The sequence below is a fragment of the Sciurus carolinensis genome, chromosome 9 (genome assembly GCF_902686445.1).
Source record: "Sciurus carolinensis chromosome 9, mSciCar1.2, whole genome shotgun sequence".
Classification (NCBI taxonomy): Eukaryota; Metazoa; Chordata; class Mammalia; order Rodentia; family Sciuridae; genus Sciurus; species Sciurus carolinensis.
In genome coordinates, this window is record NC_062221.1 from 56,175,465 (window position 1) to 56,247,553 (window position 72,089).

At 41.1% G+C, this 72,089-nt stretch overlaps 2 protein-coding genes across 2 annotated transcripts; both read left to right on the forward strand.

Moving 5' to 3' along the window:
• Positions 1-15,911: 15,911 nt before the first annotated feature.
• On the forward strand, positions 15,912-28,557 carry LOC124993026 (nmrA-like family domain-containing protein 1). Its single transcript, XM_047564535.1, has 5 exons — positions 15,912-15,979; positions 20,790-21,028; positions 22,775-23,024; positions 24,027-24,217; positions 27,260-28,557. Exons 1-5 carry the CDS (start codon positions 15,940-15,942, stop codon positions 27,437-27,439), a joined length of 900 nt encoding a protein of 299 aa, XP_047420491.1. The 5' UTR covers positions 15,912-15,939; the 3' UTR covers positions 27,440-28,557.
• Positions 28,558-51,845: 23,288 nt separating this feature from the next.
• On the forward strand, positions 51,846-68,202 carry LOC124993815 (nmrA-like family domain-containing protein 1). Its single transcript, XM_047565603.1, has 5 exons — positions 51,846-51,948; positions 60,485-60,723; positions 62,616-62,865; positions 63,904-64,094; positions 67,349-68,202. Exons 1-5 carry the CDS (start codon positions 51,909-51,911, stop codon positions 67,526-67,528), a joined length of 900 nt encoding a protein of 299 aa, XP_047421559.1. The 5' UTR covers positions 51,846-51,908; the 3' UTR covers positions 67,529-68,202.
• The last annotated feature ends 3,887 nt before the right edge of the window (positions 68,203-72,089 follow it).

Sequence of the window (72,089 nt, forward strand, 5' to 3'; positions counted from 1 at the left end):
TCAAAATCATAAAATTTAGAGCTCAAGCATTTAACTTAGGCCAAAAGTGCTTTATCTTAGAATTATTATTATACTACTTATATAGACTGAATTTAAAAAATTCACACAATAAGAAATGTGAAAAGCAAAAAGTGAAAGTGAAGATCCTATTTCCCATTCTTCCTTTTTTTATCCTGTCTCACTCCTCAGAGCTCACTCCAATTAAAAATGTTGTACAGGGGCTGGGGAGATAGCTCAGCTGGTAGAGTGCTTGCGGACCTGAATTCAATCCCCAGTACTGCAAAATCTTTCTCAACCTTTGATAAATCTATAAATTAAATACTTTTCACACAGAATAATTCTTTACATATTTATCTTAACACTCAGCAATCTAAAATATGCAAAACAAGGGCTGGGGAATATGGCTTAGTGGTAGAGCGCTCCTGATGTGCCAGGTGCCCTGGGTTCAGTCCACAGCACCAAAAAAAAAAAGTGAAATAAAATGTGCTAAATGGCTTTGCATATTAGTACACACAGATGTATCTTGGATCATAAAACAGTTGCATGGTATTCCACTGTAAATATGTACCATGACCTATTTTACCATTCCCTATTTATGAAGACCCAGAGAGTGAGAAGCACCCGGTCCTTTAAAGAGCAGAGAAAACCCGTGTTCTGGGCAGGGGATCAGTGGGATCACAAAGGCACTGAGGGGAGAAGGTATGGCAGATTCCAGGAGCAGGGGATTGCAGTGGCACAGCTGGGTATTTGAAGGGGTTGTGGGCCAGAGAGCAGGGCCTGGTCTGCCTTGTTGTGGACTCCTGCCTCCCAGGGTCTGAGAGACCTGGGCGAGCTTAAGCTCTATGTCTCTGTGGCCTCCTTTGTAAAGTAGGAATGATGATGACGCCCACTTCCTAGGTTTGCTGTCAGGATTCAGAGAATTAGTAGGAAACACTGAGAGCAAGCTCTTGTCCACAATTAGTTAGCAAGTACTTCATGGATCCTAGAAAGGATGTCAGATATTATTTAAATGAGGCGAGAAGTTATTGAAATGTTTTAGTTAGGGAAAGTACTGGACTCACTTTTTATTTGAGATGGGGGGAAAGTCAGGAGCACAGTTAGGAAGCTGTTGTGTTGGTCCAAGGAGAGACCATTGCCACATGGTAATGAGAAGGGAGATGAAGAGAACGAACAGATTGTAGATCCATTTGGAGACGGGAGTTGGGCAGTTTTCATCATGACAACACAGGAAATAGGATTTGGTACAGGGACAGATTTTCCCGACTGGACTGGAGATGAGAATGTGGAAAATCTGATGAGAGATTTTTCTTGCTGATTTGCTATTTAAATAGAATATCTTAATGTTGATATCATTTTCAGAATATTTATAGGACTAAGACCATTAGAGAAGACTCAGAGGGATGGACTGAGTTGAGAAGAATAAAAGCTAACCCAAATCTCAGATCCCAGCATCATGGCTAGGTAAGAGGTCCCATAGTCGGTCTCAAACAGTTTTTGATGTTCAACCAGCTAAAACCCTCCCTCCCTTCTCCTCAGTTTCCCCTGCTTAGTCCAGGAAGTTCCTAGGAAGGCATCTCTTACTTTGTTTCCTCCTTGTGACACTTCCCCATCATTCCCAGCCAGGGCCTCAGGAATTGGGGACTGTGATTTAGACTGCATGGCTTGCTTCTCAGTTTCTGATGCAGACTCCAAAACACTTCTTTTATTTCCTTTCTATAAGACCTCAAACTGTCTACCAGTGGACTGAGAGGTCTTGTTTATGAAGTTATTTCTTATCCATCAATTACAAATACTTTCTATAGTTTCTTCTACTTGCTATTTTCATGCATCACATTTAGGTTAAATTTTATCCAAAGTCCATTTTTGTGTGTGGTATGAGATATGGATCATTTTGTTTTTCTCCACGTATGTAGATGTTTCCCCAACAATGGATAGGAAATAACTTGTGGTTTCCTTTTGTTATATATTAAGATTTTTATATATTTAAGATATACATGGTTCAATCTCTAAGTTTTCTTGTTCTGTGTATCTGACCAACCTTGTAACAATATGCTTTAAATCATTTTATTACTAGGGGTTTATAGTGGGTCTTTAAAAATGGAAGGACATGCTGAGCATGATGGTACATACCTGAATCCCAGCTACTTGGAAGGGTGAGCAGGTGCATCATAAATTCAAGGCAAATCTGGGTGATTAAATTTCTTTCTGTCTTTCTTTTTTTGTGTGTGTGGAGTGATAGGTACTAGGGATTGAACTCATGGACACTCAACCACTGAGCCACATTCCCAGCCCTATTTTGTAGTTTGTATTTTGTATTTTATTTAGAGACAGGGTCTCACTGAGTTGCTTAGTGCCTAGCTTTTGCTGAGGCTGGCTTTGAACTTGAGATCCTCCTGCTTCAGCCTCCAGAGCCACTGGGCTTACAGGATTATAGGACTGTGCCATCACACACCGCATGACTAAATTTCTTAAAATACATCTCCTAATAGTTTTGTTTCTCTAGTTTAATACTGACTGATAGACTGTACTTTAAAAAAAATTGAGTTATTTGTGAAACTTTATTCTTCTAAATAACTTGTGTGGATGTTTATTGAGGTCCTAAAAAACAAAAGAAAACAAAAACAACAACGACAACAAAAAACTACAAAAGTGAGGCAGGTGTGGTGGCACACACCTGTAATCCCAGAAACTTGGGAGGCCGAGACGGGAGGACCTCAAGTTCAGGACCAACCTCAGCAATTTAATGAAGTCCTATGCAACTTAGCAAGATCCTGTCTTAAAAAATGAAAAGAACTGGGGATTGAGCTCAGTGGTAAAGCACCCCTTGGTTCAATGCCCAATATTAAAAAATTTTTTGACTTTTGATTGAATCAAATTTATAGGTAACCGTAACTTGTGAAACCCTAACTGATATCATTATAATCTTACATCATTCATTCCAAGATCATAGCTGTTTCTAAGTTTATTTGGATCGTCTTCCATGCCCTTCATCAATGTTTTATTTTTGGCATTGAGGTTCCAGGAATACTACCACGGCTATATCCCTGGTCCTTTTAAAATTTTGAGACATGATCTTACAAAGTTGCTGAGGGTCTTGCTAAGTTGCTAAGGCTAACCTTGAACTTGCAATCCCTCTTGTGTCACCCTCCAAAATCACTTGACTGCTTTACATTTTTTATTGTTATGGAACTAGTATTTTGTTTTGAATTATAGTCTTTAGTTGGCTATTGATAGAAATCATTGGTTTCTAAAGGTTGATTTTGTATGCAGCAAAATTTACTGAACAATTTGTTGGTTCTAATAGTCTTTCCTTTGTGAATAATTATAGTTTCATCAATAATTAGCTATTGATTTTTATACCTCTTATGTTTTGTCATTACTTGATACAAGTAGAAAAAGGACTCAAAAATTTTGAAGAAATGGGAATGTTGTAGTGGGATTCTCTTTTGCAGCCTCTCACCTATCCTCTACTATGGCCTAGAAGAATCCAGAAGACAATTCTCTGATAAAAGCACCAAAAACTGTCTTCATGAACTGAGTACCAGGTTTAAAAAATGTAACTGCAGTGACTGTTCTTTGCCAATAAAAGGCTTCCGTGGATACTGTGAGGTGGAGTATAACTCAATGCTCCTGATTTGGCCAATAAGTAGTGTTACCTACCTGATGAAGATATTCCTGGAATTAGTGTAGTTGTTCCGGATGTCCCAGCCATCTAAGGATTTTAGAAACATTCCAAAACATTTAAACCAGAATAGGTTGTCTCCACCAGGTGGTGCCCAAACTCAACGTGAACAGACAGGCCTGGAAAGTGCCACGTCTGGATCTCTGAGTGCATCCGCTCAGCTCACCCCAGTCATTTTATGAGTTTCTTTAATAAAATGTTGTTGCATTTTTGGCAGTTGATATTTTGGAATGCACTTATTGCTGGAGTTTTACTGTTGGAATTTTACCATATTTAGCAAATTAGCATTGAAATCAGTGTTGGCTTTCTGACCTATAGATTAAGGGTTATTATGGCAGTTACTTGACTGGAGTCCTAGAACTCTGCCTTCATATTAAGACAGTGGAATTTTATTAAATTTAATTAACTAATTATTTTTTGGTGCTCCTGGGATTGAACCCAGAGGGGCTCTACCACTGAGCTACAATCCCCAGTCCTTCCCTCCACCAGCATGTTTTTGGTGTGGTATAGTTGTATATACTAATGGAATTTATTGTTACATATTTGTACCTGGTCCTTTTTATTTTGAGACAAAGTCTGGCTGAATTGTGGAGGTTGACCTGAACATGTGATCCTCCTCCTCAGCCTCCTGGATAGCTAGCTGGGATTACAAAACAATCCACCACATCCAGCTTAAACAGTGAGATTCCAAAAACCACAGGTAGTGTCAATATCAATCCCTTTGGAGATGGAAAGATGGTCATTCCCTTTGTGGTCTGTTTGACTCACCAGTTGGATAGTACAAAAGACAAATAAATCTTAGAGAATGACAGTGGGTTATTTTAAGTAGATGACAATCCTGATTACATTTGTTATTCCATATGGGGTCTTGTCTTTTGGGGAAATCAGCATGGGTCCCAGTAGCTGTAATTATTGATCCAGCAAATTATATATATTCTTGATTTTAATAAACTGAGAACTTTTTTTTTTTTTTTTCGTACTGGGGATTGAGCTCAAGGGCTCTCTACCTCTGAGCTATACACCCAGCACTTTAAATTTTTGTTTTGAGACAGGATCTCACTAAGTTGCCCAGGTTGGTCTTGACCTGGGATGCTCCTGCCTCAAACTTCCAAATAGCTGGAATTTGCAGGTATGTACCACGAGGCACATGAGTACATCTTTATTTAGTATTTAGGTGGGATAGCAACAATCCACTGTTTCTAGTTAAGGTTAGGTAAAATCTCTGGTTCTGTGTGACAGGAACCTTTATTCATTCATCCTTTTTTTTTTTTTTTCCTTTTCCCCTGTTTCTCACACTGGGGATTTAATGTACGGGTGCTTTGTCATTGAACTATACCCCCAGGCCTTTTTATTTTATTTTATATTTTAATGTTTTTGGTACTGAGAATTGAACCCAAGGGTGCTTAATCACTGAGCCACATTCCCAGCCCTTTGAATTTTTATTTAGAAATAGGGTCTTGCTAAGCTGCTTAAGGCCTCTCTAAGTTGCTGAGGCTGGCTTTGAACTCACAATCCTCCTGCCTCAGCCTCCCAAGCTGCTGGGATTACAGGTGTGGGCCACCATGCCCAGCTCTTGGTAGTTTGTTACACAAGTAAGGACAACGTTTTCATTCACATATTTATATATTTGAGACTGATTTTTCCTTGTGTTCTTTCTTCCCTCAATATTTTATATAAAAAAAGATGCTTGATAATTTTATAATTTAATGAATAGTGAACACATTTTCAAGATGAAATTTAGGAAAAGTAGAGGAGGGATGAAAATTGTGTGAGATCCTGGATCCAAGATGCAAGAATGAATGAGTTTTCGATTTAACCATCATGGGGAGATGTTAAGAATATAAGACATAGTTGTATTATGTTAGGCATTACTGTTTTAAAAGCAGTATTTAAAAGAAAAATGTGTGAAGCGCGGGAAGAAAAGTGTAGGTTGATTTGGGGGCGTCGAAGGGAAAGACTCTAAGGAAGTTTGTCTATCCCTGTGATCACTGAGCATCTGAACTCCTTCCCTGTATTTGAGGGAATCTCTGTTTGAAGGGGGGGCCTGCTTTCCGTTCTAGGGAGCCATGGATCCCAGGTACTTGTTTTGCCAGATTTGCCTGAAGCTAGGTGATATCCCAGTCTCAGAATGAGAAGTTAATGCTTCAAAGAAACCAGGACTGCATACAAAATAGATTCTGGAAATGGGGAATGAGTGCAGCAGGAGCTACATGCAGTTACCAGAGGCAGCAGGTAGTCTTTCAGCTGGGGGTTCAGGTGTCCAGGATCAGTGGTGCAGGCGGTCCTGTTCAGGAGCAGCAGCCATGGTCTTTGCCAGGCAAGCCCTATGGGGTCAATTTTAGGTATCCTGGCTGCTTTGTTTGCATTTCTAAAGATTCTAGAGCGACCTGTATCTTTGAATAATTTCCATAATCAGTGTCTATTGTTTCAAATAATCCTGACAAATAAAACCTTGAACATACTAATATATTTTTATTTTCAGTTTTATTTATCTTTATTTGTGTTTTACTTCTTCAAAGATATGAGATTGGGACTGGGGTTGTAACTCAGTGGTACAGCACTTTGCCTTGCATCTGTGAGGCACTGTGTTGGATCCTCAGCACAACATATATAAATAAAATAAAGGTATTGTGTCCATCTATAACTAAAAATTTTTAAAAAGTAAGGAAAAACCAACTGGCATTAAAAAAATAAAATGAAGATGAAATTATACATAAATAATGATCTCAATTATTTTTTTCATTCACAAAGTAACAAAATAAAATATATGAGACCAACTATGCTAAGTGTGGTTCCTTTAGGGTTGTGATAGTATTATAATGAAAATATTCCTAATATTTTACACTCCATATAATTTCCCAGATTTTCTTCATAGGAATGCATCATTTGATAAATGAGAAAAATCAATGAAAATCTGGGAAACAAAAGCCAAGAACTTGAAATAAGCATTTTTAAAAGATTTTTGCCATTTTTTTTTAATGCTCAAAGCAGTCACTGACTTGTGAAGTTCTTCTTTTGTCAGGCAGGGTATGTTGGTGCACATGTATAATCCCAGGGACTCAGGAAGGCAGGGGGTTTGCAAGTTTGAGGATAACTTCAGTAATTTAACAAGACCTTGTCTTAAAATTTAAAAATATGATAATAAAAAATAAAAATAAAAAGGGTTGGGGTGGCCTGGGATTTTGGTTCAATGGTAAAGTGTTTGCCTCGCACCTGTGAGGCACTGGGTTCGATCTTCAGCACCATGTAAAAATAAATAAAATAAAGGTCATGTCCATCTACAACTAAAAAAAATTATGAAAAAAGGGCTTGGGGTGTAGCTCAGTAGTAGAGCACCCCTGGGGTCAATTCCCAGTACCAAAACTAAAAATGAAATAAAAATTTTTTCCTTAGAAATATCTTTTTTTTTTTTACTTGTTTCTACTTCCTGAACTATAATGCTGGGACTTTCTTAAGGACTTCTCTCCAACTTCATCAAGACAAGTGATTTTCCCTCTCCAGAACATCAATAGTTTATAAATGTATTATAATATTGAGAAATTATTGAACAGTTAAAATGTTCCTTTTATAATAGAGAAGGCAAGAAAAGAGCAGGGGATTTGCACCTAGGTTGAAAGAACTAGGTTGTAGTCCTGGTTTGTCACTTACTATTTGTGTGGATTTATTTATTTATTTATATTTTTGTTTTCACAGACTGCATTTTGATTCATTGTCCACAAATGGGGTACAACTTTTCATTTCTATGGTTGTACATAATGTAGATTCACACCATTCATGTAATCATACATGTACATAGGGTAATACTGTCTTTCTCATTCTACTATCTTTCCTTCCCCCACCCTCTCCTGCCCCATTTTCCTCTACACCATTCAAAGTTCCTTCATTCTTCTCTTCTCACCACCTCCCCCCACCCTCCCTCATTATGTATCCTCATCCACTTATCAGAGAAAATATTTGGCCTTTGGTTTTTTGGGCTTCACTTATTTCACTTAGCATGATACTTTCCAACTTCATCCATTTACCAGCAAATGCCATAATTTTATTCTTCTTTATGGCTGAATAATAGTCCATTGTGTATTTATACAACAGTTTCTTTATCCATTCATCAATTTAAGGACTTCTAGCTTGGTTCCATAATCCAGCTATTATGAATTGAGCTGCTATGAATATTGATGTGGCTGCTTTACTGTAGTATCCTTTGGGTATAAACCGAGGAGTGGGATAGCTGAGTCAAATGGTGGGTCCATTCCAAGTTTTCTGAGGAATCTCCATACTGCTTTCCAGAGTGGCTGCACCAGTTTGCAACTCCACCAGTAATGTATGAGTGTGCCTTTTCTCCACATCCATGCCAATACTTATTATTGCTTGTGTTCTTGAAAATAGACATTCTAATTGGAGTGAGATGAAATCTTGTGGTGGTTTTGATTTGCATTTCTCTAATTACTAGAGATGATGAGCACGTTTTCATATATTTGTTGATCACCTGTATATCTTCTTCTGAGAAATGTCTGCCCAGTTCCTTAGCCCATTTATTGATTGGGTTTTTTTGTATTTTGGGTGTAAAGTTTTTTAAGTTCTTTATAAATTTTGGAGGTCAGTGCTCTGTCTGAAGTGTGTGTGGAAAAGATTTTCTCCCGGTCTGTAGGTTTCTTTTCACATAATTGATTGTTTCCTTTGTTGAGAAAAAGCTTTTTAGTTTGAATCCATACCATTTATTGATTTTTGCTTTTATTTCTTACACTGTGGGGGTCTTGTTAAGGAAGTCTGGTCCTCAGCCAACGTGATACAGATTAGGTCCTACTTTTTCTTCTATTTGGTGAAGGGTCTCAGGTCTAATTCCTAGATCATTTATCCATTTTGAGTTGAGTTTTGTGCAGGGTGAGAGATAGGGGTTTAATTTCATTTTACCGCATATGAATTTCCAGTTTTGCCAGTACCATTTTTTGAACAGCCTATCTTTTCTCCATGTATGTTTTGGCACTTTTGTCTAGTATAAGGTAACTACTTATGTGGGTTTATCTCTGTGTCTTCTATTCTGTACCATCATCTATTTTGGTACCAATACCATGCCATTTTTGTTACTATTGCTCTATAGTAGAGTTTAAGGTCTGGTATTGTGATACCTCCTGCATTACTCTTCCTGCCCAGTATTGCTTTGGCTATTTGGTTTATTGTTTCCTTCATTTCAAGGATATGTTTTTGTTTTTTTTCAGAATCTCTTATCTTTTTGTTGAAATGATTTTTTGCTTCCTGCAGTTGCTCTTTTAACAGCTTATTGGAGTGAACATTCATTGCCTACATTTGCTCTCTTATTTCATCCTTTGCTTCATGAGTCATTTTAATTAAGTATATTCTGAACTCCTTTTCTGACATCTTTTCTCCCATGCTGTCATTGGATTCTATTAATATAGAATCTTGGTTTGTTTGGAATACTTTCTTTCCTTGTTTTTTCATGTTGTTCACATATCTTCCCCTCTAGCAGTGCAGATCTAGGGTATTGCAGTTTTCCCCCTATAGGCTTATAGTGAGCCTGTAGGTTTTCAAAACCTCTTCTTTAAGGGAGAGATCAATATTAGCAGCACCCAGTACAGACAATATGCAGCCCTAAACCAAATAGCCCCTACGAAGATGTTAACAGTATTGTCATAATAAACAGAGAGGATGAATTCAATTATTATCTACAGTATAACAAATAGATGTGCAATGAGGTCTACAGTTTCTAATGGGGAGGATGTAACTGTTAATGGGATAAGAAAAGAGTATATAGAAGTACTAGATCATGAAAGCAGAATCTAAAGACGTTGGTTGTTAGCATGTGAAAAGGGAGAAAGAGACTGAGGAAACAGATAAACAAAAGGAAAATAGAGTGAGAAAAATAAATAAAACTTAAAAATTTTCAAAAAGGAGAAAAAAAAGTCTACACTATAATAGTCATATACTATTGAATCCTCCCAGTCTTCTGAAGCCTGATGCATGAGAGGTACCTGACAATGAGCTTCCAGTCTTCAGCAGGCATCTCAGGATGGGATTTGCCCCACCTAAAGATGGCACCTTCCACATGTAGGATATTCTAAGATGCCTGCACTGGCTTCGAAAAGTGTTGACAAATGGAGAGCTGCAGCACAGGGCACAGGGACCGAGTTCATGTGGGGTGCAGTCAGTAGGGCTGGGGGTCCTGGAGGGAGGGCACGTTTGCAGACCGGGGGTTCTGCAGGTCCTGCCAGTTGTCCCAAAATGGCAACAGCCACATGTAACCAAACCTGTGGGTACTGTGACAATGCACTTCCAGGCAACAGTGGGCAGCAGATGATTCACTAGTGGTCTGAGCGCTGTCTGCAGGCTGCCAGCAGATGATTGGCAGGTGGACCTTGGGCAGTGGGTGATGGGTAGGTGAAAGGCAGGCAATGGGCATGCAAGAGGGAGGCAAACGGAAATGGTGGATGATAGGCAGCAGAGCGTGAGTGATCTGCACCCAAAAACTAGGTGATATGCTGGCAGATGGTGAGTAATCTTGGTGGACAAATGAGGTAAACAGTAGGGGATCAATGAGCACCAAAAACTGCCTCACAGAGAAACACATTTTCCTATGCTTGAAACCAGAACTATAGAGCAACAAGGAATGCAGCCTCCCTCTAGTCTGCTATCTTGGATCTCCCCTTGTGTGGATTTAGATAAATCCGGGTAATCTCTCTGAAAATGTTTCCTCATTTGAAGAATGGGGGAAATAATATCTAAATTACAGGATTATTGGAAGGATTTGCTAATGTGACAGATATGAGTCACCTAATAAAGTGACTGGGAAGGAGTAGGCTTGAAATCTGAGACAGTTTCAGACAGGTAGAATTAATAAGTCCACTATCTCAAGCTGAGTGGACCAAGGCTGTCTACTTTACCCAAGTAGGCCAAATTCTCCCCGCTGAGAATTGTCCCATGCTTGTGTGCTCCTGCACACACACTCACCCCTCTCTGCAGCTGCTCTGGGAAAGGCAGGTAGGGCAAGACCCAGTCTGCTCCAAAGGCAATAAGAACAATGAAGGACTCCTGGGCCAGGCTCCTGCAGAAAGGGTATTATCTAGTTTAAAAGCAATTACACACATGCATTCATTCAATCTGAGAATCTAAGAATCTCAGGAGTATGAAACTTAGTCTCACTTCACCATAATGCTGGCCTCTTGGATACTGTATTTAGAATTATGATATATATCTTATGTACTCATCCACCACTTCCAGCTAGAATTGTGATTTGTTGTTGTTGTTGGTACTGGTGAACCCAGGTATACTTAACCACTGAGCCACATCCCCTGCACTTTTTACTTCTTATTTTGATACAAGGTCTTACTAAGTTGCTTAGGGCCTCCTTAAGTTGCTGAGGCTGGCTTTGAACTTGTGATCCTCCTGCCTCAGCTTTCTGAGTCACGGGCATCACAGTCATGTTCCAAAATGCCCTGGGAGATACATTCTTCATCATGGATATTTGGGCTTTAATTTTTATTTTTGAAAATAATGCATTAACATATTTGTCTTGCTGGGTGTGGTGGCACACACGTGTAGTCCCAGCTACTCAGGACACCGGAGCAGGAGGATTACAACTTTGAGGTCAGTCTCTGCAATTAGTGAGACCCTGTGTCAAAGTGAAAAATGAAAAGAACTGGAGATGTAGCTGAGTGGTAGAGCACCTCTGGGTTCAACCCCTAGGACTGCAATAAATAGGTGACTGAATATAAAAAGGAAAAAATGTTTTCTACTTGATGATTAAGTTTTTGGCAGTCCCTTAAATCGTGCTCCCAGGTGAGTGACTCACTAGCTCTCTCTCAGCTCTGCAGGACAGCCTCTCCAGATCCTGAAGTTTCTCTGATTCTTTGGATGTTGCAATTGAGACTTGAAGAAAAAGGTAGAGCCAAGGTGATGTTCATCCTGCAGGGGAGACTGCAGTGTGGGTGAGAGCAAGTAGACCCCCAGTCTGGAACCGCAGACCCCTTCCTTTACCATTGGAGTGTGCTGTGTCTCCTCCCGTGGCAGAGTCGTTCCTATATTTCTTGCTTTTCTTTTCATTTTCAAAACTAAACCAACTGCTGTTCTCTGAGTACCTATTAGTTTAGTGGAATGGGAGAAAAAGTGTGATAGGCTGGTTGGGGGAAGAAACCAGATTGGTAGTAAAAAAGAAAAAAGTGTTGAAAAATAACAACTGTTAATTTCTTCTAAATGTGCCATATAAATTAAATAGTTTAATTTCATTTAATCATTTCTATAACTATATGAGGTAGATAGTATTATTAGTCCCATTTTATAGATGAGGAAAGAAGCTTGGAGGAGTTTTGAAACTTGCCCAAGGGCTTGCCTAATAAGTGGCAGAGTTGGGGTTAGACCCAGCGCTGTTGTATTTCAAGGTGTTGTTTTGCAGTGTTGGGACTCAATTCCAGGGCCTTACACACCCTAGGCACATGCTCCCTCTGAGCCGCATCCCAAGCTTGAATCATTATGTTGTATAGCTCTTTAGCTTTCGAATGGAGAATGGAAGAATGGATTGGGTTTTGCCAATCCATTTCCTGTAATAACAGGAAATTAAAGGAGAACAGACAAAAGATCATAAATGGGATGTGAGGAACTGAGAATCTTGCCCATTCTCTTCATTGCATGGACCCAAAAAACAGACTCCTTTCATCAAAGGGACCTTAAATAAGTGCTTTGACGTTAGCCCAAGATGCCTTCACTTCAAACTAAAAATGACTGTTGTCTGTGAACCCATAGGGTTTTGTTGCTTTGTTTTTTGTTTTCCTGTGGTGCTGGGTTCAAACTCAGGGCTTTGCGTGCGCTAGGCAAACACACGATATTCTTAATGGGTTGCTACTTGTCCTGATAGGGATTAACCTAGTTAAAATTAAGTCACAGCTCTCTGCTCCCACCCAGTATAAATACTTGCAGGCTGGCACCTGCCCATTCTTCCTTTTTCTGTTCATTCACTTATGCTTTTTAATTTTTTTAAAGGTTATCTTTAAACATTTTATTTACATTTAAGATACACATGTAAAAAATGGCACACATACGAACTGTAGAGCTTGACAGACTTTTACAGAATGAACTCACACCTGCAATCAAGAGCAGGTCAAGGGCTGGGGGCAGTGGGACAGGTCTGTACTTCCAGTGACTCAGGAGGCTGAAGGCAAGAGGATTGCAAGTTTGAGGCCAGCTTCAGCAAGTTAGCAAGACCCTGTCTTGAAAAATCAAGAAATAAAATAAAAATAAATAAAAAGAACAGGAGATGTTGCTCAGTGGTAAAATGCCCCTGGGTTCAGTCCCAAGTACCAAATAAATAAATAAATAAATAAATAAATAAATAAATAAATAAGATTTAAGAAAAAGAGATGAAGAAATAGAATGTCACTAGCTCTTCAGAAGCCCTCTTTAAATTCCTCCAATTAAAAACAGTTCACTTCTCATTTAAAAAAAAAAATTCTTGTGACAATTTGTACAATAATTCTTTTGTTGTACTTTATATTTTGTTTATAATAAATAATTTTCTTTGGTATAAGAAATAAAATAAACAAGCAACAATAGGTGTTGGCGAGGATGTGGTGAAAAAGGAACACTCATACATTGCTGGTGGGGTTGCAAATTAGTGCAACCACTCTGGAAAGCAGTGTGGAGATTCCTCAGAAAGCTTGGAATGGAAACACCATTTGACCCAGCTATCCCACTCCTTGGCCTATACCCAAAGGACTTAAAATCAGCATACTACAGAGATACAGCCACATCAATGTTCATTGCTGCTCAATTCACCATAGCCAGATTGTGGAACCAACCTAGATGCCCTTCAGTTGATGAATGGATAAAGAAACTGTGGCATATTTATACAATGGAATATTACTCCGCAATGAAGAATGATAAAATTATGGCATTTGTAGGCAAATGGTCGAAATTGGAGAATATCATGCTAAGTGAGATAAGCCAATCTCAAAAAACTAAAGGACAAATGATCTCGCTGATAAGCAAATGAGGACATATAATGGGGGGTGGGAGGGGCTAGCATTAGGTTTAGGGTTAGGTTTAGAGTTAGGCTAAGGAGAGCAGTAAGAATGAAGGAAAGAAGGACTGTGTAGAGGGAAAAGAGGGGTGGGAGGGGTGGGAGGGGTGGGAGGGGTGGGGGGGAGGGGAAAAATATAATAAACATCATTACCCTATGTAAACGTAAAAAAAATAAATAAATAAAAAAAAAAAAAAAAAAAAAAGAAATAAAATAAAATGAGCTCCTGTACTCATGACCTACCAAAGTACTACTATACTAATGTCTATTGCCATGGATTAGTTTTTTCCCTGCTTTTGAGTTTTGTATAAATTGTGTATTAGATATTCCTTTACTCATTTTTTTTTTTTTTTCCGGTACTGGTGATCGAACCCAGGACTTCACGTTTGCTAGCAAAGTGCTCTACCAGTGAACTACATTCCCAGTCCTCTTTGTTTTATCTTGAAACAGGGTCTCGCTAAGTTGCTGAGGCTGGCCTGGAACTTGCAATACTCCTTCCTCAGCTCCAGAGTAGCTGAGATTACAGCCCTGCTCCATTTTACCTGACCAGAGTCATATTTTTAGTACTTTTTCTTCTTCACTTTCCCTTGGCCTACATCCAATAAATGACTAAGATCTTAGTGTGCCACTGAAATAGCTTTAATTTCACCTCCATTGTCACTGCCCGTATTCGTTTGCGAAGGCTGCCATAGAAAGTACCAGAAAGTGGGTAGATGAAACAAAGGAATTTATTGCCTCACAGTTCTGGAGGCCAGATGACCATTTATCAAGATGGTGGCAGGACTGGTTCTTTCTGAGGCCGTGAGGGAAGGAGAATTCTCCCTGGCTTAGAGGTGATCACCTTCATGGTCACATGCTGTCCTCTCTAGATCACCATGTTGTCTTCCCTCTAGTGGCAGTGTCCAAATTTCTGCCCTCCCCTTAAAAACAAAAAACCAAAAAACACCAATGGTGTTGGATTGGGACGCATAGTAATGGCGTTACCTTATCTTGATTACCTGTGTAATGACCCTATCTCCAAATGAGGTCTCATTCTGAGGAACTGGGGGTCAGGACTTCAAGATGAGTTTTGGGGGGAACACAACTCAACCCTCTGTTGAGGCCTTTAGATTTCTCACGTGTCATTGCTTCTCTCTCCTCCATGTGTCCCTGCTTCCAGCATTGTCTTGTTTTAACCCAGTCACACTCTGATGCCACAAGATCACATAAAAGCCTCTGTGGCCATTGGTTTAAACCAAGTTCCTCTTGGTGCCTACAAAGCCCTTTTTGTCCCGGCCTCTGCCATCCTTCCCAGGCTTCTTTCTGGGTTCAGTCCCAAGTACCAAATAAATAAATAAATAAATAAATAAAAAAGATTTAAGAAAAAGAGATGAAGAAATAGAATGTCACTAGCTCTTCAGAAGCTCTCTTTAAATTCCTCCAATTAAAATCAGTTCACTTCTCATTTAAAAAAAAAAATTCTTGTGACAATTTGTACAATAATTCTTTTGTTGTACTTTATATCTTGTCGTGTGGCAGGATGGACCTGCCTTTGAGCTTGGCTATGCAGGATTCCTCCTGCCTTCAACAGTGTCCCTTCCTTCCAGTGTCCCTTCCTAAGTGGGTAACTCCTGGGGTCTTCAGGCCAGCTCTGGTGCTATCTCCTCTGAGAAACCTTCCCTGACGTACCTGGTGTGGGTTTCGTGCCTTTCCTCCGTGACTGGATTCCCTGGGGTTTCCTTTCCATTCCTCTGTACTGCAAGTTTGTTTATTTATTTATGGGTTTAGCCCCTTTACAAGATCTGGATGCTGGGGCCTTCTTTCAATGCCTCATGTACCAAAAGCCCTTCACACACATTGCTTAATGAATGAGTGAGTGAAGCAATCAATCATCCTTTGGAAAACTGCAACATCAGAATGAGTGAATGAGTTGACGTAACAAGAAAAACCTTACCAAGGAGGGCCAGTCTATGGGGTGTGGTCATCAATTGTGCTGTATAATTCTCATGCAAGGAAACCCCATTAGTCTGCAAAACTAATGTTCTCTGGTGAAAAACAAATAGGAGGTTGGACAAAAATTGCAGTGTCAGGGTGAGTAAGTCAATGGGGTGTAACAAGGAAAGGGAGGAGCAGCAGAAGGGGTGTGGCAATCAGCCGTGGCTTAAAATGCTCATGCAAGAAGGAAAAATGCATTTCAGCTGTGTCTGCTGCAGAGGAAAGTTCTGCTACTCCATCAGTTCTTCCTTTGCCCAGGAACATGGCCAACAGGAAAGTAATTACAGTGTTTGGAGCAACAGGTAAGAAAAAGTCCTTCTGTTTAAGTGCATGCTGATTTTACTCATTCGTTCTGATTTTAACTTTAGAACCTGTGTGAGCTGAAGAGAAAGCCTTTGGAAGAAGTTAAGAAAGGCATCCTATCACTTGTGCTGTGTGTGTGTGTGTGTGTGTGTGTGTGTGTGTGTGTGTTGCTGGGGATTGAACCCAGGGCCTTGCTCCTTTTTGTTTTTGATGTGGGTGAGGGTCAGAATGATTTTGATTTGTAAAAAATGACTTCAGTGGGACAATGACAACTGACACAGTCTCCCCTCCTTCGGGAGCTATAGTCTGGAGTCCTTTCTCCACTTACTTCCTGATCAATAGCAGGGGCAAGTGTGAGGAGCCTGTGGGAGTGTAGACCGATACTCCAGGGATTCTGAAAGGGCAGAGGGGTTGGGAGGACATCCGTGATGCCAGGAAGCTCGGTTCCTATCTTGGTTGCCAAAACAATCATGAGGATAATTTTTGAGAAAGAGGAATATGTTGTATTGATATGCCAGCAGAGGAGAACACGGGACTCCTGTCCCAGAGGCTGTGATTCTGTCTGCCAAGGGGAACCCAGGGCTTCTAAAAGAGAAATACAAGGGCTGGGATCCAAACGTTATCAGTAGATATAATTAATTAGAGTCTATTGGTGACCTTAAGAGAGCCATTTCTCCAGCTTCCGGGCTTAAAGTTCCTTTATTTTGTGGGCAGTGATATTCTCCTGGGTAGTAAAGGACATGGTAGCTTAGGGCAGGACAGGAAAAACGTTAGTTTTGTTTCCCTGCTGTTAGGGAGGAAGAGAGGCAGAAGAAGAAAAAAATAAAAGAAAAATACATCAGGGCTAGGGATGTAGCTCAGTGGTAGAGTACTTACCTAGCTTGTGCAAGGACCAGGGTCCAATGTTCACACCGAAAAAAAAATGTATATATATATCTATATATACACATTATTTATATCTATATTAATTTAAAAATAAGTCACCTGAGGTCAAGTAGGAGGTAGTTACATCAGAGATGCAAAGTTACCACACAGGGGTAGGGAACTGGGGGAACCTGGTGGACTGCTCTCCTTACCAGGGCCCTGATCTCAATCACTTTTCTCTCTCTCTCTCTCTCTTTCTCTCCTTCTTTCTCGTGGTGTATTGAGGATTGAATTAAGTAGCACTCTACCCCTAAGCTACATCCCCAGTCCTTTTTAAAATTTTAATTTTGACACAGGGTCTCACTAAGTGCCAAGACTGGCCTCAAACTGTTGATCCTCCTGCCTCAGCATCCTGAGTGACTGCGATTACAGGCATGCACCACTGTGCCTGGTCATCTCAGATACTTTCTGCCAAAGTAAGGGATATATATACATTTTTGCACAAATACCTGGAAGCTTCCCATTTTGCAGAAGCAGAACATTCTCACCATACTCAGGACGTGTGTTTAGCCTACCAGTGTATGCACTTGAACCTCACACTCTTAGCAGTATCTCTAGTGCCTGCCAGTCAAATGTACCCTCACATGGAATTATCTGGGAAGGAACTAGATTCGAGAGGCCACAATCCAGAATAAGCAAGTGGGACCTGGGACAATTGTGTCTGACAAGCATTGGTACTCTGGAGGCTGCTTTTTCAGGCCAACAGTCTTATTGGTATATTCTGTTGGGTTAGAGCAGGGGTCAAGGTGGATGAATTTCTCTCTTGTTGTGCATCTTAGTGACACCTTAAGGAATGAGTGATTAGGAGAGCCTTGTTCCAGCTCTTCTTATTCTTTCCTGTTGGTTCATCTTATTGATCATTCCACCTCATGGTGGTCCAGGCAGGACTGCCCACCACCAAAGTTGAGCATTGAGAAGATAGAGGATTCAGTCTTCCCACTAGATTCATTCACTTAGTAAGTGGTATTGGGAGCTTATGGTAGGCCAGGCTCAAGAAAAGAAAGAAAGGTCAAGAGAGAGAGAGAGAGAGAGAGAGAACAAGAAGAAAGAAGTATACACTCCACTTCTGAGCTAAACCTGCAACCCTAGACCTTTATTATGACTTGTAATTTTTGTTTGTACTTGAGCCAAGTGTACACTACTATAATTCTTTTCTCCCCCCACCCACCTTTGGAACGAGAGATTGAACATAGACGTGCTTAACAATTGAACCATATCCCCCTTTTAAAATATTTTATTTAGAGACAGGGTCTTGCTGAGTTGTTTAGGGCCTTGCTAAGTTACCCCGGCTGGCTCTGAAGCAGGCTCCCAAACTCTGGGAGTACAGTCATGTACCATGCCGGCTAGTGTGTGTGTATGTGTAAAATATAGGTATTCCAAATAGCCAGTAGTGTGGGTGGTTTGTTGACTGTCCCAGGGATGAAACCTGGGACCTTGCCAATGCTAGGAAAGCACTACACAACCAGGCTTACAGATGTATATTTTGGTCAACATCAAATGCAGATATCATAGGGGAAAATACCAGTGCTGTGAAAATACCTCTTTGTCCATAGCATTGTGATCATTCAGTGCTCATCTTTATAATCCAGTAAATTATTCTGTCCTTATTGTCTTAAAAACATAAAAATTGAGACCCAGTCTCTAAATAAAATACAAAATAGAGCTCAGTGATCTATGTGCCGCTGAGTTTAATCCCCAGTACCAAAACCAAAATCAAAACCAAAACAAAAAAAAACCCAAAAAACTCATATGCCTTGTTCCACTGGAGAATTTTAATCTTTTTTACTTCTCTTGTTAAACCAAGAATAATTTTATAACTTTTGTACATAGCTGTTCCATGTAGGACATTTTTTCTTTTTTTTTTCAAAGTTTTTTTTTTAATTGTAAACAAATGGGATACATGTTGTTTCTCTGTTTGTACATGGCGTAAAGGCATACCATTTGTGTAATCATACATTTACATAGGGTAATGTTTGATTCATTCTGTTATACATTTTTTCATTAAGTAGGAATAAATTACTCTAAAAGAGAATCTGAATTTGCCCTTCAAGTCAAGCATGTTGTTTGAGTAAACTTGTTTAAAACAAACAAAACCAGAAATCTGATGCTATTTTTATCCCACACATTAGAGTTGACTTCCCCCTCCCCAGAAGTTAACATCTTTTTATCTCCAGCATTCTGAAATTTCATAGTAAGGGACAGGAATGTAGCTCAGCGGTAGAGCACTTGTCCAGCATGTGTGAAACCATGGGTTTAATCTTCAGAACGGAGAGGGAGAAAAGTAAATAAAAATATGAACCAGAAGTCTCACTGTAATGTGTGCAATATGAGATATTGTCATTGTGTTGGACCCTCACAGACCCTCAATTGGGAGCTCAGTCAATTTCCTTGGTCTCTAAGAAATCACTTCTGATTAATTATCAAATAATTTCCACACTTCCATTTTCTCTATTTTCTCAGTTTGGAATTCCCTTGGCTTGATCTTCCAATTATTTCCTCTCTCCTGTTTTCTATTTCTTCGTTTCTTTCTTCTAATTCTGGGAGATTTCCCAGACTTTTTCTATTGAGATTTTATTTCTGCTCTAATATTTTAAATTCCTGAGAGCTAGTTCTTAAGAATGCTCTCTCTCTCTCTCTCTCTCTCTCTCTGATTTTTTTCTACTAATCTTTCCCCTTTTTGCAGATGTAATTTTTGGAATGCAAAATCTTCTTCAATCTTGGAGAATCGTAATTCCTTTTAATTTTTTCCCTTTGTTCCTGTTTTTTTTGGCTTTGCCTTAAGGTGGAGGCTTTCCTCACACATTTCGTGAATTTTAGTACCTGTTTATACTTATCACTAGACAGTGTGCTGCTTTCATTGATTGAAGCTCTCTGTGCAAAGGCAGAGCTCATGGAATGGTAGAACTTCTTTTAGGATTAGCAAGCATGTATCAGCTGGCATGTCACAAGAAACAGGTGCCATGCATTCAGAGAAGCCACAAAAATTCCATAAAGTTGGACAGGGAAGAGAGTAATAAGGAGTGTGTAAGAAACAGAAGGACGGAGAGAAGGATAAGAGAGATGACCAGAACCTGAGATACGGAGATGGTCACCTCTTCCTTGCGCTTGGGTCTCCTGCTGACCCTTTCCATTGCCCAGACCCAACACAAGGGCAAGAGAACCCATTGATGGAGTCCATAAAGGTGAGCCTGCCAGGGCCCTAAGCAGGATAGAGAAAGTCAATGAGGATTTGGAAGCACAGAAATCATCTAGGACAGATCCAGCCAGTCTCATGGAGGAACTGGAATCTCAGTAACCCAGCCCAGCACCTGGTATTTATCATAGGACTTTCAGTAAGTATATCCAGAGTAGATCAAGTAGACAAGTGATGATCATAATGTGATTGGCTTTGAATGCCATATAAAGAAACTTGTGCAAGTTTTCAAAATGTTTAAAGAATACAGACTAAGCTACGGATGTAGCTTGGTGATAGAGCACTTGCTAGCAAGTGCAAGGCCCTGCCTTTGATCCCTAGCACTGCCAAAAAAGAAAAGAAAGGGCGCATACTAGGAAACTTTTTTGGAATTAAAATTGCATGAAGAACCCCCATATAAAATCTGTAACTGAATAATATTATAATTGCCCCTGTTGAATCTGGGATAGAGAGTCTGGCACCCTGTTTCTCGTGGCCTTCTTGTGGCCTCAAGCCTTTTCCTGTTCTCCCCTGGCTTCTGCAAAGTCACCTCTGAAGATGCTGCAAGAAACTCAGTTGGGAAACTATGGGGCTACCTCAAGTATCTTGCAGGTCCCCACTACAAACTAGTCTACACTGAACAATGAAACTTCCTGACCTTCCTGAGCATTCTTCCTGAACCTTCCTGCGTTTCCTCTCCCCTACCTCTATAGGAGCTCAAGGAGGCTCTGTGACCAAGGCTCTTTTGGAGAGCAAACATTTTGTAGTGAGAGCACTGACGAGGGATGTGACTCGACCAAAAGCCCTAGAGCTGCAAGGTCTTGGAGCTGAGGTGGTAAAATGTGATCTGGATGACAAAGCATTAGTGGAGGCTGCTTTAAAAGGAGCCTATGGTGTCTTTGTGGTGACCAACTTCTGGGAGCATTGCAGCAGAGACAAGGAAGTGTGTCAGGTGGGAACCAGTTTTCTTCTTTCCCCTTTGAGCCCTGTTCTCTTTCCCTCCCTACTATGTCTGTCCTCCCTGGCAGAGAGCAGGACTTCAGTCTGGGGAAAATTATAAGCCTCACTCCACAACATCCCTGTGACTTTTAAGAAGCACATATACACTAGGTACCTGCTCAAGATGTCTTTATTAAATTAATGTTATGTGCACCTATGTAGATCTTGTATATTTGAGAGTGACGTTAGTATAGTCATTCAATTCTCTGCTTCTCACCATTTGCTTCTAGGTGGCCTGTGGGGGCGGCAGCCAGTTTACCCATATAACCTCCACTCAGACAGCCAAATGGGGAGAATAAAATGTAAAGAATACATTTACACTTCATGCAGAGAATTGGGGATGAAATAATAATGGGCAGGTAAAAAAGAAACTAGCAAGCAAATAAACCCAGAATAATAATTTCAGGAAAAATAGTGTGTAGAGAAGTAAGTGTATAGAAAATCCCAAGACTCATTTCTGCTGTGTGTAAGCATATTGATCTGCCAAAACTTTTTACTGCGATGATGAAATAAAGAGAATTGTGTGTGATGGTGGTAGGGAAGAGGACGTAGAGGGAGAGTGTGTGCACAGATGTGCACTGAACTCTCGTCTTAGTATGAATTTAGTGGAGATCTCAAACTGAAAAAACTCCTTTAGTGGTATAAACATATTTTTAGAAGTAAAGAGACAACTAACAGGGATTAAAACAGTTACTCCTAGAGAGCAGTAATGGGCATGAGAGTACAGGTAGTGCTTTTATATTATAAGATCTACCCCCTATGACAGCACTATTTGGGAATTTAAAATATGTATATGTATAAAAATTTGGGAGAAAACCGAAGATTAGATTTAAAAATGTAATGGATGGGATCAGCCATTTGCACATATGGCACAATTCAGAAACTTAAGAGCATGATCAAATGTTTCAGGGATGTCTACTGATTTGATATTTAGAGCTTTTCTTTTATTTACTTATTTATTTCAGCACATCTACTGGTGTTAAGATCATTCTCTATGAAACCTGAAGTTACAGGTTGTCTCTCTGCTTCACTTTTTTTCTCTTTGCTAAGCCAGATTAGGTCTTCTCTGCCTGCCATATGAAGTTCTGTGAGGGAAAATAAGAAACAGTGAAAAGAAGGGTAAAAAAGAAAGGTGTGGGGAGGGAGGGAGATAGATATGAAGGTGCTTTGGAAATTTGGGAACTAAAAGCAAAGAAGAGAATATAGTACATTTGTGTTTGTGCATGTGCATGCACACATCTCTCCATTATACCCTTAATAGCCAAATGATGTGCATATAGTAGCCTGTTATCAGACAGATTTATAGAATATATACAGATGTGGAAGTTGATCACCAAGAGACCGAGAGCCCAGAGGAAGAGGGTGACTGCTCCTTGGCTCTTGCCCCTGGGCTTCGTTCAGGTCCCTGGCGTTTCCTTCTCTGCTGCCCTACTCTCTTTCCTGTTGCACTCCTCCATGCCCCGTGTCCCTGGCCTTGCAGCCCCAGTAGATGCAGAATGAGGGGTTCAGCATGATGGAGGGGAGCCTCTGCTCGCCAATGCTGACGGCCCCACACTTCATAGGTGGAATATATTTTGGTGCTGGAAGTTTCCTCTTCACAGGGACGAAGACAGAAGTACAGAGGGAGTGGAGGAGACCCAGCACCTTCCCTTTAGTCTGCAGGCGAGGTGCATATAAAGGCTGTACTGTCTTCCCTCAGGGAAAGCTGGTGGCAGACACTGCCAAGCTCCTGGGGCTGAAGCACGTGGTGTACAGCGGCCTGGAGAACGTGGAGCAGCTGAGTGGGGGCAAGTTGCACGTGCCGCACTTTGATGGGAAGGGAGAGGTGGAGGAGTATTTCTGGTCCATTGGAGTTCCCATGACCAGCGTCCGCTTGCCAGTTTACTTTGAAACCTTTCTCACTACGTGGAAGCCGGCGAAAGCCCCTGATGGAGATTACTACACCTTAGGTAAATGGAAGGTTGGAGTGAAAGATAACCAGACACCTGGCTGCCTTCCTCTCTCTCTATCCTCCCATTCCTGCTCCTCTTCAGTGGACCCATCAGTGAAGCACCTACTGTGCTAAGATAGCTACTAAACTGCCCTAGATTTACTTGCAGCAGCTACACTGTAGAGGGCAGCGCATTGATCTGAGTCCAGAAGCAGAAAGGGTTGTCTTAACATGCTGACGCTTCTTATATAAATACTTAGCTCTGTGACTTCAAGCTTCAGTTTCCTCCTACCTCATGGGAACTTTGGACATGATGTCTGCTAAAGGCCTTTTTAGCTCATCCATCTGATGTTCTGTGATAACAAGGGAGGACCTAGATTTCTGGTCAGTATTAGAATCTCAAGGGGCCAAAACCCCAGAATACAGCCTCCCAGGTCCTCCCTATGCAGAATCAGTAGAGCCTATAATCTGTAATCAACCTGCTCAGGGTGAAGAGGTGATACCTTAATTTTCTCTTGGTACTTTGGCCAGTCTGAGATCCACAAGTCTGGAAAACTAGGCCTTGAGTAATATGTACTAAGTAAGTCCTAGGTTACAGAGTGGGCTGAATTGGGCCACTCTTTGCTCACACCCCTCCCACCCCACCTAAGCACCATCCAATTTCTGGGCTAGTTGATTCGGCAGGTGAGTTGGTTGCACACTCCTTAGTGGATTCTGACTTCTGTCACCACAGTATTGTTCTTTTTATGACAACCCTGTGAGCACTAACCTGGTGTCCACAAGAAAGATCTTTATTCCTTCCAAAGGCAGTGCCTTCAATGATTTTCGTCTAGGCTCCACATCTTAAGTGTCACCTCTTAACGTTGCCATACTGAGAAATAAACTCCAACACAAGAACCACTGGGGGACAAACCATAGCAACTACCTTTCTACGCCTTTTGTTTAAGTGGTTAATTTGGCTTGGTGGATCTACCAAGGAGTGACATAATGAGGTATCTTTATCTTTATTTTTTTAATCTAGCACTACCCCTGGGGGATGTACCAATGCATGGTTTCTCTGTTGCTGATGTTGGAGCAGTCGTCTCTAGCATTTTCAATTCTCCAGAGGAGTTTATAGGCAAGGCTGTGGGGCTCAGTGCAGAAGCACTAACAACACAGCAGTATGCCGATGTTTTGTCCAAGAGTCTGGGGAAAGATGTCCGAGATGCAAAGGTGAGTTCTTGGCTAATGTACTGTTATCTTACAAATTCCCTAGACTTTCAGTGGATTTAAGCAGGGTTGAGCTTAGACTGTTGGAAGAAATTGAAGAGGACTCCAATTATACAAACCTACCTTCAGTGGTTAATGTGGTTGAATCCTTCCCATGTTGCTTTATTTCTTTGACTCAAGGTCCATCAGGTTGGTAAAGTAAAAATATTTTTTGGTGGAAGGGACTTAGAATCTGAAGACTGAAGTACAACTTTTTCCCCGCACACCATCCTGAATCCTCTCATCAGTTCTCACGGTTAAATGCATCAGAGAAGGCTGATGGTGGCAAGGCTCTTAGTATCGTTTAGCCTGTTTCCTCATGATAGTATCTGCCTCAAAAAGATCATATGAAATTAGGTATATTTAGGGCCTACGTTGGTGTTTGACATACATAAAGAAAGTCACCATGAGCATCTAAGGAGTAACACGATAGGTACTTAATTGTGTTGTCCAGACTATCTGGACAGAGGAGGGTGGGAGAAGTCTTCAGGAAAGAAGTGGGCTTGAAGAGGTCCTTGAGGAGGACAAGACTGTACAGGTAGAGGGTAGCAGTATGGTGACATGGTTAAACTCTGCAATAAAGGTCAAGGAGCCAGCCACAAAAGCTCATCTGAGTATATCATTGAAACCATATACAATTTGCTAGAGGAAAGTTATCCCCAAGCCCATGAAGATCACCCACTCAGAGATGGACTCCACAGAGGTCTGCACAGTTCCTTGTAGCTGAGTGTAGATTGACGTCTTGATGATCCCTCTCTCAGAACGTTTGCATTTGAATCTTACATTCATTTTGTCTTGTGAGATTTGAACTTCGTAAGAAAGAAGGAGAGAAGGGGAAGCAGTGTGGTATATCATGTTGTTTCCTAATTCAGCTGATGCTTCTCTGGCACCAAAAGTTCTAGGGCAGTAGAGGCAGGGAGTTCTACAGAGTGGTTAATGGTGTTCTTAGTAACTCGTCTGACTTGAAGACAACCCCACCTGCATCAGGACTGGAAAAATGCTTAGGCATTATCCCTATTCTGGGGCAGGGTGCATCTGGCCACAAGGTGGCGATCTACTCTTCTTGATCTGACAACTACACACCCTGTCCAAGCCTCTCCATCCTCTCAAGTCTCGCCAAAAGAGGCTGTAGAACTGTTAGAGTGAATGTAGGCTCCAGATCAAACTCCTATCAGGAGTTCTGAATTGGCTGAAACTGTCTAACCCCCAGAGGAATATGGTTCTCTTAGAAAGTGAGACATAACAGAACAAATGTTGAAAACTTTTAAAATATATACAGTAAAAAATTTGTTAGTTATCAAAGTTAAAGCATGGAAAAAAATGACTTGAGGTGACAGGAATTTAAAATGCTATCTCCCATTATTTTCATATAGTCTTCTCTTTCCAAAATTTATAATTTTTCTGATTTCTAAAATAATAAATGCTTATTGTAAAAAAACTCAGGAAATTATGAAAAAGAATATAAAAATCACACATGATTCAATTTCTCAGAGATAGCTACTGTCATTATTTGGTCAATTTTCTTCCAATATTTTCCAGTATATAATATGTATGTGCACACATACTTAAAAAAATACTAAATGTGCCATTTTGTATCTGGACTTTGTATTCTGAACATTTTCCTATTTTGCTAAACTCCTTCAAAATCAATTTTAATAACTGTGTACTATTCTTAGAGTAGATATGCCATAATTTATTTTACTATTCTTTTATTGCTGGACATGTAGGTTCTTCTTGAATTTTTATTATTACAAATGGCATGTGATAATCATGATTTTACATAAGATGTTGTCTATCACATTTAAAAATTTTTTATTTCATTCTTATTCTTTGGTACTAGAGATTGAACCCAGGCATGCTTGAGCTATATTCTTAGCCCTTTACATTTTTTTTAAATTTATATTTTGAGATAGGTTTTTGCTGAGTTGCTTAGGGCCTTACTAAATTGCTGAGGCTGGTCTCAAACTTCCAATCTTCCTGCCTTAGACTCCTGCGTAACTGGGATTACAGGTGTGTACCACCACACCAGACTAGTCAATTTTTTTTAAAGGCCAAGTGGAATTTAAGGTCAAAGTTCATCTCTGGTGACTAAAGACAGATTATACTAGATCTGATAGTTAGAAGTGGTCTTTGCTTATTCAGTAGGAGCAATTATTGATCTAGATAGTGTCAGAAAGGAGTTGAGGAGTGAATTTCATGGAAGGCAGGCAGTTCAGTAGGTATGGGATGGGCTCTACTTCTATTCAGGCCTGCCTGGCTCTGGCAGAGGCTGGGATGATTGAAGGAAAAATGCAAATGTCTAACCAAGAAGGAGAAAAAGATGAATGGGACATTGGTCATCTTTTCTTATTTTCATTTTTAAAAGACTTTGTTCTAATAAGATATACATGGCAGTAGAATGCATTTTGACACATTGTACACAAATGGGACATCATCCATTTTTGAGGAGAATGCGGGTTCAGCATTGGGGGATGCTGACTCTTGCATGGAGGCCCAGGTGGGTGGAATATTCCAGACACCTTCTGGGGGAATCCCATGAGAAAATGCACATGAAACCACTATGAAGGGTCATTCAAGTGAAGGGTGGTACAGATATCCAGTACCTATCCAAGATACCTGGGACCTGAAACAAGCTTTCAGAATGCTTCAGCTCTTATATGGGGTATGTTCTACATATATTATGTAAATCACCAGCAGGGCCTGGGGCAGGAAATTGTAATCAAATACACCAGTATCTCTATAGTAAGGTATGGGAATATTTCCACTAAATGGGATAATTAAAGACTATAAATAGTTTTACATAGTTCAGATCAGATTTGCCACTAAATTAGTTCAGCAAAGTCAGTTTCTTGCCAAATTGCATGTGAAGCACACTTGAGTTTCTTGGATTTTGGAGTTGAGCTACAAAATTGTGGACTTGGATCTTCATTAAGGTGAATATCATCTTTTTATCTTATTTTAAGTGTGGGTTATAACATTTCTTTCTTTTCTACTTGTTCTTAAAAGATCACTCCGGAAGCATATGGAAGGTTGGGATTCCGAGCCGCAAAGGAATTGGCTGATATGTTTCGCTTTTTTCAAATGAAGCCAGACCATGATGTCAAGCTCACCCACCGTCTAAACCCCAAAGTCAAAAGCTTCAGCCAGTTTATCTCGGAGAACCTAGGTGCCTTCAAAGATATATAGAAAAATCAGCTGTTCAGACAGGCTTTGACCACACAGCCTCTCTGATCTTGCTCATCTTTGTAATACAACATCTACATTTGTAGAACAGATATGTTAGAGTGCATTTATTTGTACCACCAAAGGAAACCCTTTTAATCCTCTGTTTAGTAGGAAACAGTGCATTGGTGACTTGACATAGTAACTGGATTCACATAGAACTTTCTAGCTAGTGATGAAGGTGTCTGACTACTTGGTTAAATGAAAGCTCTTTGTTTCTTCCTTCCTGTTGGGGCTGGAACCCAGGGTCTTTTCATGCACTCTACACTGAACTAGCCACGCCCCCCATCACCTTCTGTAGCTCTCTCTTCCCAACCACCAAGTCACCTCAAAAAGATCTGTCCTGACAAACTTGGACTGTTGTAAATAGGAGTCCACTGAACTTTCCCCTGGGGTGAGCAATCTCAAGTCTCTGTTCTGACATTCTCCTAGGTGGCTCCATTTTCTAAAGCGCATCCTACAATTTTCAGTGAACTTTGAAATAACATGAATTTTAAACAAATGTCTTTGTAGAGAATCTTCTGGGGAACACGGTGTTTCATGAAGAAGCACAAGCATTAGAAACTGTGAAATTCAGTTTTGCTTCAAGGTTGGGAGTTTATTCTCAGATTCATTCATTAAAGCCTCTATCAGATCATCATTTGTTATCCATCTATTCATACAACTATCCTTCACTTATCCATCCTACAACATTTTTTTTTTAGTGCCAGACCTGGTGGTAAGTTTGTGAACTTCTCTCGTCTTCTCTGTTTTTTTTTACTGCCCTGATTCCTTCCCAGTTTGTGGTTGGATTTGTGTCAAACCAGGGCTAGAGGAGCCAGGCAGTCATTTTGTAACAAATGAAATGCAGAGGATCTGCAGTGGCTGAAGGGCAGGAAGCTGGACTCAAGGCCTGGGAAGTGGACAGATGAGGTGGCAGAAAGGCTCCCCAAGTATCTTTGTATATCTCTGGCTTAGCATTTTCTATGTCATGTTGTAATTGTCTTATTTGCTAGTCTTCTTCCTTACTCTGAGTGATTTGTATTATGCCTGCTACGTAATAGGTAACCAATAAATATTGATTGACTACATGAGTACATAAGTTAATTGACCATATCATTACAAGAAGATAGAAATAAACAGGCACATAAGCTAGAGGAGTGGTAAGAACCAGCCACAGCGGCTTTAATGACCAGGGGCTATCCACTTCTAGAAGACAAGGGGACCTGCCCGCACTACCCTGAGGCAGGCACTGCTTGGTTCTGGGAGCAAGTGGGTAAGGACTGGGTAGTGGTGCCTGCGTGAGAGGATATCATGGCCTGGGATCTGACTTTGGAGACAGTCTTCCTGGGGCCAAACACAACTTTTTTTTCTTAAGACATTAAGGTTTTTTTAAATGAATGATGTTGATGTTATTGCAGACAAATATCTATATTGGGGTGAAATCACAAAGTATATTTGAGGACCACTATCCTTTTCAATGCAATTTAGGGGCTCAGCCCTGAAATAGGCCTAAATAAATTGCCAAAAAGAAAAGATAAAGAAAAATCCTTAAACTGAAAATAGGTGGCTTATTACTCATGTGGGTGACCCAAGCAAGAAGAATGGCTGCTATTTCTTAGATAAATTTCAGGATCCCAAAATGGACAGGAGCTACAGCCTGGAGAACCTCTTGGTCCCGTTGTGTGTTTGCTGGGGTGGAAGTTGATTATTTCTGTCTGGAACAACAGACAGAAAGGCTACCTCCATCCTTTGTTCCTAGAAAGCCTGAGAAGTCCTTTCAGGATTTAGAATAAAATTTTACAGTGGCTGATTTGAAATGAGTCAGTGCATTTTAGAGACCTCGCTCCATCTCACACAACCAAGAGGTTAAAAGGAACTTCAGAAGTTAGTCCAAGAGGGTTTAGTATTTGTTGATAGTGGACAAGGGATTCCACCACCACTGCCTTAACCCCACTGCAATAATTACCAGGCCAAGAGGGAGCACAGCTTCCCTTTGGTGTGAGACCTGGGGTCTCAAGAGAGGAAGAGAAGGGGGAAGTAGAGCTGTGCATCCCAGTGAATGAAGCCACCCTCTGTGATTTGGGAGTGGGTGGGGCTTAGGGTGGGGGTGGGGTGAAAGGGACATGGAAGGAGATTTCTCTCCATAATTCCAGAACTGTCCCTAGAAAGCCCAGCTATGAAGTCCAATAATGCTGGATTTCACTGGCTCTGCCCCGGACTAGTTGAATTTGGCCAGGTTCCTTGACTCCTGGGCTTTAGTTCCCCACCCTGCCAGGACTGCTGGGAAGAATCAGGTTGGAAAGCACTTTGCACAGTCCTTCACACGGAGGGAGTGCTCATGAAACAGCTGTTCCTTATTCTTGAGAGTAGTTCCTACCCTGGCCTCTCATGTGGCCCCCAAGTTCTGAGGTGCCCACTGGGCTGCTCGGGCTGCCCCCTGACCCCTGTGCTGAGTCTTGACCCCCCTGACAGCCCACCTCTGCCCAGGCTGTTGTCCCTTCCATCTTCTTCTGCCCACCACTAGATGGCAGGACAAGCCTAGCATGAGAAAGGGCAGCCCCAACCTCAACTCAGGTGTTTGTCTTGGGACTTTTTTGGGGACAGAGCCAAAGGAGATAGTTATATGGTGCATACTGCAGCCCTTTGGTCTCTGGCTTTCAGACTGTCAGTCACCTTCCATGGTCGTTTCAACAGACATGCGCTGGGCACCTTCTCTGGGCCTGGTGCTGGCATCAAGTGCCTTTCCTGTGCTGATTTGGGATTACAGAAAGGAAGAGCCAGGGTGTTATCCAGGGTCTTCATCCAGACTACCTCCACAGCTTCAGAGAGAGCCCTCTGGCCAGGGTGAGCTGACCAGGCGGAGGGCCCCCAGGCCTTGCCCCGGGATTCCAGAGAACAGGGCCTGCTGTCCACCTGGGAGCTGGGACCACCTTCTTCCTGCAGGTGCCATCTCTACCTGCCATGCTCCTGTCATCCTCTATCCTGTCTCAGGGACCCTTATAACTTTGAGGTCCCATGAAAGTATGCCAGGCACAGAGACACACTACCTAAGGGAGTCTGGGATGCTGTTAGGAAAAGGGCAGCCCTCAAACAGTGCCCACTGGCCAGCATTGGCAATGCAAGTCTTAGACCCCTCAAGGAGGCGAACGGGAAGGCAAAAACATAAGTTTTAAAACACTCTGGAGTCTTAACACCATGACTGAAGAACTACCTGGCTGAGTGTCGCAAGAGGATTAAAATTGTCCTCATCATTGCTGAGGATGTGGCTCAGTGGTAGAGCATGTGCCTATCAATCAATCACAAGGCCTTGGGTTCAAAACCCAGTACTGGGGGGAAAATAGTGTGTATCCTTTCTTTGGTACTACTCCCAAGAAACTGTGTTAAGTAAACAGCATAAGTGGAGATCAAAATGAACTTCCAAGGATTTAGATTGGAAGTGTTGTGTATGAAAATGATGACCACAACATAAATGGAAGTAAGCAAAAATGCTCAGGGTTGGAGGACTGAACAAATTATTTAAATTTTAAAATTCCTGTAATTTAGAATTAGCATTAGTGAAGGATTTATACTGAAAAATTTTAATTGATTATAAGTGAGAAATTCTGGGTGTAAAATAACATTTTAGGCTGGAGTGTAGCTCAGTGTTGTCCTGGATTTGATCTCTAGCACCTAAATAAATAAATAAAAATGGCATTGTATAGTCTGATCTCAGTTATGTAAACTATACACATATATGGTAAGATACTGAGAGGAATATAACAAAATGTTAATAAAGTTTTCATTTAAAAGTGGAATGGTGGTTATTTTCTACTTTCTTGTATAATTTCTCCTTTGCCTCAGTTTTTGTTGTTGTTGTTGTTTGTTTGTGTTTTGTTTTTTGTACTGGGAATTGAGCTCAGTGGTAAAGTGACTTTACCCAGTGCCACTTTACCACTGACCTGCATCTAGTCCTTACTAGTTTTCACTGTGAGACAGGGTCTTGCAAAGTTGCTGGGACTGGAATTGAACTTGCGATCCTCCTGTCTCAGCCTCCCAAACAGCTGGGTTTACAGGCATGTGCCCCTAGACCCAGTTGCCTAGTTTTTCTTAATAAAAATATAATATTTTTATTTTGAAATTTTATGTAAAGAAAAGAGTCATTTTAAAATTATGACAGATATTATTGATTGTCCTAATTCTTCCTTATGCAAATATAATTATGTTTCTTCAGGAACAATGTATAAATATTTACCTGCAATACTACATAAAAGTTAACCCTCCAAAAGCTGGTGAAGCCACTTGTACTTACAGGCTGTGAGCTACAACTTTCCACAGGATGTTGCTTGCTAACCCTGATTCCCACATGCACACACAGGAGAAAAATGGAACCAATGCTGGGGTAAGTACTTAGGGGAAGGAAGTATTACAGAATTCCTGTATGTGAACCAGGAAGTGGCATGGACTGTGATGGGCTGACAGATCTGGCTCCATGAGAATGTTCTAGGCCAGACTCTAAGGGAAATGACTAAACAGACTCCATTTTGCTCTGCGACTCCATCTTATGTAGGAAATAAGCTTCTCCCATGGGAACACCATGCCTCTGTGCCCATCATCAGTTACTTAGTGTGACATGTTTAATAATGTACAATGGCAACCCCTATGTAGTAAAGAATTGCTCTCTTTTGATTCCTATTGCTCCTAAACAATGTACCATGTGAACAGTGATTGTGTGGATGTTACTAACCATTCTTTAGTTTGTACCTAGGTAAGGGTCATTTTGACCCACTTCCCCCTCTGTCGATGATCTCATGATGTTAGTGTGTAATTTCGAATCATAGCAACAGACACTTATGATTAATGTGATTTTTGGTATAAGAACCCCTACAACACTGTGGTCGGGGCTGTTCTCCCAATAGCCATTTTTTGGGGCATTGTGTGAGATAGTCAGCTGGCCGGCTTAATAAAGACTCTCAAATTTGGACTTCTCAGTGGTGATGGTCTGTTCTTAAGTTGCGCCCCATAACAGGACCTGTAGTCCCAACTACTTGGGAAGCAGAGGTGGGAGAATGGCTTGAACCTAGAAGTTGAGAGCAACCTGGCAATGTAACAACACCTTGTGTTAAAAACCAAAAACCAACCAGGTGTGGTGGTGAACATGTGTAATCCCAGCATCTTGGGAGGCTGAGGCATGAATATCCCAAGTTCAAAGCCAGTCTCAGCAACTTCGTGAGACCCTGCCTCAAAATAAAACATAAAAGGGGCTGGGGATGTGGTTCAGTGGTTAAGCATCCCTGGGTTCAATCCTTAGCACCAAAAACAACAAGAACACACGCAGAAAAGTCCACTACAGACAAATAGCAAAAGTTCATGTATGTGTATAGAAAGAGAAAGCAGAGCAGAGGCTGGCCTCAGGGTACAGGCAAAGCCATGAAGGCCAAATGGCCGGTCAGTGGGCAAGAGAGGTCACAGGTTTGAGTGTGGAAGCCCAACATGGAAATCTAGAGAGCCCCCAGGAGGCCTTGCAAGTATCAAACCCAAATGGTTCCAAGAGCCAGGCTGGTAAATGAAGGAGCAGGCCAGATAACAGACAGCAAGGAGTGGCAGGGATTATGCCAACTGGGATCTAGGTGACACACCTGTGGGAGGCATGACCGATAATTTTTTGGTGGGGAGGGGTACTGGGGATTGAATTCAGGGGCACTGGACCACTGAGTCAAATCCCCAGCCCTATTTTGTATTTTATTTAAAGACAGGGTCTCATTGAGTTAGTTGCTTAGTGCCTCACTTTTGCAGAGGCTGGCTTTGAACTTGTGATCCTCCTGCTTCAGTCTGCTGTGCTGCTAGGATTACAGGTGTGAGCCACCATGCCTGGCTTGAACAATGAATTTTAATAGAAACAGTGACAACCAACTTTGTCCCAGCAATTCCTAAACTAGTGGTTTCTTGGTCTTAGGTTTAGCACCTGAGCCTTCTGATTTTTTTTTAATGATTTTTTAAAGATGTTGATAGACCCTTATTTTATTCATTTATTCATACGTGTATTCAAACGTGGTGCTGAAGTGCCTCACACATGCTAGGCAAGTGCTCTACCACTGAGCCACAACTCCAGCCCAAGCCTTTGGATTTGTGGCAGGGGAGGGGCTTGGTGAAGCAGTAGGGATAGTAGAAGGATGCTGTCTCCCTGCAATGCTGCTGTGCGTGGAAGGACTAGCGAGATGTTTACCCAACCTGCTTCCTCGACTTCCTTGGCAGGCAGCTGGGCCCCCTTTTCCAGTGTTTTCTTGCAATTAATTGCAGCCATGTGACTCAGTTATAGACACTAGCGTGGGAGTGGAAGTGATGTGTGACACTTATAGGGCTGCCTTACAGCTCTTCTCCTTGCTGAAATCCTCCATCATCTTCCCCCTGTACATGTGATCCATGTGCACAAGCCAGATGACCTTGAAAGCCACATTTAGGAAAGAATATTTAGGAAAGCCCAGTCACCTAAATTCCGTCTTGGAGGAGAGTGGCCCAAAGACAAGCAACATCTGTTCTGGACTTTATGCAACCCAGAAATAAATTTCCATAGTGTTAGAGGCAATTTACAGTGTGTGTGTGTTTATTATAGCAGTTAGCATTGCCTTCACCAACACAGTATTTTATGCCTATCAGAAAGAAGCAAACTGAGGCCAGACAGAGCAAGTCATTTGCTCAAGGTTTTGCAAGTGAAAGTAATGAATGTAACTCCAAGTTCATCCAGCTCCCATCCCAAGCCCTCTATAATAACATACTGATTCCAATGTAACCAGTACATTGTATAGAGCTTATTTTGTGATTCTCTTCTTATCGTAGACCACACCCCATTTGTGGGAGTCTCCAAAGTGTAAGCAAAGTGGGTGGGCAAGAGTTGGAGTCATGGCGTGAGGCACTGAATCATGAAAAGTCTCCCTCTGATATCAAGTTGCTTAGGGGGAAATCCACAGGCAACCCTAAAGTCCTTCTCCTGAGAGCCAGGTGTGGCTGCTGGCAGGAATGAATTGGGTCAGCAGCCCCCAGTCTGCCATCAGGAGCCTGAAATCCTGGGTGAGCTTTCCATTCCCAGTGCACTCTTGCTGGTCCTCTTATTCATTAACATCTGTGTCCCTCCAATTTGGGCTGTGGCTTGAACTCTGTGAACTGCTCAGAAAGAGGCCCTTGCTACCTCTTTGTTCAAACAGACAATAGCTGCTTTAACAAAGGAAAATCAGATGCAGGTGAAAGTTTATTTTTAACATTTCCCAGGCCAAATGGGGATTTGACATGAAAATAGAGCCATCACTTCCTCCTGCTCTCTCCCAGAGTGGCCGGGGTGCTTTGGACTGGCCAGGACTCTAACAGGCTTGGATCCGATCAAGCAAGTGTCCCACTTGATGCGGTAGACAGTTCAGTCTTTCTAGGACCCCCTTTAGCAAGAAATAGATATTGTGTTTATAAATGGGGTCAAACTTGTGCCCATTGATCAGCCTAGGGAGCCAGGAACCACAGCAGGTGACTTTGTAAATGAGACACTACCCCATGAATAGCTTTCCCTGGCACCTGGAGGAAAGATTCCTGGAAAAGTCCATGGGGCTGATTCCCATCAAGTTCTGACAGCATGTCACCAGAGCAGTTTCTCAGTGTTCCAGTAAGCCATGGCGGTGCTCTGTCCAACAAGGTCTGGATTTCATCTCTGGAGGAGAAAGGAGGTTCTCCTTCGGGCACTCAATCTCTCAGAGCCAGGGGGAAGGCTCCTCCTTACATCCACTACTCCCACAATGTTTAGCCTTCTCTTTACTTCTTTTTAAAAATTTGTTCTAATTAGATGTACATGACAGTAGAATGCATTTATACATTTTAATATTTATTATGTAGACAGAGTGTAATCTCTCATTTTCCTGATTGTACATATTGCAGGATCACATTGGTCATGCAGTCATACATGTAGATGAGGTAATAATATCTGTTTCACTCTACTAGCATTCCTTCCCCCATACCCCTTCCCCTCCCTTCACTAACCTCTACCTACTATAAAGTAACTCTATTCTTCCCTGTCCTTCCCCTCTTAGCGTGAATTAGCTTCCGCATATCAAAGAAAACACTGGGCATTTGGTTTTTGGGACTTGGCTTATTTCACTTAGCATGATATTCTCTAACTCCATCCATTTACCAGCAAATGCCAGAATTTCATTCTTCTTTAAAACTGAGTGATATTCCAGTAAGGAAGACTTACTTTGAATAAATGGGATCTTCAGGGCAGTGGTGGTGCTGAGGGGTGTCTTCAGAGAAGTAATAGCGCAGCCTTTCTGTACATAAAGTGACTGAACATCCATTCAGTGCTTGGAATTATGAAGATGGAAGTCAAAATATGGGAGATTTAGTTAAGGCAGACTTTCATGAGATTGCTTAGGATTTAGAGGATATGCAGAAAACATTTAATAGGCCAATTATGGCTGGATAGTGTAAATAATTTAGTAAAAACAATCAATGACTTTGGAATGTCCCAGCACTTAGGAAAAACTTAGCTTAAACAAGGAATTTTTTTTAAAGAGAAAGAAATGAAAGATCTCCATATACCTAGAGATTTCAAGGAGAGGTGAAGATAGCAAAAATCAGAGTATCAAAATCATAAAATTTAGAGCTCAAGCATTTAACTTAGGCCAAAAGTGCTTTATCTTAGAATTATTATTATACTACTTATATAGACTGAATTTAAAAAATTCAAACAATAAGAAATGTGAAAAGCAAAAAGTGAAAGTGAAGATCCTATTTCCCATTCTTCCTTTTTTTATCCTGTCTCACTCCTCAGAGCTCACTCCAATTAAAAATGTTGTACAGGGGCTGGGGAGATAGCTCAGCTGGCAGAGTGCTTGCCTTGCAAGCACAAGGACCTGAGTTCAATCCCCAGTACTGCAAAATCCTTCTCAACCTTTGATAAATCTATAAATTAAATACTTTTCACACAGAATAATTCTTTACATATTTATCTTAACACTCAGCAATCTAAAATATGCAAAACAAGGGCTGGGGAATATGGCTTAGTGGTAGAGCGCTCCTGATGTGCCAGGTGCCCTGGGTTCAGTCCACAGCACCAAAAAAAAAAGTGAAATAAAATGTGCTAAATGGCTTTGCATATTAGTACACACAGATGTATCTTGGATCATAAAACAGTTGCATGGTATTCCACTGTAAATATGTACCATGACCTATTTTACCATTCCCTATTTATGAAGACCCAGAGAGTGAGAAGCACCCGGTCCTTTAAAGAGCAGAGAAAACCCGTGTTCTGGGCAGGGGATCAGTGGGATCACAAAGGCACTGAGGGGAGAAGGTATGGCAGATTCCAGGAGCAGGGGATTGCAGTGGCACAGCTGGGTATTTGAAGGGGTTGTGGGCCAGAGAGCAGGGCCTGGTCTGCCTTGTTGTGGACTCCTGCCTCCCAGGGTCTGAGAGACCTGGGCGAGCTTAAGCTCTATGTCTCTGTGGCCTCCTTTGTAAAGTAGGAATGATGATGACGCCCACTTCCTAGGTTTGCTGTCAGGATTCAGAGAATTAGTAGGAAACACTGAGAGCAAGCTCTTGTCCACAATTAGTTAGCAAGTACTTCATGGAAAGGATGTCAGATATTATTTAAATGAGGCGAGAAGTTATTGAAATGTTTTAGTTAGGGAAAGTACTGGACTCACTTTTTATTTGAGAGGGAGGGAAAGTCAGGAGCACAGTTAGGAAGCTGTTGTGTTGGTCCAAGGAGAGACCATTGCCACATGGTAATGAGAAGGGAGATGAAGAGAACGAACAGATTGTAGATCCATTTGGAGACGGGAGTTGGGCAGTTTTCATCATGACAACACAGGAAATAGGATTTGGTACAGGGACAGATTTTCCCGACTGGACTGGAGATGAGAATGTGGAAAATCTGATGAGAGATTTTTCTTGCTGATTTGCTATTTAAATAGAATATCTTAATGTTAATATCATTTTCAGAATATTTATAGGACTAAGACCATTAGGGAAGACTCAGAGGGATGGACTGAGTTGAGAAAAATAAAAGCTAACCCAAATCTCAGATCCCACCATCATGGCTAGGTAAGAGGTCCCATAGTCGGTCTCAAACAGTTTTTGATGTTCAACCAGCTAAAACCCTCCCTCCCTTCTCCTCAGTTTCCCCTGCTTAGCCCAGGAAGTTCCTAGGAAGGCATCTCTTCCTTTGTTTCCTCCTTGTGACACTTCCCCATCATTCCCAGCCAGGGCCTCAGGAATTGGGGACTGTGACTTAGACTGCATGGCTTGCTTCTCAGTTTCTGATGCAGACTCCAAAACACTTCTTTTATTTCCTTTCTATAAGACCTCAAACTATCTACCAGTGGACTGAGAGGTCTTGTTTATGAAGTTATTTCTTATCCATCAATTACAAATACTTTCTATAGTTTCTTCTACTTGCTATTTTCATGCATCACATTTAGGTTAAATTTTATCCAAAGTCCATTTTTGTGTGTGGTATGAGATATGGATCATTTTGTTTTTCTCCACGTATGTAGATGTTTCCCCAACAATGGATAGGAAATAACTTGTGGTTTCCTTTTGTTATATATTAAGATTTTTATATATTTAAGATATACATGGTTCAATCTCTAAGTTTTCTTGTTCTGTGTATCTGACCAACCTTGTAACAATATGCTTTAAATCATTTTATTACTAGGGGTTTATAGTGGGTCTTTAAAAATGGAAGGACATGCTGAGCATGATGGTACATACCTGAATCCCAGCTACTTGGAAGGGTGAGCAGGTGTATCATAAATTCAAGGCAAATCTGGGTGATTAAATTTCTTTCTGTCTTTCTTTTTTTTTGTGTGTGGAGTGATAGGTACTAGGGATTGAACTCATGGACACTCAACCACTGAGCCACATTCCCAGCCCTATTTTGTAGTTTGTATTTTGTATTTTATTTAGAGACAGGGTCTCACTGAGTTGCTTAGTGCCTAGCTTTTGCTGAGGCTGGCTTTGAACTTGAGATCCTCCTGCTTCAGCCTCCAGAGCCACTGGGCTTACAGGATTATAGGACTGTGCCATCACACACCACATGACTAAATTTCTTAAAATACATCTCCTAATAGTTTTGTTTCTCTAGTTTAATACTGACTGATAGACTGTACTTTAAAAAAAAATTGAGATATTTGTGAAACTTTATTCTTCTAAATAACTTGTGTGGATGTTTATTGAGGTCCTAAAAAACAAAAGAAAACAAAAACAACAACGACAACAAAAAACTACAAAAGTGAGGCAGGTGTGGTGGCACACACCTGTAATCCCAGAAACTTGGGAGGCAGAGACGGGAGGACCTCAAGTTCAGGACCAACCTCAGCAATTTAATGAAGTCCTATGCAACTTAGCAAGATCCTGTCTTAAAAAATGAAAAGAACTGGGGATTGAGCTCAGTGGTAAAGCACCCCTTGGTTCAATGCCCAATATTAAAAAATTTTTTGACTTTTGATTGAATCAAATTTGTAGGTAACTCTAACTTGTGAAACCCTAACTGATATCGTTATAATCTTACATCATCCATTCCAAGATCATAGCTGTTACTAAGTTTATTTGGATCGTCTTCCATGCCCTTCATCAATGTTTTATTTTTGGCATTGAGGTTCCAGGAACACTACCACGGCTATATCCCTGGTCCTTTTAAAATTTTGAGACATGGTCTTGCAAAGTTGCTGAGGGTCTTGCTAAGTTGCTAAGGCTGGCCTTGAACTTGCAATCCCTCTTGAGTCAGCCTCCAATCACTTGACTACTTTACATTTTTTATTGTTATGGAACTAGTATTTTGTTTTGAATTATAGTCTTTAGTTGGCTATTGATAGAAATCATTGGTTTCTAAAGGTTGATTTTGTATGCAGCAAAATTTACTGAACAATTTGTTGGTTCTAATAGAGTCTTGCTTTTTCTATATAGGTAAGAATTTCCTTTGTGAATAATTATAATTTTATCGATAATTAACTATTAATTTTTATACCTCTTATGTCTTGTCATTACTTGATACAAGTAGAAAAAGGACTCAAAAATTTTGAAGAAATGGGAATGTTGTAGTGGGATTCTCTTTTGCAGCCTCTCACCTATCCTCTACTGTGGCCTAGAAGAATTCAGAAGACAATTCTCTGATAAAAGCACCAAAAACTGTCTTCATGAACTGAGTACCAGGTTTAAAAAATGTAACTGCAGTGACTGTTCTTTGCCAATAAAAGGCTTCCGTGGATACTGTGAGGTGGAGTATAACTCAATGCTCCTGATTTGGCCAATAAGATAGTGTTACCTACCTGATGAAGATATTCCTGGAATTAGTGTAGTTATTCCGGATGTCCCAGCTATCTAAGGATTTTAGAAACATACCAAAACATTTAAACCAGAATAGGTTGTCTCCACCAGGTGGTGCCCAAACTCAATGTGAGCAGACAGGCCTGGAAAGTGCCACGTCTGGATCTCTGAGTACATCCGCTCAGCTCACCCCAGTCATTTTATGAGTTTCTTTAATAAAATGTTGTTGCATTTTTGGCAGTTGATATTTTGGAATGCACTTATTGCTGGAGTTTTACTGTTGGAATTTTACCATATTTAGCAAATTAGCATTGAAATCAGTGTTGGCTTTCTGACCTATAGATTAAGGGTTATTATGGCAGTTACTTGACTGGAGTCCTAGAACTCTGCCTTCATATTAAGACAGTGGAATTTTATTAAATTTAATTAACTAATTATTTTTTGGTGCTCCTGGGATTGAACCCAGAGGGGCTCTACCACTGAGCTACAATCCCCAGTCCTTCCCTCCACCAGCATGTTTTTGGTGTGGTATAGTTGTATATACTAATGGAATTTATTGTTACATATTTGTACCTGGTCCTTTTTATTTTGAGACAAAGTCTGGCTGAATTGTGGAGGTTGACCTGAACATGTGATCCTCCTCCTCAGCCTCCTGGATAGCTAGCTGGGATTACAAAACAATCCACCACATCCAGCTTAAACAGTGAGATTCCAAAAACCACAGGTAGTGTCAATATCAATCCCTTTGGAGATGGAAAGATGGTCATTCCCTTTGTGGTCTGTTTGACTCACCAGTTGGATAGTACAAAAGACAAATAAATCTTAGAGAATGACAGTGGGTTATTTTAAGTAGATGACAATCCTGATTACATTTGTTATTCCATATGGGGTCTTGTCTTTTGGGGAAATCAGCATGGGTCCCAGTAGCTGTAATTATTGATCCAGCAAATTATATATATTCTTGATTTTAATAAACTGAGAACTTTTTTTTTTTTTTCGTACTGGGGATTGAGCTCAAGGGCTCTCTACCTCTGAGTTATACACCCAGCACTTTAAATTTTTGTTTTGAGACAGGATCTCACTAAGTTGCCCAGGTTGGTCTTGACCTGGGATGCTCCTGCCTCAAACTTCCAAATAGCTGGAATTTGCAGGTATGTACCACGAGGCACATGAGTACATCTTTATTTAGTATTTAGGTGGGATAGCAACAATCCACTGTTTCTAGTTAAGGTTAGGTAAAATCTCTGGTTCTGTGTGACAGGAACCTTTATTCATTCATCCTTTTTTTTTTTTTTTTCCTTTTCCCCTGTTTCTCACACTGGGGATTTAATGTACGGGTGCTTTGTCATTGAACTATACCCCCAGGCCTTTTTATTTTATTTTATATTTTAATGTTTTTGGTACTGAGAATTGAACCCAAGGGTGCTTAATCACTGAGCCACATTCCCAGCCCTTTGAATTTTTATTTAGAAATAGGGTCTTGCTAAGCTGCTTAAGGCCTCTCTAAGTTGCTGAGGCTGGCTTTGAACTCACAATCCTCCTGCCTCAGCCTCCCAAGCTGCTGGGATTACAGGTGTGGGCCACCATGCCCAGCTCTTGGTAGTTTGTTACACAAGTAAGGACAACGTTTTCATTCACATATTTTTATATTTGAGACTGATTTTTCCTTGTGTTCTTTCTTCCCTCAATATTTTATATAAAAAAAGATACTTGATAATTTTATAATTTAATGAATAGTGAACACATTTTCAAGATGAAATTTAGGAAAAGTAGAGGAGGGATGAAAATTGTGTGAGATCCTGGATCCTAGATGCAAGAATGAATGAGTTTTCGATTTAACCATCATGGGGAGATGTTAAGAATATAAGACATAGTTGTATTATGTTAGGCATTACTGTTTTAAAAGCAGTATTTAAAAGAAAAATGTGTGAAGCGCGGGAAGAAAAGTGTAGGTTGATTTGGGGGCGTCGAAGGGAAAGACTCTAAGGAAGTTTGTCTATCCCTGTGATCACTGAGCATCTGAACTCCTTCCCTGTATTTGAGGGAATCTCTGTTTGAAGGGGGGGCCTGCTTTCCGTTCTAGGGAGCCATGGATCCCAGGTACTTGTTTTGCCAGATTTGCCTGAAACTAGGTGATATCCCAGTCTCAGAATGAGAAGTTAATGCTTCAAAGAAACCAGGACTGCATACAAAATAGATTCTGGAAATGGGGAATGAGTGCAGCAGGAGCTACATGCAGTTACCAGAGGCAGCAGGTAGTCTTTCAGCTGGGGGTTCAGGTGTCCAGGATCAGTGGTGCAGGCGGTCCTGTTCAGGAGCAGCAGCCATGGTCTTTGCCAGGCAAGCCCTATGGGGTCAATTTTAGGTATCCTGGCTGCTTTGTTTGCATTTCTAAAGATTCTAAAGCGACCTGTATCTTTGAATAATTTCCATAATCAGTGTCTATTGTTTCAAATAATCCTGACAAATAAAACCTTGAACATACTAATATGTTTTTATTTTTAGTTTTATTCATCTTTATTTGTGATTGTTTTTATTGTACTTCTTTAAAGTTATGAAATTATCCATAAACAAGGATATTAATTATCTTTTTATTCATAGAGTAAAAAAATTGAAACTGTAGCCAGAGCAATTAGACAGACCAAAGAAATTAAAGGGATATAAATAGGAAAAGAAGAACTCAAACTATCCCTATTTGCTGATGATATGATTATATACTTAGAGGAACCAGGAAATTCCACCAGAAAACTTTTAGAACTCATAAGTGAATTCAGTAAGGTAGCAGGTTACAAGATCAATGCTCATAAATCCAATGCATTTTTATACATAAGTGATGAATCTTCAGAAAGAGAAGTTAGGAAAACTACCCCATTCACAATAGCCTTGAAAAAAATAAAATACTTGGAAATCAATCTAACAAAAGAGGTAAAGACCTCTACAATGAGAACTACAGAACACTAAAGAAAGAAATTAAAGAAAACCTTAGAAGATGGAAAGATCTCCCATGTTCTTGGATAGGAAGAATTAATAGTGTCAAAATGGCCATACTACCAAAAGTGCTATACAGATTCAATGCAATTCCAATTAAAATCCCAATGACATACCTTACAGAAATAGAGCAAGCAATTATGAAATTCATCTGGAAGAATAAGAAACCCAGAATAGCTAAAGCAATCCTCAGTAGAAAGAGGGAAGCAGGGGGTATCGCAATACCAGACCTTCAACTCTACTACAAAGCAATAGTAAGAAAAACAGCACGGTATTGGTACCAAAATAGAAAGGTAGATCAATGGTACAGAATAGAGGACACGGACACAAACCCAAGTAAATACAATTTTCTCATACTAGTCAAAGGGGCCAAAAATATACAATGGAGAAAAAATAGCCTCTTCAACAAATGGTGCTGGGAGAATTGGAAATCCATATGCAACAGAATGAAACTAATCCCATATCTCTCACCATGCATAAAACTAAACTCAAAATGGATTAAGGACCTTGGAATCAGACCAGAGACCCTGCAGATTATAGAAGAAAAAGTCGGTCCAGATCTTCAACATGTCAGTTTAGGACCAGAGTTCCTCAACAGGACTCCCATAGCACAAGAAATAAAAGTAAGAAACATCTCTAGTAAGAAGAGAAATGCAAATCAAAACCACCCTAAGATTCCATCTCACCCCAAGTAGAATGGCAATTATCAAGAATACAAGCAAAAACAGGTGTTGGAGAGGATGTGGGGAGAAAGGTACACTCATACATTGCTGGTGGGGCTGCAAATTAGTGCAGCCACTCTGGAAAGCAGTGTGGAGATTCCTCAGAAAACTTGGAATGGAACCACCATTTGACCCAGCTATCCCACTCCTTGGCCTATACTCAAAGGACTTAAAATCAGCATACTACAGAGATACAGCCACATCAATGTTCATAGCTGCTCAATTGACAATAGCCAGAGTGTGGAACCAACCTAGATGTCCTTCATTTGATGAATGGATAAAGAAACTGTGGTATATGTATATATACAATGGAATATTACTCAGTCATAAAGAATGATAAAATTATGGCATTTGCAGGCAAATGGATGAAATTGGAGAATATCATGCTAAGTGAGATAAGCCAATCTCAAAAAACCAAAGGACGAATGATGTTGCTGATAAGTGGATGATGACACATAATGGGGGGTGGGGGGGTTAGTGTTAGGGTTAGAGTTAGGGTTAGGGAGGGGGCAAGAATGGAGGAAGGAAGGACTGTATAGAGGGAAAAGAGGGGTGGGAGGGGTGGGGAGAAGGGAAAAAATAACAGAATCAAACAACATTACCCTATGTAAAGTTATGATTACACAAATGGTATGCCTTTACTCCATGTACAGAGAAACAACTTGTATCCCATTTGTTTACAATAAAAAGAAAATAAATAAAATAAAATAAAATAAAATATGTGGGATGAACTATGCTAAGTGTGGTTCCTCCAGGGTGGTGATATTAGTATGATGAAAATATTCCTAATTCTTTACACTTGATAGAATTTCCCAGATTTTCTTCATTGGAATGCATTGACGCCGTCTAGGGGAGTCTTTTGGTGCTGGGGACAAAAGAGTAGGGAGGTTCTTGAATTCGGAACGATTTATTGATGAATCAGGAAACCCGGTAACTGGAACCTCCAACCTGGGGCCTCAAACTTGGAACCCGGGGCCTGGAACTTCGAACCCGGCGCTCGAGGAGAGCCGGCTTATATCCCCCCCAGGAGGTGAAGGGTAGGGCTGACACCAATTATGCAAAGATTAGGTGAGGAGCTAGCTGCCCAATCACGGTAAAGGTCAAAACGAGCAGGCACAATCAGAAGCACTTGGGAACACCTGTGCACGGGTTGTGTGCAGACTTAATTGGATACGATCAATGACAAATCACCTGGGTGTGCTTATGTTAATCAACCTCCTCACCGCCCATGTGATCAAAGCAACCTCTGGCTGGCTGCCAGGCGCCATCTTGGCGCCGTCTGCACGGCATGGCCCCCAACAATGCATCATTTGATAAACATGAAAAATCAATGAAAATCTTGAAAACAAAAGCAAAGAACTTTAAGTGGCATTTTAAAAAGATTTTTGTTTTTCGTTTTTATGCTCAAAGCATTCACTGACTTGTGAAGTTCTTCCTTTGTCAGGCAGGGTGTAGTGGTGCACATGTATATACTCCCAGGATCTCAGGAGGGCAAGAGGTTTGCAAGTTTGATGGCAGCCTCAGCAATTTAGCAACCCTTGTCTTAAAATTAAAAAAATAAAAATAAAAAGGGCTGGTGGTCTAATGCAGTAGTAGAACAAACGTGGGGTCAGTTCCTGTACCAAAAATAAAAATAAAAATAAATAAAAAAGTTTTTCCTTCGTCAGAAATATCTGTTTTTACTTGTCTCTACTTTCTGAACTATAATGGTGGAACTTTTTTAAGCACATCTCTCCAGCATCTCCATCAGTGATAAGTGATTTTTCCCTTTCCAGAACATCAACAAATTTGCTAAATGTATTAATATATTGAGAAATTACTGTACAGTCACCAGGTTCCTTTTATAATAGAGAAGGCAGGAACACAGCATGGGATTTGCACCTAGGTTGAAAGAACTAGGTTGTAACCCTGGTCTGTCACTTACTATTTGTGTGGATTTAGATAAATCCAGGTAATCTCTCTGAAAATGTTTCCTCATTTGAAGAACGGGGGAAATAATATCTAAATTACAGGGTTATTGGAAGGATTTGCTAATGTGACAGATATGAGTCACCTAATAAAGTGACTGGGAAGGAGTAGGCTTGAAATCTGAGACAGTTTCAGACAGGTAGAATTAATAAGTCCACTATCTCAAGCTGAGTGGACCAAGGCTGGCTACTTTACCCAAGTAGGCCAAATTCTCCCCGCTGAGAATTGTCCCATGCTTGTGTGCTCCTGCACACACACTCACCCCTCTCTGCAGCTGCTCTGGGAAAGGCAGGTAGGGCAAGACCCAGTCTGCTCCAAAGGCAATAAGAACAATGAAGGACTCCTGGGCCAGGCTCCTGCAGAAAGGGTATTATCTAGTTTAAAAGCAATTACACACATGCATTCATTCAATCTGAGAATCTAAGAATCTCAGGAGTATGAAACTTAGTCTCACTTCACCATAATGCTGGCCTTATTTTATAGCTAAAACCTTGTAATGTTTTAATCTGTTGATCCCCTTTTTAAAATTTACATTTTGAAACAACTCTTACAAATTTCTGAATTTAGATAAATTACTCAATTTTAATCAGATAAAATATTTTGTTACTTTTAGAACTCTATTTCAACATAGTTGAAACTTTTGGATGTTTTATATAGAATAATACCTGTTAAGACTTTTAGTAACCATGTTTTCAGTGATAATATAAAGTAAATTTAAATCTTTTTTAACTTACCAATTTATGAAAACACCAAAAATGTTTTAAGTATGTTACCCTGTGAAATTTAAGGAGTTAAGAGTACTTGATGTTATATTTAACAGTTAGCATTTTAACTTTTTAAACCAATCAGATGTCTCTAACAAACACATCCATGATCAATTCCATATATGTTAAATCTAATTTAGTTATTTTTTTAAAACCAAGATATCAGAGAAGTGTATTGGGCCTTATTAGTCATTTCTTTCCTGTTGAAGAAAAGTCTAGAAACAATGGATATTAAACATTTTATAAAATTAACATTTTATTATTTTTGACCACCTCGAAACAAAACTGTATTAGTAACTTGAAAGCCATATTTTTGTTTACTCAATTTAAAAACCTTTTAAATTATGCAAATCAAAAGCATTTGAATCCAGTTTTTAAATTTTTGATTTATGAGCTCATATGTCAATTTTGGTACCAAATATATGTAGACATGATAATACACCAGTGTACATATACATAAAATAAACAGATGAACAAAGACTTACAGCTTATTTTTTAAAAACTCATTAGACTGAGAGTTAACCCTTATAAACTGGACTTTGAATGAAACAGCATTAAGAAAACTTTATAGTTGGATAAAATAGATCAAAAATTAACTTAGGCACACCAGATCGAAATTATGAACTCGAAAAAACAGAATTTTAAAGTCTTTTTGGCCTTCATCCTGATGAAAAAGAATTAAGAGAATATAGACAATGGTTATGCCCTATCCCTTCCTGAAGGAGTTTCCCGAAGAGACAGCAAGGGAGCTGCTTCCATTGGGAGAGTCCCCTCAGGTTGGGGTCTTGTTTTAAACCGGTTTTTCTGGTCTCCTGGATAGCAGCCATTAAAATATTAGCCTGGCATTTTGGAGGACCAACTCCAATAGTTGGAAGTTCCTATTGGCAGCAGTTTACATTTTAATGTGAGCTTTAGTGAACATGGTTAAAAATCTATTTAACCATGTTTACCCAAATTTGACTATAAAACATTTGATCAGGATGTTCAGGCTGCCCAGAGACAATTTGGTGGTCTCTGAGGAGGCCATCTGACCTCGAAAGTTGGTCATTCTCTCTTACAGAATTTAGAGAGAGAAAAGACATTGCAGCGGGTTCCATAGTCACTGGCTCTCTTCTGGAATTCCTGGAAATGAGTTAACATGCACTGGAGGGGAGTACATGACTGACGTGAGGGAGACTGACCCATGCTTACACTTAAAGGCAACAAAAAACAGAAGAGGACAAACAAACACAGAACAGATAAAACACCAAAGACACGAACGAGTGGGCACTCCAGATTCCAGACCAGAGGGACTGAGCAACGTCTTGCCAGTCCCGGACTCGGGAGGTAATGCTGCACCCAGCCTTCCTCAGAGTCCCCAGATGCAGATCCGCCAGACTTACCTGTCCCCCAGGGGTGCAGAAACAGGTGACTCTCTTGGAGAATTTAGTTCAGTCCTGGGGCAGGGCTCCACAGACCGTGCAGCCTGGGGCTGAGGAACGTCTCTAGAGGCCTTCCCTAGGAGCAACGTTGTGGCCTCTCCCCTCCGCAGGAGTTCCCAGGTCAGTGGTGAGTGGTGGTTGACCACCAGGCAGCGAGGATCTCGCTGGGGCCTCCAAATGTTACGGGGCGCAACTTAAGAACAGACCGATCACCACTGAGAAGTCCAAATTTGAGAGTCTTTATTAAGCCGGCCAGCTGACTGTCTCACACAATGCCCCAAAAAATGGCTATTGGGAGAACAGCCCCGACCACAGGGTTGTAGGGGTTCTTATACCAAAAATCACATCAATCATAAGTGTCTGTTGCTATGATTCGAAATTACACATTAACATCATGAGATCATCAACAGAGGGGGAAGTGGGTCAAAATGGGTACAAACTAAAGAATGGTTGCTAACATCCACACAATCACCGTTCACATGGTACATTGTTTAGGAGCAATAGGAATCAAAAGAGAGCAATTCTTTACTACATAGGAGTTGCCATTGTATATTATTAAACATGTCACACTAAGTAACTGATGATGGGTACAGAGGCATGGTGTTCCCATGGGAGAAGCTTATTTCCTACATAACATGGAGTCCCAGAGCAAAATGGAGTCTGTTTAGTCATTTCCCTTAGAGTCTGGCCTAGAACATTCTCATGGAGTCAGATCTGTCAGCCCATCGCAGAGTGTGCTGTGTCTCCTCCTGTGGCAGAGTCGTTCCTATAATTCTTGCTTTTCTTTTTCATTTTCAAAACTAAACCAACTGCTGTTCTCTGAGTACCTATTAGTTTAGTGGAATGGGAGAAAAAGTGTGATAGGCTGGTTGGGGGAAGAAACCAGATTGGTAGTAAAAAAGAAAAAAGTGTTGAAAAATAACAACTGTTAATTTCTTCTAAATGTGCCATATAAATTAAATAGTTTAATTTCATTTAATCATTTCTATAACTATATGAGGTAGATAGTATTATTAGTCCCATTTTATAGATGAGGAAAGAAGCTTGGAGGAATTTTGAAACTTGCCCAAGGGCTTGCCTAATAAGTGGCAGAGTTGGGGGTTAGACCCAGCGCTGTTGTATTTCAAGGTGTTGTTTTGCAGTGTTGGGACTCAATTCCAGGGCCTTACACACCCTAGGCACATGCTCCCTCTGAGCCGCATCCCAAGCTTGAATCATTATGTTGTATAGCTCTTTAGCTTTCGAATGGAGAATGGAAGAATGGATTGGGTTTTGCCAATCCATTTCCTGTAATAACAGGAAATTACAGGAGAACAGACAAAAGATCATAAATGGGATGTGAGGAACTGAGAATCTTGCCCATTCTCTTCATTGCATGGACCCAAAAAACAGACTCCTTTCATCAAAGGGACCTTAAATAAGTGCTTTGACGTTAGCCCAAGATGCCTTCACTTCAAACTAAAAATGACTGTTGTCTGTGAACCCATAGGGTTTTGTTGCTTTGTTTTTTGTTTTCCTGTGGTGCTGGGTTCAAACTCAGGGCTTTGCGTGCACTAGGCAAACACACGATATTCTTAATGGGTTGCTACTTGTCCTGATAGGGATTAACCTAGTTAAAATTAAGTCACAGCTCTCTGCTCCCACCCAGTATAAATACTTGCAGGCTGGCACCTGCCCATTCTTCCTTTTTCTGTTCATTCACTTATGCTTTTTAATTTTTTTAAAGGTTATCTTTAAACATTTTATTTACATTTAAGATACACATGTAAAAAATGGCACACATACGAACTGTAGAGCTTGACAGACTTTTACAGAATGAACTCACTCACACCTGCAATCAAGAGCAGGTCAAGGGCTGGGGGCAGTGGGACAGGTCTGTACTTCCAGTGACTCAGGAGGCTGAAGGCAAGAGGATTGCAAGTTTGAGGCCAGCTTCAGCAAGTTAGCAAGACCCTGTCTTGAAAAATCAAGAAATAAAATAAAAATAAATAAAAAGAACAGGAGATGTTGCTCAGTGGTAAAATGCCCCTGGGTTCAGTCCCAAGTACCAAATAAATAAATAAATAAATAAATAAATAAATAAATAAAAAAGATTTAAGAAAAAGAGATGAAGAAATAGAATGTCACTAGCTCTTCAGAAGCCCTCTTTAAATTCCTCCAATTAAAAACAGTTCACTTCTCATTTAAAAAAAAAATTCTTGTGACAATTTGTACAATAATTCTTTTGTTGTACTTTATTTCTTGTTTATAATAAATAATTTTCTTTGGTATAAGAAATAAAATAAAATGAACTCCTGTACTCATGACCTACCAAAGTACTACTATACTAATGTCTATTGCCATGGATTAGTTTTTTCCCTGCTTTTGAGTTTTGTATAAATTGTGTATTAGATATTCCTTTACTCATTTTTTTTTTTTTTTTCCGGTACTGGTGATCGAACCCAGGACTTCACGTTTGCTAGCAAAGTGCTCTACCAGTGAACTACATTCCCAGTCCTCTTTGTTTTATCTTGAAACAGGGTCTCGCTAAGTTGCTGAGGCTGGCCTGGAACTTGCAATACTCCTTCCTCAGCTCCAGAGTAGCTGAGATTACAGCCCTGCTCCATTTTACCTGACCAGAGTCATATTTTTAGTACTTTTTCTTCTTCACTTTCCCTTGGCCTACATCCAATAAATGACTAAGATCTTAGTGTGCCACTGAAATAGCTTTAATTTCACCTCCATTGTCACTGCCCGTATTCGTTTGCGAAGGTTGCCATAGAAAGTACCAGAAAGTGGGTAGATGAAACAAAGGAATTTATTGCCTCACAGTTCTGGAGGCTAGATGACCATTTATCAAGATGGTGGCAGGGCTGGTTCTTTCTGAGGCCGTGAGGGAAGGAGAATTCTCCCTGGCTTAGAGGTGATCACCTTCATGGTCACATGCTGTCCTCTCTAGATCACCATGTTGTCTTCCCTCTAGTGGCAGTGTCCAAATTTCTGCCCTCCCCTTAAAAACAAAAAACCAAAAAACACCAATGGTGTTGGATTGGGACGCATAGTAATGGCGTTACCTTATCTTGATTACCTGTGTAATGACCCTATCTCCAAATGAGGTCTCATTCTGAGGAACTGGGGGTCAGGACTTCAAGATGAGTTTTGCGGGGAACACAACTCAACCCTCTGTTGAGGCCTTTAGATTTCTCACGTGTCATTGCTTCTCTCTCCTCCGTGTGTCCCTGCTTCCAGCATTGTCTTGTTTTAACCCAGTCACACTCTGATGCCACAAGATCACATAAAAGCCTCTGTGGCCATTGGTTTAAACCAAGTTCCTCATGGTGCCTACAAAGCCCTTTTTGTCCCGGCCTCTGCCATCCTTCCCAGGCTTCTTTCTGGGTTCAGTCCCAAGTACCAAATAAATAAATAAATAAATAAATAAAAAAGATTTAAGAAAAAGAGATGAAGAAATAGAATGTCACTAGCTCTTCAGAAGCTCTCTTTAAATTCCTCCAATTAAAATCAGTTCACTTCTCATTTAAAAAAAAATTCTTGTGACAATTTGTACAATAATTCTTTTGTTGTACTTTATATCTTGTCGTGTGGCAGGATGGACCTGCCTTTGAGCTTGGCTATGCAGGATTCCTCCTGCCTTCAACAGTGTCCCTTCCTTCCAGTGTCCCTTCCTAAGTGGGTAACTCCTGGGGTCTTCAGGCCAGCTCTGGTGCTATCTCCTCTGAGAAACCTTCCCTGACGTACCTGGTGTGGGTTTCGTGCCTTTCCTCCGTGACTGGATTCCCTGGGGTTTCCTTTCCATTCCTCTGTACTGCAAGTTTGTTTATTTATTTATGGGTTTAGCCCCTTTACAAGATCTGGATGCTGGGGCCTTCTTTCAATGCCTCATGTACCAAAAGCCCTTCACACACATTGCTTAATGAATGAGTGAGTGAAGCAATCAATCATCCTTTGGAAAACTGCAACATCAGAATGAGTGAATGAGTTGACGTAACATGGAAAACCTTACCAAGGAGGGCCAGTCTATGGGGTGTGGTCATCAATTGTGCTGTATAATTCTCACGCAAGGAAACCCCATTAGTCTGCAAAACTAATGTTCTCTAGTGAAAAACAAATAGGAAGTTGGACAAAAATTGCAGTGTCAGGGTGAGTAAGTCAATGGGGTGTAACAAGGAAAGGGAGGAGCAGCAGAAGGGGTGTGGCAATCAGCCGTGGCTTAAAATGCTCATGCAAGAAGGAAAAATGCATTTCAGCTGTGTCTGCTGCAGAGGAAAGTTCTGCTACTCCATCAGTTCTTCCTTTGCCCAGGAACATGGCCAACAGGAAAGTAATTACAGTGTTTGGAGCAACAGGTAAGAAAAAGTCCTTCTGTTTAAGTGCATGCTGATTTTACTCATTCGTTCTGATTTTAACTTTAGAACCTGTGTGAGCTGAACAAAGAGCCTTTGGAGGAAGTTAAGAAAGGCATCCTATTGCTTGTGCTGTGTATGTGTGTGTGTGTGTGTGTGTGTGTGTGTGTGTGTATTGCTGGGGATTGAACCCAGGGCCTTGCTCCTTTTTGTTTTTGATGTGGGTGAGGGTCAGAATGATTTTGATTTGTAAAAAATGACTTCAGTGGGACAATGACAACTGACACAGTCTCCCCTCCTTCGGGAGCTATAGTCTGGAGTCCTTTCTCCACTTACTTCCTGATCAACAGCAGGGGCAAGTGTGAGGAGCCTGTGGGAGTGTAGACCGATACTCCAGGGATTCTGAAAGGGCAGAGGGGTTGGGAGGACATCCGTGATGCCAGGAAGCTCGGTTCCTATCTTGGTTGCCAAAACAATCATGAGGATAATTTTTGAGAAAGAGGAATATGTTGTATTGATATGCCAGCAGAGGAGAACACGGGACTCCTGTCCCAGAGGCTGTGATTCTGTCTGCCAAGGGGAACCCAGGGCTTCTAAAAGAGAAATACAAGGGCTGGGATGCAAATATTATCAGTAGATGTAATTAATTAGAGTCTATTGGTGACCTTAAGAGAGCCATTTCTCCAACTTCCGGGCTTAAAGTTCCTTTATTTTTGTGGGCAGTGATATTCTCCTGGGTAGTAAAGGACATGGCAGCTTAGGGCAGGACAGGAAAAAATGTTAGTTTTGTTTCCCTGCTGTTAGGGAGGAAGAGAGGCAGAAGAAGAAAAAAATAAAGGAAAAATACATCAGGGCTAGGGATGTAGCTCAGTGGTAGAGTAGTTACCTAGCTTGTGCAAGGACCAGGGTCCGATCTTCACACCGAAAAAAAAGCCAGTTTTAAAATAAGTCACCTGAGGTCAAGTGGCAAGGTTTGTAATCAAAGCATAAAGCGGAACCCTGTTGCACATGGAATGAACTCTCTCACCTAAATGGCAACAGAACTATTGAACCGGTCTCCCTAATTCTACTTTGCTACCTAATTCTCTCTAATTCTAATCCTTTTTCTAATGAAGTCATCTTTGTAAAATGTTAAGCACACCAGGTCCCTCCCTTTGTATTCTCATTTCAGCCTCCTGGTGATCCATTTAAAACCCTCAGATAATGCGTGTCCTGTCTCTGCTCCAAAACCTCCAATGCCTCCTGCCCTTCCTTCTCCAAGGAACATGCAGTCCTACTCGGGGCCTGCACTGCACAATCAGACCAGGACTCCGATCACTCTGCCTCCTGCTCCAGTTACTCCTGTTTCCTTGCTGTTCCTCTAAGTGTTCCCACCTCAGAGCCTTTGTGCTGGCTGCTCCCTCACTGAGGATGATCTTCCCCAGTTACCCACACAGTTTTCTCTCACATCATTCAGATCCCCACCAGATGCCACTTTATGGGGCCAGATGCAGTGATGCATACCTGTAATTCCAGTGACTGGGAAGACTAAGGTAGGAGGATCACAAGTTTGAGGCCAGCCTTGGCAGCTTAGGGCTGGGGATCTAGTTCAGGGTTAGGGCCTCCCTGGGTTCAATTCTCAGTCCCACAGAGGGGAATAAAAGATGTCACTGTGAGGAGTTTCCAGACTTTCATTTTAAAATTGCAATTCCATTTCCATCTGGTCACCATCTGGTTCCATTCCCTGCATGATTTATTCTGTTACTATCTGCTTCTCCACAGAAAACAAGTTCAATGTGGACAGAGATTTTGTCTGGAGGAGGCAAGCACTAAAACCAAGAGAAAGGTGAAATAATTCCTCAAACCAACAGGCAGGATGGGGGCAGAGTGGCGCATGCCAGTGATCCCAGGCACTCAGGAGGCTGAGCCAGAGGATTGGCAGCTTAGCAAAACCCTGTCTCGAAAAAGAGGCACCAACAAAACTAACAAACAAAAAACCCCAGCAGTCAGGCGAGTTATTGATTTTAAAAGGAACAAGAACGAAAGGCAAGAGGGTGGGAGGATAACTGTATTAGGCCTTAGAGTGATGGCAAAACGTTGGTCTTTCTTGAAAGAGAAGCCATTGAATCCTGAGCAGTAATGACAAGAGTTCAATATTGAAAGGATCATTTGAGCATCTGTTTTGTGAAGAGACTGTAGGGAGCAAATGTAGCAGAGAGACCTGCTAGGAGGCTATTGCCATAAACCAGGCAAGATGACAGTGGCTTAGACCACAAGCAGCCACAGGTTGGTGGGGAGTGGTCAGAATCTGGATAGGTTTGAAAGGGAGAGCTCACAGGGTACTCTGATAGACCAGATGTCAAGGGTAAGAAAAGAGGAATTGAGAGTATCTTCAGAGTTTTCTGGTTAGAGCAACTAGAAGAATAAAGTTGAGATTTACTAAAGTGTGAAGACAGTGGGTAGGATCATTTTAGGATCATTTTAAGGAAAGCCAGCAGCTCAGTTTTAATGAAACTAAACTTGTCCACACAGGCCTGTTTGCACAGGCAGTTGGCTAAGGTAAGGGACGAACTGCTAAAGGAATCAGGTTAGATGTGTCAGAATTGAAGTTTGATTCCTAGTTAGTGAAGGAAATGGGCTGCTTACCTTCTAAACCAGTTCTTGTCCCTGGTTGTAACTTGGGAGAACTGGATGTGTTTACATATTTGAGGTGGGGTTGCTAGATTTTGCAGATAAAAAACACAAGACGCCCAATCAAGTTTGAATTTCAGATAAACAATGAATCATTTGTTTTGTTATAAAGAGTATTCAAATATTGCATGAGACATACACTGCATTTTTTCACTGTTGATTTGAAATTCCAATTTAACTGGGTGTTCTGCATTTTATCTGCTAACCCTACTATCAAGCCTTTCTGTACTGGACTTGGGAGTGGCTGGGTCCAGGAGCAGTGGCTGTTGCTGTTGGTGGTTTCTAGAAGATTAGAAACTCCCAAAGACTTGGTGCAGATTTAGGAAATCTGTTCTGTGCTTGTTCCTATTCAAGGGCTCTACCCAAACCTTTGGGCCAAACTGGAATAAAAAGCATTCCTGCAGGGTGCCAGGCCCTGAGCTACACTTTCTTCACTAATAAAAACCCCATGGGAGTTACTGGCCTTACCTTATAGATAAGGATAAGTGTGTCCAAGGTCATGCAGTTAGTAAAGGCCTTCCAGTCAAACCCAGCTGGTTTGCCCTTTTCTGCCACTTAGTTTATGTATTACTTTAGGCAAGTAACTTAATTTCTCTGAACCTTACCTTTCTATTTGTAAATTGGAAATTGTAATAGGGTCTTTTTTGTTGTTGTTCTTTGTTACTGGGGATTGAACCCAGGGGTGCTTCACTGTTGAGTTGCAAACCCAGCTCTTTTAAAAATTTTAAATTTTGAGACAGGGTCTCACTAAGTTGCTTAGGACCTTGCTAAGTTGCTGAGGCTGACCTCAAGCTTGAGACTCTCTTGCCTCAGCCTCCCGCGTCTCTGGGATTACAGGTGTGCCTCACTGCACCCAGCAGAAATTGTAATAGTATCTTAAGACTCACTGTGAGAATTGAGAAAAAGTATGTTCAGTATACTGTCCAATACCTATTATTTGCTAAGAACTCAAAAACAAAACAAACTTAGGATCTATCCGTCTCTAAAACATGTATTTGAAAAAATAGCATCTTCCTGTGGTCTCTGAATGGAAATGGAAAAGACATTTAGGGAAAAAGCTGAAGAACTCATAACGCCTCTACACCAGAACCTGGGACTTGTGCAAAAGAAAAAAAATAATAAATAAATGCAAAAAATGTCCAAGAGGAGGTAGTGACATCAGTGCAAGGATGCTGCCCAGGGGGAGAAGCTGGGGAGCCTGATGGGCTGCTCTCCCTCACCTGGGCCCTCATCTCAATCACTTTCTTTTTCTTTTTTTCATTTATTTTTTAATTGTTTGTTCTATTTAGTTATACATGATAGCAGAATGCATACACAAATGGGGTACAATTTTTCATTTCTCTGAACATACATGATGTAGAGCCGCACCATTCATGTAATCCTGCATGTACATAGGGTAATGATGTTTGTCACATTCTACCATCTTTCCTTTCCCATGCCCACTCTCCTCCACTCATTTCCCTCTACACAATCCAACATTCCTCCATTCTTTACTTATGCCCTCCTCCACAATGCCCCCCCATTATGTATCAGCATCCACCTGTCAGAGAAAACATTTGACCTTTGGTTTTTTAGGATTGTCTTATTTCATTTAGCATGATATTCTCCAGCTCCATCCATTTACCTGCAAATGCCATAATTTTATTCTTCTAATATTCCATTGTGTATATATACCACAGTTTCTTTATCCATTCGTCAATTGAAGGGCATCTAGGTTGGTTTCACAATCCAGCTATTGTGAATTGAACTGCTGCTATAAACATTGATGTGATTGCATCACTGTAGTATACTGATTTTAAGTCCTTTGTGTATAGACCAAGGAGTGGGATAACTGGGTCAAATGGTGGGTCCATTCCAAGTTTTCTGAGGAATCTCCACACTGCTTTCCAGAGTGGCTGCACCAATTTTCAATCCCACCAGCAATATAAGAGTGTACTTTTTCCCCCACATCCTCGCCAACACCTATTATGGCTTGTATTCTTGATATAGTCATTCTAATTGGAGTGAGATGAAATCTTAGTGTAGTTTTAATTTGCATTTCTCTTATTACTAGAGACGTTGAACATTTCTTCATATATCTGTTGATTGCTTGTATATCTTCCTCTGTGAAGTGTCTGCTCAGTTCCTTAGCCCATTTATTGATTGAGGTCTTTGTATTTTTGGTGTAAAGTTTTTTGAATTCTTTGTAAATTATGGAGATTAGTACTCTATATGACGTGCATGTGGTAAAGATTTTTTCCCACTCTGTAGTCTCTCTTCACATTATTGTTTCCTTTGCTGAGAAAAAGCCTTTTAGTTTGAATTCATCCCATTTTTCTTTTTGGTAGTGGTACTAGGGATATTCAGGGACACTCTACCCCTGAGCTACATCCCCAGTCCTTCTTTTAAATTTTAATTTTGACACAAGGTCTCACTAAGTGCCAAGGCTGGCCTCAAACTTTTGATTCTCCTGCCTTAGCATCCTGAGTGGCTGTGATTACAGGCATGCACCACTGTGCCTGGTCATCTCAGATACTTTCTGCCAAGGTAAGGGATATATATACATTTTTGCACAAATACCTGGAAGCTTCCCAAGTTCGAGGCCAGCCTCCACAACTTAGTAAGACCCTGTCGTAGAATAAAAAATAAAAAGGGTGATCATGTGCCTCTGGGTTCAATTCCCAGCACACACACAGAGAGAGCGAGAGAGAGAGAGAGAGAGAGAGAGAGAGAGAGAGAGAGAGAGAGAGAAAATACACACTCTACCACTGAGCCCTGTCCTTTATTATGATTGTGTAATTTTTGTTCACACTTGAGCCATGTATGCACTACTACACTTCTTCTCTTACACAACTTCTTGTTTTCCCTTAAATTAATAATTGCTTGCTTGCTTGCTTCCTTCCTTCCCTCCTTCCTTCTTTTCCAGCATTGGAAACTGAACTCAGGGCCTTGTGCATGCTGGGCAAGTGCTCTATCACTGAGCCACATCCCTAGCCTTCCTGGGCTCTTTATTTCTCATCTCGTTGGGCAATCTCTGGTAACTTAGGTACCTTATAAGGAGTGCATGGGGTTACAGTTTTGAGAACTTGGGTATCTGAAAATGTCTTTATATAAAATTGTTAGAATTGATCTTTTGACGAGGCTTAGAATTCTACATAGAAATTCACTTTTCCCCAAATGGCCTTACTTCATTGCCTTCGGAATTGTAAGGAATGTTCAGCTTTCCCCCGCCACCCCCCTTGGCTCGCGCTTTCTCTTTCCTGCACCACCACCACCACGCGTGCTGGTCTGCAGTTTGAGTGCTGATCTCCAGAGCTCACGTTTGGCTCATGCAAAACCCAAGAAAGGAATCAAGACTGAGAACACCATCATGCTCATTAGAGGGTCGTGGGGCAGGATGGTTCTGTGGGGCAGTTTAAGAGTAAGTGCACGCTCCGCTTGTGATGGCAAAACCAACCTGGTTGTGAAATGAAATTACAAAAACATTATGGTAAGAGTCCAATGCCTGGAAAGGGGTGAGTGCCCCTCCCCTCTCTCAGTCTTTCTCCGGGAAGCCTGATTAACCTTGGGTCCCTCCTGTTTGCATTGTCAATAACTGCCCTAAGGGTCTCACTACTCCCTCCTGAAATGTATTAGATGTCTGTGAAAAGAGCTCTTTCTTATCTGTTCTGTGAGCATACTTTGGGGACCCTGCACAGGTCTTCAGCTGCATAGATAGGAATTTTTTTTAAAAAAAGAGGAAAAAGCCCCAATGACAGGATGAGTCTAAGATGATCAAATAAGCTATAAATATTGTGAGAAATTGTGAATCAGGGTTCCGAAGTTTGGAGTGCTAATCTCCTCTGGGCCCGGTGTAAAATAAAGCTTGGTTTTCCCTACTTTTTGAGTGCCGTCTTGTTGTTCCCACAACACACTAGCTCATTGTGAACCACAGATTCCAGATCAGATTCAGATTTGACAGGCAATCAATGAAACAGACACCTCAGAACTCTGATCTTGTGTTGTTTTTTTTTTTAGAAAACTGCAATTTGATGCTATCACGTCTTGACTACTCTAGTAAAAATTTCTTTTTTCATTTTCCTCTTCCCTAATCCTCTGTTTGTAGGTGAAATGACTGGTGTATGCGTGCAAGCACATTGGTCTCCCCCACCCCATCTGATACTGGGGATTGAAAGCAGAGTTGCTTTACCACTGAGTTATATCCAGGTCTTTAATTTTTTTTTTTTTAAAGCCAGTCTCACTAAATTGCCCAGGCTGGCCTCAAACTTGAGGTTGTCCAGCCTCAGCAACTCTTGAGGCTGAGAAAGAGAAAAGTAAATAAAAATATGAACCAGAAATCTCACTGTAATATGTGTAATGTGGGACATGGTCTTGTGTGGGGCTCTCACTCAGCCCTCAATTGGGAGCTCAGCTCATCTCCTTGGATTCTGAGAAATTATCTCTCATTAATTATCAAATAATTTCCACACTTCCATTTTCTCTATTTTCTCAGTTTGGAATTCCCTTGGCTTGATCTTCCAATTATTTCCTCTCTCCTGTTTTCTATTTCTTTGTTTCTTTCTTCTAATTCTGGGAGATTTCCCAGACTTTTTCTATTGAGATTTTATTTCTGCTCTAATATTTTAAATTCCTGAGAGCTAGTTCTTAAGAATGCTCTCTCTCTCTCTCTCTCTGATTTTTTTCTACTAATCCTTCCCCTTTTTGCAGATGTAGTTTTTGGAATGCAAAATCTTCTTCAATCTTGGAGAATCGTAATTCCTTTTATTTTTTTCCCTTTATTCCAGTTTATTTTGGCTTTGCCTTTAAGGTGGAGGCTTTCCTCACACATTTGGTGAATTTTAGTACCTGTTTATACTTATCACTAGACAGTGTGCTGCTTTCATTGATTGAAGCTCTCTGTGCAAAGGCAGAGCTCATGGAATGGTAGAACTTCTTTTAGGATTAGCAAGCATGTATCAGCTGGCATGTCACAAGAAACAGGTGCCATGCATTCAGAGAAGCCACAAAAATTCCATAAAGTTGGACAGGGAAGAGAGCAATAAGGAGTGTGTAAGCAACAGAAGGAAGGAGAGAAGGATAAGAGAGATGACCAGAACCTGAGATACTGGAGATGGTCACCTCTTCCTTGCGCTTGGGTCTCCTGCTGACCCTTTCCATTGCCCAGACCCAACACAAGGGCAAGAGAACCCATTGATGGAGTCCATAAAGGTGAGCCTGCCAGGGCCCTAAGCAGGATGGAGAAAGTCAATGAGGATTTGGAAGCACAAAAATCATCTAGGACAGATCCAGCCAGTCTCATGGAGGAATTGGAGTCTCGGTAACCCAGCCCAGCACCTGGTATTTATCATAGTACTTTCAGTAAGTATATCCAGAGTAGATCAAGTAGACAAGTGATGATCATAATGTGATTGGCTTTGAATGCCATATAAAGAAACTTGTGCAAGTTTTCAAAATGTTTAAAGAATACAGACTAAGCTACAGATGTAGCTTGGTGATAGAGCACTTGCTAGCATGTGCAAGGCCCTGCCTTTGATCCCTAGCACTGCCAAAAAAGAAAAGAAAGGGCGCATACTAGGAAACTTTTTTGGAATTAAAATTGCATGAAGAACCCCCAAGTAACATCTATAACTGAATAATATTATAATTGCCCCTGTTGAATCTGGGATAGAGAGTCTGGCACCCTGTTCTCGTGGCCTTCCTGTTCTCCCCTGGCTTCTGCAAAGTCACCTCTGAAGATGCTGCAAGAAACTCAGTTGGGAAACTATGGGGCTACCTCAGGTATCTTGCAGGTCCCCACTACAAACTAGCCTTCACTGAGCAATGAAACTTCCTGACCTTCCTGAGCATTCTTCCTGAATCTTCCTGCATTTCCTCTCCCCTACTTCTACAGGAGCTCAAGGAGGCTCTGTGGCCAAGGCTCTTTTGGAGAGCAAACATTTTGCAGTGAGAGCTCTGACGAGGGATGTGACTCGACCAAAAGCTCTAGAGCTGCAGGGCCTTGGAGCTGAGGTGGTAAAAGGTGACCTGAATGACAAAGCATCAGTGGAGACCGCCTTAAAAGGAGCCTATGGGGCCTTCGTGGTGACCAACTTCTGGGAGCATTTCAGCAAAGACAAGGAAGTGTGTCAGGTGGGAACCAGTTTTCTTCTTTCCCCTTTGAGCCCTGTTCTCTTTCCCTCCCTACTATGTCTGTCCTCCCTGGCAGAGAGCAGGACTTCAGTCTGGGGAAAATTATAAGCCTCACTCCACAACATCCCTGTGACTTTTAAGAAGCACATAGGGGCTGGGGAGATAGCTCAGTCGGTAGAGTGCTTGCCTTGTAAGCACAAGGCCCTGGGTTCGAACCCCAGCACCCAAAAAAAAAAAAAAAAAAAAAAAGAAGCACATATACACTAGGTACCTGGTCAGAGTGTCTTTATGAAATTAATGTTATGTGTACCTCTGTAGATCCTGTATATTTGCAAGTGACTTTAGTAAAGTCATTCGATTCTCTGCTTCTCATCATTTACTTCTAGATGGCCTGTGGGGGCGGTGGCCAGTTTACCCATATAACCTCCACTCAGACAGCCAAATGGGGAGAATAAAATGTAAAGAATACATTTACACTTCATGCAGAGAATTGGGGATGAAATAATAATGGGCAGGTAAAAAAGAAACTAGCAAGCAAATAAACCCAGAATAATAACTTCAGGAAAAAGAGTGTGTAGAGGAAGTAAGTGTATAGAAAATTCCAAGACTTGTTTCTGCTGTGTGTAAGCATATTGATCTTTTCATTGCAATGATGAAATAAGAATTGTGTGTGATGGTGGTAGGGAAGAGGACGTAGAGGGAGAGGTTTGTGCACAGATGTGCACTGAACTCTCCTCTTAGTATGAATTTAGTGGACATCTCAAACTGAAAAAACTCCTTTAGTGGTATAAACATATTTTTTTGGAAGTAAAGAGACAACTAACAGGGGTTAAAACAGTTACTCCTAGAGAGCAGTAATGGGCATGAGAGTACAGGTAGTGCTTTTATATTATAAGATCTACCCCCTATGACAGCACTATTTGGGAATTTAAAATATGTATATGTATAAAAATTTGGGAGAAAACCAAAGATTAGATTTAAAAATGTAATGGATGGGATCAGCCATTTGCACATATGGCACAATTCAAAAACTTAAGAGCATGATCAAGTGTTTCAGGGATGTCTACTGATTTGATATTTAGAGCTTTTCTTTTATTTACTTATTTATTTCAGCACATCTACTGGTGTTAAGATCCAGAAAGGTTTATTTTAAGAGTTCTGGGTTCTAATTCTGATATTCACTCTCTATGGAACCTGAAGTTACAGGTTGTCTCTCTGCTTCACTTTTTTTCTCTTTGCTAAGCCAGATTAGGTCTTCTCTGCCTGCCATATGAAGTTCTGTGAGGGAAAATAAGAAACAGTGAAAAGAAGGGTAAAAAAGAAAGGTGTGGGGAGGGAGGGAGATAGATATGAAGGTGCTTTGGAAATTTGGGAACTAAAAGCAAAGAAGAGAATATAGTACATTTGTGTTTGTGCATGTGCATGCACACATCTCTGCATTATACCCTTAATAGCCAAATGATGTGCATATAGTAGCCTGTTATCAGACAGATTTATAGAATATGTACAGATGTGGAAGTTGATCACCAAGAGACCGAGAGCCCAGAGGAAGAGGGTGACTGCTCCTTGGCTCTTGCCCCTGGGCTTCGTTCAGGTCCCTGGCGTTTCCTTCTCTGCTGCCCTACTCTCTTTCCTGTTGCACTCCTCCATGCCCTGTGTCCCTGGCCTTGCAGCCCCAGTAGATGCAGAATGAGGGGTTCAGCATGATGGAGGGGAGCCTCTGCTCGCCAATGCTGACGGCCCCACACTTCATAGGTGGAATATATTTTGGTGCTGGAAGTTTCCTCTTCACAGGGACGAAGACAGAAGTACAGAGGGAGTGGAGGAGACCCAGCACCTTCCCTTTAGTCTGCAGGCGAGGTGCATATAAAGGCTGTACTGTCTTCCCTCAGGGAAAGCTGGTGGCAGACACTGCCAAGCGCCTGGGGCTGAAGCACGTGGTGTACAGCGGCCTGGAGAACGTGGAGCAGCTGAGTGGGGGCAAGTTGCGCGTGCCGCACTTTGATGGGAAGGGAGAGGTGGAGGAGTATTTCTGGTCCATTGGAGTTCCCATGACCAGCGTCCGCTTGGCAGCTTACTTTGAAAACTTTCTCACCTCATGGAAACCGGCGAAAGCCCCTGATGGAGATTACTACACCTTAGGTAAATGGAAGGTTGGAGTGAAAGATAACCAGACACCTGGCTGCCTTCCTCTCTCTCTATCCTCCCATTCCTGCTCCTCTTCAGTGGACCCATCAGTGAAGCACCTACTGTGCTAAGATAGCTACTAAACTGCCCTAGATTTACTTGCAGCAGCTACACTGTAGAGGGCAGCGCATTGATGAGTCCAGAAGCAGAAAGGGTTGTCTTAACATGCTGACGCTTCTTATGTAAATACTTAGCTCTGTGACTTCAAGCTTCATTTTCCTCCTACCTCATGAGAACGTTGGACATGATGTCTGCTAAAGGCCTTTATACCTCATCCATCTGACGTTCTGTGATAACAGGGGAGGACCTAGATTTCATGGTCAGTATTAGAATCTCAAGGGCCCAAAACCCCAGAATACAGCCTCCCAGGTCCTCCCTATGCAGAATCAGCAGAGCCTATAATCTGTAATCAACCTGCTCAGGGTGAAGAGGTGATACCTTATTGTTCTTTGGTATCATGACCCATCTGAGACCCTCAGGTCTGTAATACCAGGCCTTGAGTACTGTGAGTCTCATTCTCTACTACAGGAATAACTAATATTTACTAAGCAACTACTCGGTTACAGAGTAGGCTGAGTTGGGCTGGTCTTGCTCCCCTCTGCCAGCACCATCCATTTTCAGGGCTGGTTGGTTCAGGAGTTGTTACACACTCCTTAGTGGAGTCTGACTTCCATGACCACGGTCCTGCCCTGCTCAGTCTTGTTCATTTTATGACAACCCTGTGAGAACTAACCTGGGGTCCACAAAAAGATCTTAATTCCTTCCAAAGGCAGTGCCTTCAATGATCTCTGCTTGGGCTCCACATCCTTAATGTCACCTCTTAATGTTGCCACACTGAGGAACAAACTTCAACACAAGGACAACTGGGAGAAAAACCATAGCAATTGCTGTTCTACACCTTTTGTTTAAGTGGTTGATTTGGCTGGGTGGATCTACCAAGGAAGCGATAAAATGAGCTATCTTCATCTTCATCTTTTTTTTTTTTTAATCTAGCACTGCCCATGGGGGATGTACCAATGGACGGTATCTCTGTTGCTGATATTGGAGCAGCTGTCTCTAGCATTTTCAATTCTCCAGAGGAGTTTATAGGCAAGGCTGTGGGGCTCAGTGCAGAAGCACTAACAACACAGCAGTATGCCGATGTTTTGTCCAAGAGTCTGGGGAAAGATGTCCGGGATGCAAAGGTGAGTTCTTGGCTAACATACTATTATCTTAGAAATTCACTAGACTTTCAGTGGATTTAAGCAGGGTTGAGCTTACACTATTGGAAGAAATTGAAGAGGACTCCAATTATACAAACCTACCTTCAGTGGTTAATGTAGTTGAATCCTTCCCATGTTGCTTTATTTCTTTGACTCGAGGTTTAAAAAATATTATTATACCTCCTTTATGAATCTTTGTGAGGATGAAAGGAGATGTTATACCAGGTGCTTGGCACTGGCTGTGGTGCTCAGTAAAACCCTCAATAACTGAGCCTGCTCTAAATCATGCAGGAATGATCAGTACATGGAGAGGACAGATCTTTCACAGCCAAGTGAGAAGGACTGGCAATGCTGAGCACTACCAGCTCTTTCCCCAAGCAGGTTGTTGATATGAGACAGAAAGAATGAGATGTTTTGATGCTGCAATGAGAGAATTAAACAGTTGCAATTGAGACGATATGACCCACACAACCTAAATTATTTATACCCAGCCCTCAAGGAAAAGGTTTGTGGATCCCTATTCTAGGATGTTTCCTGTTGTTAGGGATGGAAGCTTGGTCCTTGTTTGCATCAGCAGCTCTTGATCCAGTGAATCTTGAGGGGATGTCTAGATTCCCAGTTCAGCCTCAGGTACTGGGGTTATGAGGAGACTGAGATTCTTTTATCTGGAAAAACTACTGCAGGTGTCAATCTATCCACAAAAGCTCATCTGAGTATATCATTGAAACCATATACAATTTGCTAGAGGAAAGTTATCCCCAAGCCCATGAAGATCACCCACTCAGAGATGGACTCCACAGAGGTCTGCACAGTTCCTTGTAGCTGAGTGTAGATTGACGTCTTGATGATCCCTCTCTCAGAACGTTTGCATTTGAATCTTACATTCATTTTGTCTTGTGAGATTTGAACTTCGTAAGAAAGAAGGAGAGAAGGGGAAGCAGTGTGGTATATAATGTTGTTTCCTAATTCAGCTGATGCTTCTCTGGCACCAAAAGTTCTAGGGCAGTAGAGGCAGGGAGTTCTACAGAGTGGTTAATGGTGTTCTTAGTAACTCGTCTGACTTGAAGACAACCCCGCCTGCATCAGGACTGGGAAAATGCTTAGGCATTATCCCTATTCTGGGGAAGGGTGCATCTGGCCACAAGGTGGCGATCCAGTCTTCTTGATCTGACAACTACACACCCTGTCCCAGCCCTCCATCCACTCAAGTCTGTTAGTTAAATCATTTTAATGAATGCAGACTTCAGACCAAATTCCTACCGGAGTTCTGGATTGACTAAAACTTTCTAACCCCCACAGGAAACACGGTTCTCTTATGAAGTGAGACCTAAGAGAACAAATCTTGAAAATTCTTCAAAAATCTGCAGTAAAAAAAATTCCTTATTTTATTGAGGCATGTTAGTTATCAAAGTTATAGCAGAAGAAAATGAATTGGTGACAGAGATTTCAAGTCATCTTTCATATTTCTCATGAAGAGTCTTCTCTTTCCAAAGTTTTTAACATTTCTGATTTCTAAAATAATGAATGCTTATTGTAAAAAAAAAACTCAGGAAATTATGAAAAGAATCTAAAAATCACACATAGTTCAATTTCTTAGAGATAGTGACTGTTATTATTTGGTCGCTTTTTCCCCAATCTTTTCCAGTATATATAATATGTATTGTGCACATACTTAATAAAATTAAAATAACACTAAATGTGCCATTTTGTATCTGGTCTTTATACTTGACATTGTATTATAAACATTTTTCTATTTTACTAAACTTTTTCAAAACCAATTTTAATAATTGTGTAATATTCTTATTGTAGTAGATGTACCAGAATTTATTTTACAATTTTTTTTATTGCTGGACATGTAGATTATTCTTCAATTGTCATTATTATAAATAACGTGATGATTATGATTTTATGTAAGTTGATGTTGAACACATTTCAAGTTTTTAAAATTTGATTTTATTATTTGGTACTGGAGCTTGAACCCAGGCATGCTTGAGCTATATTCCAAGCCTTTTAAATTTTTTAAAATTTATATTTTGAGACAGATTTTTGCTGAGTTACTTAGGGCCTCACTAAATTGCTGAGGCTGGCCTCAAACTTGTGATCTTTCTGCCTCGGAATCCTGAGTAGTTGGGCTTACAGGTGTGTACCACCACACTTGTCAAATTATTTTAAAGGCCAAGTGGAATTATAAGGTCAAAGTTTATCTCTGGAGTCTAAAGACAGATTATACTGGACCTGATAGAAGTGGGCTTTGCTTATTCAGTAGGGGCAATTTTGATCTAGTTAATGTCAGAAAGGATTTGAGGAGTGAATTTCATGGAAGGCAGGCAGTTCAGTAGGTATGGGATGCGCTCTGCTTCTATTCAGGCCTGCCTGGCTCTGGCAGAGGCTGGGATGATTGAAGGAAAAATTCAAAACTGTGGATTATATAAAGGGAATGAGATGGGGGAAGAATTGGGGGTATGAAAGATGGTGGACCGAGACAGATATCAATACCCCATGTACGTGTATAATTACATGAATGGTGTGAATCTACATCATGTACAACCTTAGAAACAAGAAGTTGTACCCCATTTGTGTACAATGAATCAAAATGTAGTCTGTAAAAGTTAAAAAAAGAAAGAAAGAAAGAAAAATTCAAATGTCTAACTAAGAAAGGGAAAAAGATGGATTGGGACATCAGCCATCTTTGAGGAGAATGTGGTTCTGCACTGAGGGACCTTGACTCTTATATGGCAGCCCAGACACCTTCTGGGGGAATCCCATGAGAAAATGCACATGAAAGCACTATGAAGGGTCATTCAAGTGAAGGGTGGTACAGATATCCAGTACCTATCCAAGATACCTGGGACCTGAAACAAGCTTTCAGAATGCTTCAGCTCTTATATGGGGTATGTTCTACATATATTATGTAACATCACCAGCAGGGCCTGGGGCAGGAAATTGTAATCAAATACACCAGTATCTCTATAGTAAGGTATGGGAATATTTCCACTAAATGGGATAATTAAAGACTATAAATAGTTTTACATAGTTCAGATCAGATTTGCCACTAAATTAGTTCAGCAAAGTCAGTTTCTTGCCAAATTGCATGTGAAGCACACTTGAGTTTCTTGGATTTTGGAGTTGAGCTACAAAATTGTGGACTTGGATCTTCATTAAGGTGAATATCATCTTTTTATCTTACTTTAAATGTGGGTTATAACATTTCTTTCTTTTCTGCTTGTTCTTAAAAGATCACTCCGGAAGCTTATGAAAAGTTGGGATTCCCAGCCGCAAAGGAGTTGGCTGATATGTGTCGTTTCTATCAAATGAAGCCAGAGCGTGATGTCAAGCTCACCCACCGTCTAAACCCCAAAGTCAGAAGCTTCAGCCAGTTTATCTCGGAGAACCTAGGTGCCTTCAAAGATATATAGAAAAATCAGCTGTTCAGACAGGCTTTGACCACACAGCCTCTCTGATCTTGCTCATCTTTGTAATACAACATCTACATTTGTAGAACAGATATGTTAGAGTGCATTTATTTGTACCACCAAAGGAAACCCTTTTAATCCTCTGTTTAGTAGGAAATAGTACATTGGTGATTTGACACAGTAACTGAATTCATATAGAACTTTCTATAGCTAGTGATGAAGGTGTCTGACTACTTGGTTAAATGAAAGCTCTTTGTTTCTTCCTTCCTGCTGGGGCTGGAACCCAGGGTCTTTTCATGCACTCTACACTGAACTAGCCACGCCCCCATCACCTTCTGTAGCTCTCTCTTCCCAACCACCAAGTCACCTCAAAAAGATCTGTCCTGACAAACTTGGACTTTTGTGAATGGGAGTCCACTGAACTTTCCCCTGGGGTGAGCAATCTCAAGTCTCTGTTCTGACATTCTCCTAGGTGGCTCCATTTTCTAAAGCGCATCCTACAATTTTCAGTGAACTTTGAAATAACATGAATTTTTAAACAAATATCTTTGTAGAGAATCTTCTGGGGAACACGGTGTTTCATGAAGAGGCACCAGCATCTGAAACAAATTCAGTTTTGCTTCAAGGTTGGGAGTTTATTCTCTGATTCATTCATTAAAGCCTCTATCAGATCATCATTCATTATTGGCCTATTCATTTATCTACACTTCGTTTATTCATCCTGGAACTTTTTTTTTTTTTTTTTTTTTTTTTTAGTTGCAGACCCGGTGTTAAGTTTGTGGATTTCTCTTACCTTCTCTGTGTTTTCTTATTAGTGTGGTCTACTTGCCAAGGATGCCATGGTTCCTTCCCAGTTTGTGGTTAGGTTTGTGTCAAGCCAGGGCTAGAGGAGACAGGCCGCCATTTTGCTTCAAATGAAATGCAGAGGATCTGCAGTGACTGAAGTGTAGGAAGCTGGGCTCAAAGACTGGGAAGGACATGGAAGTGGACAGATGAAGTGGCAGAAAGGCTCCCCAAGTACCTTTGTGTATCTCTGGCTTAGCATTTTCTATGTCATGTTGTAATTGTCTTATTTGCTAGTCTTTTTCCTTACTCTGAGTGATTTGTATTATGCCTGCTACATAATAGGTAACCAATAAATATTGATTGACTACATAAGTACATAAGTTAATTGACCATATCATTACAAGAAGATAGAAATAAACATGCACGTAGGCTAGAGGAGTGGTAAGAACCAGCCACAGAGGCTTTAATGACCAGGGGCTATCCACTTCTAGAAGACAAGGGGACCTGCCCCGCCCTACCCTGAGGCAGGCACTGCTTGGTTCTGGGAGCAAGTGGGTAAGGACTGGGTAGTGGTGCCTGTGTGAAAGGATATCATGGCCTGGGATCTGACTTTGGAGATAGTCTTCCTGGGGCCAAACACAACTTTTATTAACTTTTTTTTTTTTTCTTAAGACATTAAGATTTTTTTAAATGAATGATGTTGATGTTATTGCAGACAAATATCTATAATTGGGGTGAAATCACAAAGTATTTGAGGACCACTATCCTTTTCAATGCCATTTAGGTGCTCAGCCCTGAAATAGGCCTAAATAAATTGCCAAAAAGAAAAGATAAAGAAAAATACTTAAACTGAAAATAGGGGGCTTATTACTCATGTGGGTGACCCAAGCAAGAAGAATGGCTGCTATTTCTTAGATAAATTTCAGGATCCCAAAATGGACAGGAGCTATATAGCCTGGAGAACCTCTTGGTCCTGTTGTGTGTTTTCTGGGGTGGAAGTTGATTATTTCTGTCTGGAACAACAGACAGAAAGGCTACCTCCATCCTTTGTTCCTAGAAAGCCTGAGAAGTCCTTTCAGGATTTAGAATAAAACTTTACAGTGACTGATTTGAAATGAGTCAGTGCATTTTAGAGACCTCAATCTCACACAACCAAGAGGTTAAAAGGAACTTCAGAAGTTAGTCCAAAAGAGTTTAGTATTTGTTGATAGTGGACAAGGGATTCCACCACTACTGCCTTAACCCCACTGCAATAATTACCAGGCCAAGAGGGAGCACAGCTTCCCTTTGGTGTGAGACCTGGGGTCTCAAGAGAGGAAGAGAAGGGGGAAGTAGAGCTGTGCATCCCAGTGAATGAAGCCACCCTCTGTGATTTGGGAGTGGGTGGGGCTTAGGGTGGGGGTGGGGTGAAAGGGACATGGAAGGAGATTTCTCTCCATAATTCCAGAACTGTCCCTAGAAAGCCCAGCTATGAAGTCCAATAATGCTGGATTTCACTGACTCTGCCCCGGACTAGTTGAACTTGGCCAGGTTCCTTGACTCCTGGACTTTAGTTCCCCACCCCCCAGGACTGCTGGGAAGAATCAGGTTGGAAAGCACTTTGCACAGTCCTTCACACGGAGGGAGTGCTCATGAAACAGCTGTTCCTTATTCTTGAGAGTAGTTCCTACCCTGGCCTCTCATGTGGCCCCCAAGTTCTGAGGTGCCCACTGGGCTGCTCGGGCTGCCCCCTGACCCTTGTGCTGAGTCTTGGTTCCCCTGACAGCCCACCTCTGCCCAGGCTGTTGTCCCTTCCATCTTCTTCTGCCCACCACTAGATGGCAGGACAAGCCTAGCATGAGAAAGGGCGGCCCCAACCTCACCCCAGATGTTTGTCTTGGGGCTTTTTTGGGGACAGAGCCAAAGGAGATAGTTATATGGTGCATACTGCAGCCCTTTGGTCTCTGGCTTTCAGACTGTCAGTCACCTTCCATGGTCGTTTCAACAGACATGCGCTGGGCACCTTCTCTGGGCCTGGTGCTGGCATCAAGTGCCTTCCCTGTGCTGATTTGGGATTACAGAAAGGAAAGAAAGAGCCAGGGTGTTATCCAGGGTCTTCATCCAGACTACCTCCACAGCTTCAGAGAGAGCTCTCTGGCCAGGGTGAGCTGACCAGGTGGAGGGCCCCCAGGCCTTGCCCCGGGATTCCAGAGAACAGGGCCTGCTGTCCACCTGGGAGCTGGGACCACCTTCTTCCTGCAGGTGCCATCTCTACCTGCCATGCTCCTGTCATCCTCTATCCTGTCTCAGGGACCCTTATAACTTTGAGGTCCCTTGAAACTATGCCAGGGACAGAGACACACTACCCAAGGGAGTCTGGGATGCTGTTAGGAAAGGGCAGCCCTCATACAGTGCCCACTGGCCAGCTCTGGCAATGCAAGTCTTAGACCCCTCAAGGAGGCGAATGGGAAGGCAAAAACATAAGTTTTAAAACACTCTGGAGTCTTACACCATGACTGAAGAACTACCCAGCTGAGTTTCGCAAGAGGATTAAAATTGTTCTCATCATTGCTGAGGATGTGGCTCAGTGGTAGAGCAAGTGCCTATCAATCAATCACAAGGCCCTGGGTTCAATCCCCAGTACTGGGGAGAAAAACAGTGTGTATCCTTTCTTTGGTACTACTCCCAAGAAACTGTGTTAAGTAAACAGCATAAGTGGAGATAAAAGTGAACTTGCAAGGATTTAGATTGGAAGTGTTGTGTATGAGAACGATGACCACAACATAAACGGAAGTAAAGCCAAATGCTCAACGTGGGAGGAATGGACAATTTATTTAAGTTTTAAAATTTGTGTAATTTAGAATTAGCATTTGTGAAGGATTTTTACAGAAAAATTTTAATTGATTATAAGTGAGAAATTCTGGGTGTAAAATAACATTGTAGGCTGGAGTGTAGCTCAGTGTTGTCCTGGATTTGATCTCTAGCACCTAATTAAATAAATAATTAAAAATGGCATTGTATAGTCTAATCTCAGTTATGTAAACTATACACATACATGGCATGATATTGAGAGGAATATCCCAAAATGTTAATATAATTTTCATTTAAAAATGGAATGGTGGTTATTTTCTACTTTCTTGTATAATTTCTCCTTTGCCTCAGTTTTTTGTTTTTTGTTTTTTATACTGGGAATTGAGCTCAGTGGTAAAGCGTCTTTACCCAGTGCCGCTTTACCACTGACCTGCATCTAGTCCTTACTAGTTTTCACTGTGAGACAGGGCCTTCCAAAGTTGCTTGGACTGGTCTTGAACTTGCAACCCTCTTGTCTCAGCCTCCCAAACAGCTGGGTTTACAGGCATGTGCCCCTGGACCCAGCTGCGTAGTTTTTCTTAATAAAAATACAATATTTTTATTTTGAACTGTTATGTAAAGAAAAGAGTCATTTTAAAATTATAACATATTATCGATTGTCCTAATTCTTCCTTATGCAAATATAATTATGTTTCTCAGGAACAATGTATAAATATTTACCTGTAATACTACATAAAAGTCAACCCTCTAAAAGCTGGCAAAGCCACATGTACTTATAGGCTGTGAGCTACAACTTTCTGTAGGATGTTGCTTGCTAACCCTGTTTCCCAGATGCACACACGGGAGAAAAATGAAACCAGTGCTCGGGTAAATATTAGGGGAAGGAAGTATCACAGAATTCCTGTATGTGAGCCAGGAAGTGGCATGGACATGTATGTAGTCCCAGCTACTTGGGAAGCTGAGGTGGGAGAATGACTTGAACCTAGAA

Excerpts from the sequence above, each read along its gene's own strand:
- LOC124993026 (XM_047564535.1), top strand. The coding sequence starts at position 15,940 with ATGGCCAACAGGAAAGTAATTACAGTGTTTGGAGCAACAG. Across the intron at positions 15,980-20,789 it reads TACAGTGTTTGGAGCAACAG|GAGCTCAAGGAGGCTCTGTG; the intron begins GTAAGAAAAAGT and ends CTACCTCTATAG. Across the intron at positions 23,025-24,026 it reads TGGAGATTACTACACCTTAG|CACTACCCCTGGGGGATGTA; the intron begins GTAAATGGAAGG and ends TTTTTAATCTAG.
- LOC124993815 (XM_047565603.1), top strand. The coding sequence starts at position 51,909 with ATGGCCAACAGGAAAGTAATTACAGTGTTTGGAGCAACAG. Across the intron at positions 51,949-60,484 it reads TACAGTGTTTGGAGCAACAG|GAGCTCAAGGAGGCTCTGTG; the intron begins GTAAGAAAAAGT and ends CTACTTCTACAG. Across the intron at positions 64,095-67,348 it reads AAGATGTCCGGGATGCAAAG|ATCACTCCGGAAGCTTATGA; the intron begins GTGAGTTCTTGG and ends TGTTCTTAAAAG.